Genomic DNA, 72,089 nt, shown 5'->3' on the forward strand with positions numbered 1-72,089 from the left:
CACCTTATCACGCTATCTTGGACTGTCATGCCAAGACTGTGACCTTAGCCTTGCCGGGTTTACCTCGTTTAGAGTGGAGAGGGACTCTTGGTCATTCTACCCATAGTGTTATCGCGTATGTGAAGGCTCGGTGTATGGTCGAGAAGGGGTGTTTGGCCTATTTGGCCTATGTTCGTGATTCTAGTGCTGAGGTTCCTTCTATTGATTCTGTGACCGTTGTTCATGAGTTCCATGAGGTATGCCCTTTAGATCTACCAGGTATGCCACCCGACAGGAATATTGATTTTTGCATTGATTTGGCTCCAAGCACCCAGCCCATTTCTATCTTGTCGTATCGTATGGCCCCGCCTGAGTTGAAAGAGCAGTTGCAAGACTTGCTTGAAAAGTGTTTCATTAGACCTAGTGTTTCACCTTGGGGTGCGCCAGTGTTGTTTGTTAAGAAGAAGGACGGATCGATGAGAATGTGTATTGATTACCGACAGTTGAACAAGGTTACAATCAAGAATAAGTATCCATTGCCGAGGATTGATGATTTGTTTGATCAGCTTCAAGGTGTCAACATATTTTCGAAGATTGACTTGAGATCTGGCTACCATCAGTTGAGGATTAGGGCATCTGATATCCCTAAGACAGCTTTCCGCACTCAGTACGGGCATTATGAGTTCTTGGTGATGTTATTTGGGTTGACAAATGCCCCAACAACTTTTATGGATTTGATGAACCGGGTGTTCAGTCCTTACTTGGATTCGTTCATGATAGTGATGATATTTTGATCTATTGTCGTAGCCAGGAGGAGAACAAGCAGCATCTTAGATTGGTTCTTCAGACTTTGAGGGATAGTCAGTTGTATGCTAAGTTTTCGAAGTGTGAGTTCTGGTTGAGTTCAGTTGCATTACTGGGTCATGCTGTATCATCAGAGGGTGTTCAGGTTGATCCGAAGAAGATTGAGGCAGTCAAGAACTAGCCTAGACCAGCATCAGCTATAGAGATTCGAAGTTTCTTGGGATTGACAGGCTACTATCATCGGTTTGTGGAGGGGTTCTCATCTATCGCAGCCCCGATGACCAGGTTGACCCAGAAGGGTGCCCAGTTCAGATGGTCGGACGAGTGTGAGGCGAACTTTTAGAAGCTCAAGACAGCTCTGACTACGGCACTAGTGTTGGTTTTGCCCATAAGTTCAGGGCCTTATACAGTCTATTGTAATGCATCTCATATTAGACTCGGTGCCTATGCTTAGTGGCAGTTGAAGATTCATGAGAAGAACTATCCAGTTCATGATTTGGAGTTGGCAGCCATTGTTCACGCGTTGAAGATTTGGAGGCATTATCTGTATGGCGTGGCATGTGAGGTGTTCACGAATCACAAGAGTCTGCAGTATTTGTTCAAGCAAAAGGAGTTGAATTTAAGGCAAAGAAGGTGGTTGGAGTTGTTGAAAGACTATGATATCACCATCTTATATCATCCGGGAAAGACCAATGTGGTGGCCGATGCTTTGAGTAGAAAGTCAGTCAGTATGGGCAGTCTTGCTTATATTTCGGTCGGTAAGAGACCGCTTGCTTTGGATGTTTAGGCTTTGGACAATCAATTCATGAGATTGGATGTTTCTGAGCCCAGCCGTGTGTTAGCTTGCACAGTCGCTCGTTCTTCTCTATTGGAGCGTATCCGAGATCGGCAGTATGATGATCCTCATTTGTGTGTCCTTAGAGACACGGTGCAGCACGGAGGTGCCAAGTAGGTCACCTTAGGTGATGATGGAGTTTTGAGATTGCAGGGTCGAATTTGTGTGCCTAATGTGGATGGACTCCGAGAGTTGATTTTAGAGGAGGCCTATAGTTTCCGGTACTCTATTCATCCGGGCACCGCGAAGATGTATCAAGATTTGCGGCAGCATTATTGGTGGAGGAGAATAAAGACAGATATCGTTGCATATGTGGATCGGTGTTTGAATTGTTAGCAGGTTAAGTACGAGCATAGAGGCCCGATAGTTTGTGCCAGAAGATTGAGATTCCTGAGTGGAAGTGGGAGCGTATCACTATGGACTTCGTTGTTAGACTCCCACGGACTCAGAGGAAGTTCGATGCAGTGTGGGTTATTGTTGATAGGCTGACCAAGTCAGCATATTTCATTCTTGTGGCAGTCTCCTACTCTTCCGAGAGGTTAGCTGAGATTTATATCTGGGAGATTGTTCGTCTTCATGGTGTGCCCGAGTCTATCATTTCAGATCGAGGTACGCAGTTTACCTCCCATTTTTGGAGAGCAGTTCAGCAAGAATTGGCCACATGGGTTGAGTTGAGCACAGCGTTTCATCCTCAGACGGACGGGCAATCCGAGCGGACTATTCAGATTTGGAAGATATGCTCCCGAGCTTGTTTCATTGACCTTGGAGGCTCGTGGGATCAGTTTTTGCCTTTAGCAGAGTTTTCCTACAACAACAGCTATCAGTCGAGTATCCATATGACACCTTATGAGGCTTTATATGGTAGGCGGTGTCGGTCTCCACTTGGATGGTTTGAGTCGGGAGAGGCTCGGTTGTTGGGTATGGATCTGGTTTAGGATGCCTAGGACAAGGTCAGGATTATCCAGGATAGGCTTCATACAGCTCAGTCCAGGAAAAAGAGTTATGCTGACCGCAAGGTTCGTGATGTGGCATTCATGGTCGGTGAGCGGGTATTGCTTCGAATGTCGCCTATGAAGGGCGTGATGAGATTTGGGAAGAAGGGCAAGCTTAGCCCTAGGTTTATTGGCCCGTTTGGCATTCTTAATCGAGTAGGAGAGGTGGCTTATAGACTTGCATTTCCGCCGAGCGTATCAGCCGTGGATCCAGTGTTTCATGTGTCCATGCTTCGGAAATATCACGACGATCCATCCCACATATTAGATTTCAGCACTGTCCAGTTGGACAAGGACTTGTCTTATGAGGAGGAGCCGGTAGCTATTCTAGACAGGTTCGTCAGTTGAGATCGAAGAGTTTTCCTTCTGTTCGTGTTTAGTGGAGAGGTCAGCCTGCTGAAGCATCGACCTGGGAGTCCGAGTCTGATATGCGGAGCCATTATCACCATCTTTTCCCCGACTCAGGTACTTCCTTCTTCTATTCGTTCGAGGACGAACAGTTGTTTTAGAGGTGGAGGATGTGATGACCTTTTCACTTGTTTTAAAAATGAGTTATGTGTTTCGAGGCCTTAAAAACCTCTTTCGGTATTACCTCGATTTGCGTGTACAGTCCGGGCGCGTAGCCGGAAAGTCATTTTTGTGAAAATCTGTGAAAAATGATAAATTTTGACTATAAAATGAATTAATTTGACTTAGGTCAACATTTTGGGTAAACGGACCCAGACCCATGATTTGACGGTCCCGTAGGGTCCGTAGGAAAATATGAGACTTGAGCGTATGCCCGGAATCGAATTTCGAGGTCCCAAACTTGAGAATTAATTTTTAAAGAAAATTATTTTCTGAAATTGTTTATGAGATTTGGAAATGAATTGTGATTAGAACTCGATGGTATCGGGCCCGTATTTTGGTTTCGGTGCCTCGTACAGGTCTTATATGTGATTTGAGATAAATCTGTAAAATTTGGTAAGAAACAGACTTGAAACGACGTGAATCGGATCATTTTTGAAAAAATTGGAAATTGGAAGTTCTTGTGAAAATTTCATGATTTTGATGCTAAATTCCTAGTTGTTGATGTTATTTTAGCGATTTAAATGCACGAGTGAGTCTGTATGATGTTTTTAGGTTGGTGTGCATGTTTAGTTTGTAGCCACGAGGGCTCGGGTGATTTTTGGATAGGCCAGGGGGTGGATTTTGGACTTGGGAAATTGCAGATTCTCAGCTGGTGTGATCAGGTCTGCAGGCTTCGCATTGTCTCGCAAATGCAACAAACGTTCGCAAATGCGAAGGGTAGACCTGGCAGCCTGAGTCGCAAATTCGACTGTATTCTCGCAAATGCGATTTCGCATTTGCGAACAGCCTCTCGGAAATGCAATGATGCATGGAATACTGAGTGTATCGCAAATGCGACATATGTTTTGCAAATACGAAAGGTTCAATTTTCTGAAGATTGCGAACCCTGGTCGCAATTCCCATATCTACAACCTGCAATTTTTATACTTAGCCGAAAATCAACCATTTTTCACATCTTTTCAAAACACAAACTCCCTAGGGCGATTTTTCAAGAATAAATCTTCTTCCAAATCGATTGTAAGTCAATTTTACCTCGTTTCCTTCAATCATTAACTTCTTTTAACATGATTTCAACTCAAAATCAATGATTTTCATGGGGGGGAAATTGGTGTTTTGGGTAGAACCTAGGTTTTTCAAAAATTGAGGATTTGGACCTCGATTTGAGGTCTGATTTCAAAACAAATTATATATTGGATTAGTGGGGGAATGGGTAATCGGGTTTTGGTCCGAACCTCGGGTTTTGACCATGTGGGCCCGGGGCGATTTTTGACTTTTTGGGTAAAGCTTTGGAAAACTCATTTTATGCATTGGAATTGATTCATTTAGCGTTTATTGATGTAATTAAGTAACTTGTGGCTAGATACGAGCGAATTGGTGGTGGAATCAAGGGGTAAAGTGATAATTGAGACGTGAATTGTGTTCGTGGCATCGAAGTAAGTGTTTGATCTAACATTAGCTTGAGGGATCAAGAGTCGAGTCCTACTTGCTATGTGGTGTTTGTCGAGTACGACGTATAGGCATGGTGACGAGTATCTATACATTGGTGTCAAGCATGCCCGTGAGTCTTAAATTGTGATTATTATGGCTTCGTTGTATTATTCATGCTTTGATGATGATTTCTATTGTTGGGCAAAGTTTGTGGAAGTAAGTGTGACATTTGATTATTGAAGAGTGTTGGCTCAAGTTGTACAATGAGATGCGAAAGTATAAGTAGAATTGAACCTTTTAGAGCATTGACTCAAAGTTGTGAAGTGAGTTGTGAAGTAAAAGTAAGAAAGGAGGAGAGAATCATTATATTATGTCCCTTGTCGGGAATTTGTTGTTTTTGATGTTATCTCCCTAGCCGGGATGTTGATGCTTCTTTTGATGTTATTCTCTTGCCGGGACTTGATTGTTGAGCTATTTTTCCCTGCCGGGATTCTTATTGTAATTTCATTTATTCCCTTGCCCTATTATTTGTGATTGTTGTTTGGGTGAGGATGAGTGTTAAAGCACGAAGGGTGATTCCGTGTATTGTTTTGGTGAGAGAGTGTTAAAGCACGAAGGGTGATGCCATTTATGATTTGTGAGGAAAGAGTGTAAAGCACGAAAGGTGATGTCGTACCGCACGATGTATCATTCCGTTTCGATTATATTGATTATATGGTGAGGACGAGAGTAAAAGCACGAAGGGTGATGCCGTGCACTTATTGATTTCTGGTTCTTTGTTGATATCCGGGATTTACTGTTTCTTTCAGTTACCTGTTATCTTTCTATTTTGAATTGATATCTTCCCCACAGTATTCTACCCCTCCCATATTTGACTATTTATTTATGTTCTTCTTTTCTGATGTATATAGTTGAATTGCACAGGTTTATTTGGTAGTCTGGTCCTAGCCTCGTCACTACTTCGTCGAGGTTAGGCTAGACACTTACCAGCACATGGGGATGGTTGTGCTGATTCTACACTCTGCACTATATGCAGATCCCGGAGCAGCTTTTGGATCGTAGATTTGGGTGGCTACCTTCAGTCCACGCGGAGATCCAAGGTAGACCTGCAGGCGTCTGCAGGCCCCGGCGTCTCCTCTATCCTTTATTTCCTGTTTCATTTCTTTGATTCGGAAACAGTGTATCTTTATTTTCTGACTTTGTATTTAGCACTCTTAGACCGTTTGTGGTACTGTGACACCAGTTTTAGGTGATTAAGCTTTAACAGTTGTATTAGATTCATATTTTAGATATTTTATTGCTTTTCTTCCGCTTATTCTAAATTTCCATTGTTTACACGTTATTGTTTTATAAATGTTAAAGTGTATAAAATGGGTTAAAAGGGTAATTTATTCCATAATTGGCTTGCCTAACTCACATCAGTAGGTGCCATCACAACTCTCGAGGATGGAAAATCCGGGTCGTGACGACGGAGGGCGAACCGGGGTCGTGACGACGGAGGGCGAACTGGGGTCGTGACAGCTTCAGCCAGATTTCCCTTCAGCTTGTGGAGGAATGAGTTAGTTTGTCCATGATTTTCCCTGCTATGCCTTGTATGGTTCTGGGGCTGGTGGGTTTTGTGGTTACATCTTGGTCCATTTTCATGGTTAGGTCCTGGGGGCGTGTTTCTGCATCTGTAGACTTGTTTTTGTCTATGTTCATTAAGAGATCTTTGGGGTTCCTTGAGGTGTTCTTGCTATGTTAACTGGATGAGGGAGTCTTTGAATACCAGTGCTTTCCTTTAGTTTTAGAGAGAAGTAGGAGAACTTCTCTTTCCTTAATTTATTGCTTAGTTCTTAACCGACTATGGGTGCAAATCTCTTTGTAATTTCTTTTGGTTCATATTTTAGTTGAAGAGCAAAAACTCGCTTAAATGAAAACATATACAATTTCAGTAGTCTTTTTTTTCTCAGATATATATATTTTAGAGGTCGAAGTTTCAATCCTAGCCAAGTAATTAAATACTGGAGTACAATAGATACTACATATGGAAAGAATAAGTGGTCCATTTTGCCAAAGAATTTTTCTATATATCTTCCTCAGAATCAATAAAGGCTAAAACAGAGAAATGTAGCAATACCAGGTTTTCACTTTATCATTATATTTTCCGTTTGCATTTCAGAGGCTTTTGATTTTCTTCCACACACGTTGGAGTTTCCTTTCCCTTGTATAAGATATATATGTTTTACCAGTTTTTGGACTAATTCATATTCGCGTCAATGACATCTCACTTTAGGTATAAAGCGGTCCATACCAATAAGGTAACAATGACCGTATTCCCATAGCTCAAAACCCGACTCCGTTATTCTTCTTTCAAGTTAGTTGTGAAAACTTTAAGTCCCGGGTTATTCTTGAAAAAAAAATATCTTTATTTAATGTACTGTGTCTAAAGACTTTACTCATTTTGTTACAAGAGTTAATCAAAATTCCTATGATTTGGCGCCCAAACAACCTTTTCTATTTTTCCTTAATTAATAGAGTACTTCAAATAGGGTGGCTATCTGCCGAATATAATAAGAATAAGAATATTTCATGAAAATCATTTTCTAGACATGTTAATTATTTGATATTTTATGACTCTGTAACCTACCTTTTTTTGCCTTGAGCCATCTTTTTTATCTCACTAGCTCTTGTTTTGTCTTTAGGCTGGGCGCAGGGAAAAACACAATGAAGTCGGTGGCCTAAAGCCAAATTTCAATAAGAGGTCTTAAATTTGTCTTAAAATTTTTAAATGCAAAATTAATTTTTTTAACTGATTTCTTCTAATAATTCTTTTTCATTTGATGATATAGTTAATCTATTTAATTTTTTAGACAATATTGATCTTAAGTATAGATTTTATTAATTTTAATTTTAAAAAACTCTTTTCCGTTGTGGCGATTGTTATAGAAACTGTTGACATTATTCTATAAGTAATATAGGAATTTGGAAATAACTAATTTTTTCTCTGGTTGAATACATCAATTAAAGTATACGTTTCAAAGAACAGTCAGTTTTTATTCCATTTTAGCTGTAAAAATAATATAAATTAAAACAAAAAATTTTGATTCAAGAAGTTAATCTTGATGTCATAATTGATTTGACGCTCCTTAGCAATGGTTAAAACGTAGAGAAAAATAAAGAAGAGACTCGGTAAGAAGATATTTTCGGTTCTTGACTCTAGTTTTTAAGAATCGTACTCCCAAAACTTGGATAAAAAGAATATGAAAGTATAATACCAATTCTTTGAAGAGAAATCTAAAAAGCATTTTAAAAAAGTGCGTCCACTATTGAAGTTAGTGGTCAAAGTGTAAATAAGGCAAGAAAATATTTGTCATTAGTGTTTGACCAAAAAATGTCAAGCTTTTTGTTAAACTAATTAATAAAAAAATAGAGGATAAATCTTAGCCAAGGATAATTAACTCTAGATCCAAGCACATCAGGTAAGAGAATCAGATATAATAAATTTATAAATTTTTTGTTATCATATAAGATATTAAATACAGATGATGGGCTTACATTCTTGACATATCATCCCGTAATGTGGTGATAAAAACGGAAAAGATGGAATGTCATTGAGAATAATGAGATCTATCTTCCTTGATTCAATAATCACCATTACAGGGATTTGTACTGGCTATCGAAGCCTTTTCTTGGTCTTCTGTTCTTCTCCTTTCTCTCGGAGAGAAAGCCCCCTTTTATTGTCTTCTTACCTCCTATATATATTATCAATATTCCCCTTTGTCTATCGGTCCTTAAGCAGAATGCCTTAATCCCTTGATTGTACTTCACATCGCCTTCATCAAATACCACGATATTTACTTCACCATACAGGCAATTTGATGGCTCGATCTCGGTAGTGGCTGAGATATTCATTGTTATTACACCTTGTGGGTACGACCATGGCTTAGTTGACCTCTTATCATTCCTCTTAGCGCTAATCCACGTATAGTCATATTTTGACCCATACAGTTAGTCCCTCCGCCCGTTGGGGTCGCCTATTGGCAAGCTCGATGGGCGGACCCTGTTGATTCAAAAACTGGGAGAAATCTGAATGCTTAATGCGAGGGGTGAGAACCTCATGGCGAGGTAGAGATGTGACGCTTCGAGAATCGCGTTGGACTGTTACATCAGTTCAAGATTGGACCGTCACGTCAGTTCAGGGTGTCATCAATATTCCCCATGCATCATTATGGCGCACGTTTTCTAGGTATTGTGTCGTTTCCCGTACCCTTTCTATTTTCTAACTAGTAGCTCTTGGTTTTCCCGCTCAAGGCATTTATATCCCTATAAATAAGGGGGGAGCTCCTCATTTGAACATTACATTTTTCAATTGCTTAAGAGAGAATTTCACAAGTCTTCTCCTCTTTCCTTAATCTCTCATATCTCTGCTTCTGCTAGGATTTTCAGTGACCATTGTCTTTTCCTTATCATCTTTGCTTCTTTTGATCAAAGGAAACATATAGCTAGTACTTCTTCCCACTCTAATAAAGCTGTAGGTGCTCCAGTGTCGGAGAACGACGTACCCCTATTCGAAGAGGGAGTAGAAGTGGTAGAAGATGAGGGGTTTCCGACAATGGATGAGGTGGTCCCCCCGGGAAGGCGAGGACCGATTTTAACAGCCATTCCAGAGATGAACCAAAGCCTATTCCTTGCACGATAGATGCTGCGTTGATCACGGCGTTCAAAGCCAAATGAGGGATCCTCGATCATATTGAAATTGTGTCGGCAGATAAGGATATAGCGCATTTACATCGCCCCGGCTACTATGCATTTTACGCGTATCCCTTTGTCATTGGGTACACGCTTCCCCTTCCTTCCTTGATGGTTAATTTCTGCTATTTTTATGATGTCTGTCCGGCTCAACTCTCTCTGTATACGTATAAGCTTTTCATCATGCTCATCAAGTACGCAGAGCTAGTTGGGCGAGGAATGTCTCTAGGGCACATGCTCCACCTCTTCGCCCCCCATTTTCTTTGAGGAACGATGATTCATATGCGTCATCGAGGAACCAAGATTTTGGTGGTAAAGATGGATGACAAGACCAACCGCCATTTCTGGGAAAACTACTTCTATGTCTGAACAGAGCATGTCGTATCGAACCCGATGGGTTTTCCTGAGACGTGGAATTTCGCTCGTAAGTTTTCCATTCCGTTTACTTTGTGCAATTTTCCTTAAGATGGTCGTTGGTCATCTCCCTTTAATGACTTCATTGAGGATTTTCTTTTGTTTTTGTATCCAAGAGACTACCTCCCCCCTAGTTGTCGATATCCGCGAGTGGGTGAGCGCAATTATCCCCCACACAGCGGGGATTCGTAAGTGGGAGTCTTTCCATGAGAAGTTTGGGCGCAAGCCGCTTACTGGTGAGTTGGTTCGTTGTGGTTTTGCTTTGTTCTCCACTTCACAGTGTTATTTTTTTACCTTGTTGTTATGTGATCAAATCCCTCCTTACTGACAGATCGAAGAGGAGTGAGAAGGACGAGAGCTCCTCCGCTCGCGTTCTATCAACTGGTGCCCTCTGCCCAGCCCGCACCAAGAGCTACTGCATGCGAGGGCACAGAAAGTCTGGACGCTCGTTGAACCGTGCCCGCAGCCGAAGCCGTACACTTGAGGTTACTCCTCAATCGGAGACTCGGGTTCCAGCAGTCCGTTCAACGAGCGAATCTTCCCGCATCGGTAGTGGAGAGGCCCCATCGAAGAGGCGAAGGGTAGTGTTGGAAGGGGATTTTTTAGCCTAAAAACCCTCGAGGGGCGACCTTGCTTCGATGGCACCTGATAGGCTCCAACCCTACACCATTATAGAGTGGCAAGAGCGGTCGATGCAGCTTTTACCCGAAAAGGTCGAGATCGAATCCACAGGGAGCTAAGATATATTTGGAGTTGGATTCCTATCTAATCTAGCAATGTGTAAAGCTCTTGATTGCACTTCCAATCATTCTTTTGTTTGTTTGCTATTTCTAATTTTATACTAATTATGCACAAAATTAAGCTAACTAGAGATTTTTGTAGGGTTTTCTAAATTGGTAAAAAGGCACTAGTGAAATGACTTTCTCCTAGGTGAGTATCTAACGGGATCTAAAACTTAGGGAAATAATGTTATAGTTGGGATCGTAATATAGCCAATGCACGTAGCTACTCACCCTATTGTTCATTTTATGCAAGCAAAGTTGGCTCAAGTCGGGAATTACTATCTCTAGGTTTAACCCTTTAATTGGGACTATCAATCTCTTGAATATACCCTAATTCCTTGTTGGCCTGAATTTCCTAGACTTAACCTCTCTTTATCAAGAAGAGCCTAAGTCAAAAAGGCACAAATTAGTATTTGCAACCACCAATTCAACATTTAAAGCACAAATCAGGCCAAATATCAATCACCCATAAACATCTAAGCTGTAAAATAGGATACCCATTAAATACCCATACTAGGGTTGAGCCACAACCCTAACTAATGGGTTTAGCTACTTATAATGAAGAAGAAATCATAGATTAAGATGAAATAGAAGCCATAAAATGTAATTACAACATACGAATCTAAGATTAATTGTTAAACAAGTTCTAAGATTACTCAAAAAAGTAAAAATAGTGGTTTCACATGCTCAGCTAAACAAAAGATGCCCTAAAAATCTAAAAAAAAAAGTATTTATACATAGCTAAATTTTTCGGACAAAAATGCCCCTGACGGAGATACCGCAGATAGCGAAAAATGGACCGTTGCAGCGGTGAAGCTACCGTGGCCGCATAAAACCAAGTGCAGACCGTGGTCTTCAACTTTCAGTTCAACTTCAAACTCTCTGAATCTCTCCTCCGTTGACCGCGATAAAAGGACCGCTGGCGCGGTAAAGGCACCGCTGCCGCACAAAAGCACCACGGACAGCGGTAACTTACAGTCCCAAAAATGCAGCTCTCTGAACCTTGCCACTACGAACTGCGAGATCAAGACCGTCTCAGCGGTGGAACCTCCGCATCCGCAGTTGTTTTTTCGTTGTCAACACTCAATTGACTCAGCTTTGACTTGTAGAGGTTTCACTCCTTTTTGAGCTGATTTTGACTTTCTTGTCTTTTTTTGACCAAACACTACAAACAAGCACAATAAGTTACCTTTTAGGAATACTTGTATGCACTTTTAATCTAAAACTCAAGAAAAAATGAGCATAAAATATACTAGAATCCCTAGTTATCAACACCCGAGACTGGCGGTGGTGCCAGCCTGGATACGGAGGCGACACCCGTTGTGAGCGTTCAAGAGGTTATTGTGATGGAGGGACGGAGTTTCGAGGCTTCTGTTGTTGTTCCGAGCAAGCCATTATCATCTTGGCCGAACTGCACCCCTTCTTCAGCCAACGAGAGGGGGAAGGGCGTCATGGTTGAGGATTATGAATCTGAATCCGACATTGACCCTGAAGACATGAGGATATTCGAGGAGGGATTTACCCGAACCGTGGTAAGGGCGGAAGGCCCTTCCCGAATACTCGAAATTTTGCCGGATCTCAACCTATTGCAAGACACTATCAATTTGGTGCCATAATTCGATCTTCTATGCTTCACCACTGAGAGCGAATCTCTTCAGGAGGTCAACGGTTCTGGGTTGTCACGCGGTATAGCAGCGATGGCCTTAAGGGTAAGTTCCCTTTTGCTTTCTTCATTTTGTGACCTTTGTTTTTACACTGAGTCTTTCTTCCCTCTCTTTTTTATACTTACATGCTATAGATCAAGAGTTCTCGTAGGGCTGAGACGCGGGCCGAGAGTTTTCTAAAAATGGCCAAGAAGTATCGGCAGTATCGAAACAAATGTTGTGAGATACATGATCAGCTCAGAGCGGGCGCTAGTACCTAGTCCATTAGGGAGGAGTTGGAGAAAAAAGATGAGGAACTGATGTGGTCTATCCACAAATGCAGTGAGCTTGAGAAACTGCTTCATGCCAAGGACGAAGAGCTTGAGGTGGGCAAAGGGGTTGTCGCGGAGTGCGAGGACCTTCAGGCGAAGGGGCTGTCTTTACGAGCTGAGCTTGAGCAAACTGCTGCTAGGGTTGACACTCTGAGTGCAGATTGGACGGAGAAGGTGGCTGAGCTAGAAAAGAAAGTGGCCGAGATGGAGAGAGCCGAGGATGCTCGATTGTCGGCTTTGGCGAGGGCGGCAGCGCTAGAGGACATTATCGGTATCCTCAAGTTCGAGCACGAATCTGAGAGGGTGAAGACCACACTAAGGGAGGCACGTCTTAAGGAGCGTATTGGTGAAATTTATCGGGAAGCTTCCAGCCTGGAAGACCGGGTCGCAACTCTTGAGGCTGAGAAGGCGCAATTGTTGGTTCAGGCCAAATATGCCTATGCTGCTGTCCCCCGCCGCTTGTATGAGTTATGGGTTCATGATGAGGCCCAATAAGATATACACAAGGGTTTGTGGGAGGCGGGGAGTGTTCCTGAGGCTGCCTTTGAAGATGCTCAGGCGAAGGCACGCGAGGCTCGTATTTCCTTCGGTTACAACCCTGCGACACTGGAGGCTAGTGAGGGCGTTGAGGTTGAGGATGGACTTTCTGATGATGAGGATGCTGGAGAGAACGGTGGTGGAGATGACGATGAGTGAAACTTTGTTGCAGCTTTGTACTTAGTTTTTTTCTTTTTGTTCCTTTTTTGTTTATTTTTACCTTTTTCTTGAAGGCCTGTTTCGGCCTTTTGTAAGGTATGGCTGTTGCGCATGTACATTTGAATAAAATAGTTGCTTCCCCTTTGTTTATGTATCTCTTGACTTTCTTTCTCCTTTTCTCCCATTTTTGTTTTTGTTTTTTCTTTCTTGGGGAGAAGATTTTTGGATTTCTCCGTGATGAGTCCCTGATCTTTTAATTGGGAATTCAAATGAAGGGGGGTCTAGTTTGCTTGATCCGAGTGAATTCGTATTCCATTGTGTAAGTTCGAATGAAGTCACTTCGGATTTGAAAGTTGGGGCGAGGTTGACTTTTGATTTTCAACTCGGGGCGGAGTCAACCTTGATTTGTATTCGAACGAGGTCGAATTTAGACTTGCCAGCTTTGGCAAAGTCAGTTTTGACTTGTATATTTGAGCGAGGTCAAACTTAGAGTTGCCAATTTAGGCGAAGTCAATCTTGACTTATATATTCGAACGAGGTCGAATTTAGACTTGCTAACTTAGGCGAAGTTAATTTTTCATGGCGAGTTTAGCGATGGTAGGGGCGAGCTCGCACGAGATCAAACTATGACCCGTTATAAGTTTGACGGGGTCAAGCATTGATTTGTTGATTTGGGTGGGAAAATTTTTACTTCCCCTCAGCGATGGTCGACGACCGTAAGGGTGTTAATTCAAGCAAGGTCAAAATTGTAACCCATTGTAAATTTGAGTGAGGTCAAACTTTCTTTTCGTTTGGTGATGGACGATGGCCGTAAGGGTGTTAATTCGAGCGAGGTCGAAATTGTAACCCGTTTTAAATTCGAGCAAGGTCAAAATTTCCTTTCGTTTGGCGATGGCCGATGGACATAAAGGTGTTAGTTCGAGCAAGATCGAAATTGTAACCTTTTGTAAATTCGAGCGAGGTTGAACTTTCCTTTCATTCAGCGATGGCCGATGTCCATAAGGGTGTTAATTCGAGCGAGGTCAAAATTGTTACCCGTTATAAATTTGAGCGAGATCGAACTTTCCTTTCTTTTGGCGATGGACGATGGACGTAAGGGTGTTAATTCAAGAGAGGTCGAAATTGTAACCCGTTGTAAATTCGAGCGAGGTCAAACTTTCCTTTCATTTGGCAATGGCCGATGGCCGTAAGGGTGTTAATTCGAGCGAGGTCAAAATTGTAACCCGTTGTAAATCTAGCGAGGTCGAACTTCCCTTTCGTTTGGCGATGGTCGATGGCCATAAGGGTCTTAATTCGAGCTTGGTTAAAATTGTAACCCGTTGTAAATTCGAGCGAGGTCAAACTTTCCTTTCGTTTGGCGATGGACGATGGCCGTAAGGGTGTTAATTCGAGCGAGGTCGAAATTGTAACCTATTGCATTACTTGTATTGGAGAACCCATCGCCGTATTGTTTATGCGTGCGTCGGGGTAAGTCCCGGTTTGCTTAATTTCGCTTTCATTAGAGAGTACCGTGCGTCGAGGTGAGTCCCGGTTCACTTAACTTCGCTTTCATTGGAGAGTATTGCGCATTGGGGTGAGTTCCGATTTGCTTAATTTCGCTTTCATTGGAGAGTACTGTTCGTCGGGGTGAGTCCTGGTTTGTTTAACTTTGCTTTTATTGGAGAATAACGTGCATTTTATGGGCCCATCGCTCAGTCCCTGGTTCTGGAGATTGTTTCTTAATAATTTCAACTCGTTCTGAGCTATTTCTGTTATTTGTAGTATGGCACGACTTAGAGGGCTTGGCTCGGTCATTGCTTAAAGATGGTATAAAACATTTTCCCGGTGTGTTTGGTGGCGTTCGTTCCTTGTTCACGTATCTGTGAGAATGTTCATGTTCCTATTCTGAACCAAAAAGAGAGTGTGATAAGTTAAACCCAAACAAAATTGCATGTTACCTTGGCCTGGTAAGTCGATGAAAGGGGGAAGACGCTCTGGGTCACTCGCTTTGCCCCGTGCTCGAATGGCGGTTTCAGATTCCGCGTCCGTGTTTGGCTTCATCGTTAGTCACGTCGTGGGTTGGACTTACCTTGCCCGTTGGTATATCAAGACCGAGTCCCAATACGATCCCATCCGATATGCGCAAACAATAAGGGAAATATGTCATACTTTGTTCATAAATCACATAGTGTGTGTGGGTACGAAAATAAGGCAGGACATGCCCGTTATTTCAAAGAATCACACAGTAGGCTATTGACCCTTCCTAAGAGGTGGGAGTACAGACCGACATATAAGGTGAATACGTCAAATAAGATTACGGTCATGCTAAGTACATAATGATGACCCTACTTTAAACATGCATATGACTTGCCAAACCCATCACTACAGATGAGGCGTGGGTTTTGCATAGACATCAGACATAATTTCGATTTCATATAGAGATCTGACCTAAATTGGTTCGGTTATCTCAAAAGCTTATCTATCACTTTTTCGAGTTGATGTTTATACTGAGATGGTGATGCTATGATAGCCTGGAAGTGATACTTGGTTGGTTTTAGATCTAAAGGAAACTAAAATTTTGGCTAAGAAATTTCCGCAAGCGACGCCAAATTGTTTGACCAAAAAGTGTCAAACTTTTTGTTAAACTAATTAATGAAGAAAATAGAGGATACATCTTAGCCAAAGATAATTAACTCTAGATCTAAGCACATCAGGTAAGAGAATCAGATATAATAAAACTTATAAATTTTTCGGTATCATATAAGATATCAAATATAGATAATACGCTTACATTCTTGACATATCATCCCGTAATGTGGTGATAAAAACGGAAAAGATGGAATGCCGTTGAGAGTAACGAGATCTATCTTCCTTGATTCAATAATCACGATTACAGGGATTTGTACTGGCTATTTAAGCCTTTTCTTGGTCTTATGTTCTTCTCCTTTCTCTAGGAGAGGAAGCCCCCTTTTCTTGTCTTCTTACCTCCTATATGTATTATCAGTATTCCCTTTTGTCTATCGGTCCTTAACCATAACGCATTCATCCCTTGATTATACTTCACGTTGCCTCCCTCAAATACCACGATATTTACTTCACCATACAGGCTTTTTGATGGCTCGATCTCGGCAGTGACTGAGATATTCATTGTTATTACACCTTATGGGTACGACCACGGCTTAGTTGACCTCTTACCATTCCTGTTAGCACTAATCCACGTGTGATCAGATTTTGACCCATACAATTAGAGTGATTACCATAAAATTTATTTAGCAAAAGAAAAATTCTTTTTTTCAAGTTATGTTAAATAGTCCCACGTTATTGTACTTCTCCTTTAATTACTAAGTAACTTTTAAGGAAAATTAAGGCAAGAAACTAACATGTACAGTAATACAATTTTAAATCTATTAGAAAATTGAGGCCCCAAAATGTAAGGGGCCTAAAGCACTCGCTTGAGTTGCTTTACTCCTAAGCCGCCATTAGCTGGGCGTACCTACAGAAATAGATGTACTCTAAAAACAACAATAAAAGAATGAATTTGTGCATCACAAGCCCATCTAGCAACCAAATATGGTTAGTACTTTACGGTATTTAGGTGTTGTTAAACACTGATAAAGTGAACAAGCTTGAATACCCGTTGAATTATTCGCAAGTAAGACTTTTGCCCATTTTAATATGTTTTCTAGGACGTAGCTAGGTTCAGAATATAGTGATTTTATGTAATATAAAATGATGAACATTTTCAATTCTATTCGAAATATACCTTTGTGTTCTTATTTTTTGGACAAGGTAACAAGTTATTAATGTCGACGCTCCTAATTAACTTGTTGGGAATTCAGTTGAAGTTGTTTATCTATTTTTTTGGAAGCCAGATAAACAAAAAAAGAGAGTTCAAACACCCATAATCTGTGACTGAATAACTGAAGATAGAGATTTGAGGAACAATTGCAACATGTTAGTCCTTTACTTTTGTAAGCTTCACAAATATAAGGTGTTTAATTTCATGTTTGGACCTGTCCAATATTCATATTAGACTTGAGGAGGAGAAGTTTGCATATATTCCTCTTCCATCTATTCACTTTTAATATATAAGTAGGAGTTAATGCCAATTTACCAGTACCGCAAGCTCGCTTTACTTAAAATAGTGAAGATAGAGGCTTCAAATAAAATTGAAGATAGAGATTAAAATCAAGGCGAAATATACTATATAAGATTTAAAGGGATCTTATGAACTATGTAAGCAATACCTTATTCAGCTTATATGCCGAGTTTTTTATTTTTTATTTTTGTATTTTGAAAATATAAAAAGCATTTCTTGAAGGCAGGGATAAAGTCTGCATACATTTACCCACCCCAGACCTCACTTGCGGAATCACGCTGAGTTTTTTGTTGTTTCGAAATATAAAAGGACTATTGGTGTCTTCAGTTGAAATCTCAGAAATAAAATGATTAATGTGTTTGTTTATGTGATTATGTGTGTCATTTCAGGAATGCCATTACAGAAAACTCGTTATCCTAGACAAAAAATTTCAAGTAACACATTGATTATTGAATTCAATGAATTAAAGTTGTCTATGCCAAATATGAACAAATGTTAAAGAAGAATCCTTTTTTTAACTCTAGTGCCTGGAACTCGCTTTAGGATCCGAATAGTCTGAATTCGCATAAGAAAATCTCACTTAAAAGGTAAAGAGCCAAAAAATCTCATTTTCACGATTTCATTCCCAGGAATCAAACCCAATTTCAATAACTTAAATGCTTTCAAGTTAACTATTGAAAGTTTAAATCTCGAGTTATTGTTGAAAAATCAATTTGTGACCAAACTTAATCAAATTAAATTTTCCTTAATAAAATAGTACTTCAATATGATTGGAAAGATCAGAAATTTTTAAATGATCCCTAAGGTAGCTCTTTTAAATTATTACTCAAATAACGCCAAAAAAGCAAATCTAATCACGTGATTATGCATGTGGTCATCATCAGATTTCCCTACGAATTTCCAAATCTATCCTCATTGAAGCGCGCGGACCAGAGATGCAAAGTGAGGTCAAAAGAGTCAATTCATATAGTACAGGCGCGCTCCTTAACAAAATGGGATTCAAATTCCCGCTGTGGAATCTGAATTTCAAACTTTCAAAAACCCTCCAATGGCTCATTTTCACCCCGCCAAAGTCAACAAACCCTTTCTTAACGGCTCCTTCTTCTTCCTAAAGCACGACTTTTCTCTCTTTTATATCGATTCCATTTCAGAATCCTTACAAAGTTTGGCCATACACGCACACACAGTTGAATTAATTTTCTCAAAGAAAACAATTATGTCGTTAGCTTCAGATCCTTCAAAAGATTCTAGATCTACTTATTGTCGTAAACAGAAGTCTCTCGGTCTCCTATGTTCCAAGTATGAATCTGAGGTTTTGTTAATTTTATTTTGAGTATGAATCTGAACATTTGCTGATTTTTTTAAAAAAATCTATTTTGTGAATTGGTGCAGTTTTTTGAGCTTATACAATCGGGAAGGTATTGAAACCATAGGGCTTGATGATGCTGCACGGAGATTAGGTACTTATATCTTCTTTAACTTTATTTATTTTGGGTTTTTTTGATACTTATGGGTTTTTTTGGGCCCTTTTATATATAGGGGTGGAAAGACGGCGGATCTATGATATTGTGAATGTACTGGAAAGCATTGGTGTAAGATCTACTTATATATTAAAACTCGTAACAATTCGAGTTTTGTTAATTGTAAGGTTCTATTTTTTTAAATCTTATATTTCTAGGTTTTTGTTAATTCAGGTTCTTGCAAGGAAGGCTAAGAATAGGTATTCATGGAAAGGGTTCGGAGCAATTCCTTGGACATTGCAACAATTGAAGGTACATGCACTAGTTTAGAGTTCTGAATTAAGTTATACACAGTGACATTTATTTTTTACACTATCAATGTAATTTAACATGATAGAACATGTTACTTACCATTTGTTTTAGGATATCAATCAATGTAAAATTAAATATAGTTACTTTCAATTATTCTTTAAGTGGTATGATTGTGTAAATTCTTTTAGATTGTTAATGCTTAGACCATAAACTCTTCAATTTTTGGCTTACCTAATTGTTTTCTTTTTGGTCTCAATTAATAATTCGTTAGGAAGAGGGTCTAAAAGAGAATGTCAGTGGATTTGATGGATCTAGCTCTGCCAAGGTAAGTTCTGGACTGCTCTCATTTTTAAGTATTGTTTAGTTTAAGTCCTTTGTCTAGTGAGATGCTATATTTTCCTTATTTTTGCTCCATGTAATATCAGGGTTCAGATGATGATGATTCAGATTCAGATTCCAAACCAATTGTTTCGAGTCAGACGGAGACACTAAACCCCAATTCCAACTTTGCAGCAGCGTCCAAATCTGGTGTGTTTGCTTTGTTCCTTCCTTTAAGTGTTGCTTGTAAATGACATTCAATTGTTTTAATTAATACAGCTACCCTTTGGGAGTACTTTCTGAGACATCTTGGGGTATGTTTTAACAGACAATAGAAGAGAAAAATCATTGGGACTACTTACACAGAATTTTGTCAAGCTCTTCCTCTGCACCGATGTAAGCAAAAAACTTTATGATTCTGTTCAGGTTGATATGATTTGTCTTGATGAGGCAGCAAAAATACTGTTAGGAGATGGGAGACCTCCTGCGATGACAAGAAGTAAAAATCCACACCTTATTTTTTCTTGGTTAAGAATAACTGAAATACTTATGTAGATGAATGAACTGTTAGTATCTTTTAACACCACTGTGCTGCCTATCGATGCTCCTTCAAGTAACTTTGTCTTTTCTTACCTATGCAGCCAAGGTTAGGAGGCTATACGATATTGCAAACGTTTTGTCTTCTATGAAATTTATTGAGAAGGTAATCATCCTTAACTGTTATTCATTGAAAAAAATTAATTAAGCAGAAAACTAAAAATATACCTAAAATTTTGTTTAAGAAACTCTAGTTAATAATATTGCTGCTCGCATGACTTGCTGCAGACCCATCACCCAGAGACAAGGAAACCTGCTTTTAGATGGTTGGGGATGAGAGAAAGATCAAATGATAAGTCAGTTGATACTCTTGGTGCTAATGAGTCCAAGAAGAGGGTATTTGGGACTGAGCTTACAAATACAACTATCAAGAGGAACAGAGTAGCACTACCTATGGATGGTATTTCAGATGAAGCAACTAGGAAACAATTGCTAACTGAAGTCAAATGTGAGAACCTGGAAAATGACATTCACTGTCCTAAACAAGAGCCTGGTTTAACATCAAGCAAAAAGAGTTACCATTTTGGTCCATTTGCTCCTCCAAGCCTAGCCCAAGCTGAAGCGTCTGAGGCTGACGGGATGAAATGGGTTCATGACTGGGAAAGTCTAGCCTCCACTTACCGTCCTCAGTATCACAACCAAGGTATGTTGATTTTCACTTCCTCAAATACATTAATGATTCAATTGATTATCATTAAGAAGATGTTAAACACCAAAAGGCAGGCCAATGTGTTCTACTAGGGATATACTTGTAAATATCAAATTGGTGTCTACTTTTAATGTGATCTATCTACCAGGGCTACTTGGATTAATATGTTGAATCACTTTTTCCTAGTGCACTGAAACAGCCACTTATGTAATTTAGTGTCTGTTCTATTCTTAATTTGCTGACTGATTACTTGCTCCATGCGTGTGCAATTTGATGTGTACACCAGTTTATCTTCTTTGGCTAAGTCTTTTGCAAATGATCCAATATTCACCTTTTCCAATTGCATTTACTGTTTAATTTAACACGAGGATGAAGCATTCAATATCTTGGCTCAAACAAATAATGGGTTCCGTTTTCACATGGCTCAGTACATCCTTAATAATTGGTTCTTATATCGTTGCTTATTTGATGTTCTTGAGCTTAAGCAAAAACTCACTGGCAAATTTGGTTTGTCTGATATGTTTCAGCACTGAAAGATCTTTTTGCACATTACGTGGAAGCATGGAAATCATGGTACTTGGAAGTTGCTGGGAAGAACCCAATTCAGCTGATTTCTTGATGTGCTCTTTCTAGATAAGAACAGAATTTCGAAGATAAAACTGCCTTCGCATACGAGAGATGGTCTGACGTCGAATGCACATTCTCGTTGCATCAACTTTCAATGAAAAAATAGTTGCCATATTCAGTACTCTGTTGGCTTATTGGCAGATTATTGAGTTCAAATGTAGACCAACACTAATTGAATGTACATTTTTTGGTACTTGTTCAGTTAATATGATTCTTTGAGGAGGGTTCAAATGCTTTTTGCTCAGTGTATCTACTGTGATGCTGCCAACGTAACCCCTTCTGCCCCCAAATATCTCAAACCAACCGACTTGTATACTTGATGAGCTCCAGCAACTTATCTTTTGGCGAGGATACACCTGTATTTAGACCTTTGAATCTATAAGCTATTCGTGTGCTTCCCTTTGAAAGTGAAAAAGGAAAAAAGAAGTTAGATCAAATTGGATACATTTGGGAGTGATTGAGGCAGAATGCAAAGGGGGATGGCAAGGGCAATGGGTGGGTATTTTACTTAAGTGAATGAATTCTCGCATCCTTGGACGAAAAAGCAAGGATTATGGCTTTCACTAGAGTTGTCAATATGGGTTGGGCTGGGTTAGCCTAGCCCATACCATATGGGCTTTAGCAATTGATGGGCTGGGTTGGGCTAGTCCCCCATTTTGATAGGCTATATAATGGTTAGCCCACCCAGCCCTAGGTGAGCTGCGGGCCCTCACGGACCAGCCAATCATTTTTAAAAATATAATTTTATATTTTTTTTTTAAGTTCTAACCTTAAAAAAGATAAATATTTCAAAATTAAAAAATATCTTATTAAAATTTAACAAAACTTAATAACTTTTTATACCATTCAAATATATCACAATAACACTAAAAAAGTAATAGACAAGACTATATTTTATTCACTAAAAGTTAAAATTCAAAACAAACAATTCAAGAGAACATCTATGATGCTTATGAGATATCCAACAAATCATCTTAATGAAACACATTTGGATCCGCTTGTTACAAGATTGTCTTAACGTTTTTACTTTCATCTACATTTATAATTCATATGCAATATTAATTAGTTAAATATTAAGAATAATAAAATTTTAAAAATTAATAATATTCAAATTCGCATAAAAAATATCACCAGTTAGAGTTTGGGAAAAGCTGCGCATCCAATTTCGAGTAGTAAAAAGTGTTTGGACATTTTCATGACGGATGCAACTTCTGTACTTTGTTAGAACACGCTCATCAATGCTATGTTGATTCCGATGCTACAATGGTAATAGGAATACTAAGTACATCACGTGCCATCACTGAAAAATCGGGATATTTTCTAGAATGGTTCTTCTAATATATAACAACATCCATCTCTTGAAACTTCTCAAGATCAAGCTTTGGTTCCTTTAAGTAAAGATCTAATTTTGACTTTCCATCACTAGAGGCAGTATACTTTTTATATTTTATATATTTTAAGTAAATATTTTTATTAGGCTCCCAGCCCGGCCCAGCCCAACCTCAGTCAAGTCTCATTGGCAACGGGCTTACTCGGACCGAGCTTAAATGCCTCGTTTTTAAATAGGCTCCAAAAACTCCAACCCAATCCTACTAAATCATGGGCTGGGCTGGCCCGGTCCTACGGTCCAAGCCCATATTGACTGGCTCTAGTTTTCATGCTTTACTACCTATGCAACTTCAGAATCTAGTGGGACTCAAGCACAAGATTATGTGCTAAAACCCAGGAACTAGATCATTTTGAACCTTGCCTGCTTGGTTAGAAGTTTCTGTCTTACTTAGAGCCCGTTTGGACATAAGAAATTTTTCCTTTTTTTTCTTCAAAAAATTCACTTTTTTTTTTCGAAATCAGCGTCTGGTCATAAAATTTCCAATTTTCACTTGAAGATGCATTTTGTAAATTTTCGAAAATTTGAAAAACTCCAAAAAGCTGTTTTTCAAAATTTTCACTCAAATCACTCACAAAACTTAAAAAACAACCCAAAATCATATTCATGTCCAAACACAACTTTCAAATACCATTTTCGGTAAAAAAATTCCCCCTATTTTGGAATTTTACAATTTTTATGTCCAAACGCCCACTTAGTATCGCTTTTTTGCAGCTGAGAGGCACAAGTAACAAAAAGAATAAAAAAGGTATAGAACATTTTCAATTACTTTTCCTGCACTGATGTCTGGTACTCCATTTCTGCTCAAAGTTTACATCATCTAAAAATGTCAGGTGGAACAGACGTAGAAAGCCATTTTACACAAATCTTAATGACCTGAAAAGGAAAAGGAAACAAAAGACTCGTCCAAAATAGAAGTAGATATATACACACCACCCCAGAAATATTACCGCTGTAATTAGAAGGGGAGACGAGAAAAGGAAAGATCTAGTTGCTAGCTGCCTGTCATGCCCTGATGCATAAGTTGCCAACTTTCAACGAGGGCAACTCACAATGAAGATGCTGATTCTGCTAATTGTGGTACCAATCTATGAATTCTCCATACTCTTCTTCCATCAATCTCCTCCACAGAATAGCGCAATCTGTTAACAACAGCACACTTACATGCATAGGTCAACAGCAATTAATATCAGAAATCATTTCTGAATTGTCAAAGGCAGATCCGTTGAAAAACGACTTTAGTACTACTCGTAAAGTTGGTAGGAGCAATTATAGAGATAATGGTGAAGGATTTTCCCATTTATGCCTGTATAATTCTGTTCTCTTCTATTAATACAGGAATGCAGAAGATCTATTCTTTCATATTTCTGGACAAAGATTCTGACTAGTTTTTAAATAAATCTACAAGTACCCATTCCAATGCAATATATGAACACTTAGAAGAGGTAGTCAAGTGTTTAACATTCATGATCCCAAAATTTTTAGTGATCTTTCTGTTGAAACCAAATCACTTTATTTGCAGATTCATGATTAATTGAATTTAAAGAGCGATCAATTTAAGCCCAATACAATCCATTATGTTGAAATACAACAAAGATGGAACTGGGACCTACTTGAGGTGCACCTGAGATTCCTCTCCCTGCCAAAACTCGAAAAACTCTGGAATAAGCCGGTAACCACCCCAGTGTTTGGGTCTTGGTATGGAAGTTCTGCATGTTAGGAAAAAAGGATTACTTTGGGGTTTCACATGAATCAAGACAATCACATTTTTTCCTGAGAATGGAAAACAAAAGTATGAATAGGTTGTTTTCAACAGATCTTAGTCAGATACTTTTCCAAGAACATATACACTAAAGGTATAACTTTTACATGTTCGAACAAGGAGACAATTGCAACTATTGAAGAATTCTATCTGAAGATTGTAAATTCAAAAAGACATCCTTTTATTCTTGGCATGGGATAGCAATCACATGACTCAATGCATTTTACCTGTATCCCAATCAATAGAATACTTCCGCTAGGCTATGTTGGTCGGATACGGGTGTGGTAACCCGACAAGGATGCGGATCTAAAAGTTGGATTCTTCATCACCTAATTATTAGGATTCGGGATACGGATAGTAGTATGGACATGCACACCAAGATATAACCAATAAATGTATATTGTCACATATCTAAGTTTATGTTTCGACAATTAATTAAAAGTTAGCAAATTAAAGCTAGTCTGTAATTAAATCTTTGTGAACGCTTAATATGTTATACATAAGGTATCTCATATAATAGCCAAGTGTTCAAGTACATAATGTGTGTGTGTGCGTGTATATATATATATGACATAAATCAAACCAAATACCCAATCAACCTATATTTCTTGGTCATAGATGTAGTCAAAGCACCCAAGTTAGGTTGACCAGATCCAGTGTGAATTCCAGAATCACACACAAAGTCACACCCAAACCCAAATTGTGTCGGATCGACACAGGTGTGGCAAGGATTTTGAAGAATCTGAGCAGCATAGGCACTAGCATAGATGGAATATTGAAACCAGAGCAGAGCTAGTCACAGATTAGGACAAACAAAGAAGATTTCAGCAATGTGTAAAATTACTGACCTATCATGGTACTTCTCCTCTAATTCTCTGTACTGTTGACGGAGAACCTCTCTTTCATGAATCGGTCTGCTCTGTACTTGCAGAGGAGATGGAAAATTAGCTGTTGATGCATGTATACAAAATCATAAAAATATTGGAATTTAGAAATTCCATTTGTGTAAATACTAGACAAACCTGCTTACTAACTATTGGTCTAATCTGGTTATCTCGAGAAAGACTAGAGAAGTATTGTTCAGATTCCTCCTCAGAAACTTGCTCCACAAATCCCTCCACTCTTACCTACAAATGACTTTGTAATGAAGCATAGCAAGACAACTATATAAATGTAGGTGCATTATGTAGTCAGTTATTTAATTATAATATTTCAGAGAGTGAAGGAAATATCATCTACAAGCTATTTCTAGGTGCTGGAGTTGGATTGTGCAGCATTATATGAGCTATTGGATTGTTGGGAATAAAGCTGTAAGTCCATATCACAGAAAGCAAATGTTCGTTTCAGGTTTCTTTCTTTTGTTTTTTTATTCTTCCTGCCAATTTGAGGTTTTATGAGAGTCATCAAAGTAATCATGGCACTTCCTCTTTAACTTCATTCTCTCTCTTCACATTTTATCTTAATCATGGGAAACTGAACCTTGGACTCTGAGCACGAAATACCACAATCCTGCAGATCACTCTTCAGCACCTCATCTAGTCAAAATGCACCTCTTCAGCAACTCATCGAGACTATCACAATCCTGCAGATCACTCTTAAGTAACTGAATGCATATTTAGGACAGGATTTCTGAACCAGCAATTTGACATTTCCATATATATGTTAATTATGAATATTCTAAAAGAAGTCTATGTCAATTATGACTAATGGTCATATACCAATATAACACAATGTCAGTAGATATAAGTGCTTTCCCAAAATGCAGGAAGTGTTAGAGGTGGAATCAGTTTTAACCTGGCGCTTCAAAGGACCCCAATAAAAGAGAAGTGATGCTTGAGGATTTTCAAGAATTTCACGAGCTTTTCGGCTCCCATAGTTGGTTTGCCTGCAGAAACAAGAAGGATTTCATTAAATAAACTATATATACTAAAGGCATATAGAGATAGCCATCCAACCATATACGTCAGAAATAGTTATGGAGCTCACCAGACAAAACCATCTTTATTTACTCCTTCTAATGACATCATTCGCGATGAACTGGGAAGAAGAAATACCACATTCTCGATATCAGGCAAAAAATCACTTGATTGCACAATACTTGCACACCATGTAAAAATGAGAAAATTGAAGCTAGAAAGAGTTACGGTTTTGCATCTTTATCAGCTGTTGATAGGACCATATAATGGGGTTCTTTGATTCCAGCTGCCAATGCATCACTAAGCCACTTTTGAAACTGCAGAAAAAATGAGGCTTACCACAATAAATATAACTATACTGCATTGCTTTTAAGAAAAGAAGTGTGCATACATATCTGGATTATGGAACAAAGTTGCAAAAAAAACTAACAAGGGAGTCAAAAATATGGTATGATAGATGTTAAGCCTCTGCTTTTTAGACAAACTCAACCTGATAAATTGGATCTTCCTCCACCTCCTCAAGTGATTCAGAAGATGCAAATATTCCTTTTTGTGCCGATAAATTGGTTTGTGGAAGATTTCCAATTCGAACACACATGGAAGTGCCAGGATAAGGAGGGAGTTTTAACTTGAATTTGTCTATGATAGACTGTGGAACGAATCTTCCTCCTAAAAAATGATGTGTGCCAAAAAACATTTTGGCGCACAATTTTGGAGCAGTCAAAGAGACCTACACAGTAAATGTCCAAAATTTTCTTAGGTATTTCACTTGATAAACAGAGGACAAAAAGAGTCGTCAATGGAACTACAGCATGATAATAATGTAATGTGAGTACTTAACAGCTGCATACCAACATATCAGGTTTAATGCCGTCACCAAAAACGTCTCCGTCTTCAACATGCCACCCTGAAGGCACATCTACAGATATAATAACAGCTGCTTTCTGATGTGTGCACTGCTGGTTTCTTACAGAGACCAGCTTTCTAATGAGGCTGTCAAACGGTAGCCTTGGGGTGCCTGGATAAAATCAATGTGCTCAAATGACTTTTTACATACTTCAAGACCTAGAGTTTATCCTCATAATGACAGATGACTTTTGTGTTTGAAGGAAAGACATAACTAGCTAGCCCCAGGCACAATTAAACTGACTACTCCATGTGAAACAATCCTAAATAAATTAAACGGAAAAGGGAAAAGAGAGAAGGATACAAGATCCGCAAGGAAAGAAGAAGCACTATATTCTATAAAGGCTTAGAATAATGATCAACATCATCCATAACAACAAATTACTTCCAATGCTGCACAGAAGCGTTGAATGGTGGATAAAGAGTGATCAAAACCAACTTATGCAGAAAATAAGACTAAAAAGTTTGCTATATTAGCTAGAAAGTTTATAGAGCTTCCAATGGCAGTCTTAGCCTTCGCAGCAAAGAGAAAAATTAATGGGAAGGTCAAATAGAAAGTGAGAAGAAAGTATTACCATGGAATGAGAATCCAAAAATTGCATCCACAATAATATCATAGTCACTTGAAAGTTGTACGGATAGTTGTTCCTCCGATAGGAATGGAATTGACAGTGATTCAAGCTACAAAAATTCCCACATCCATTAACATCTCAATAAACTAGAAATATTGAGGTTCAAGAATTTCATGCCATATCCTTTACCTGGGTGACCAAAGCAGCAAAAAGAGGTTTAGTATTTCGTTTTGGATAACAAATGGAAGGCTTATAACCAAAGTGATGCAGGTGTCGAGCAGCTACAAGACCATCCCCGCCATTGTTACCAGGACCACATATAACTAGCACGCGAGTATAGTCACTTGAACTATAGACCTGGAGAGATAACATGTATTTAGTCTTATCATCATCCCGCAGAGAGCAAAGAAATAAAGAAGCGATACTTTCACAAATCAAGCGATTACTTGTTTATACACTACCATATGTTATGCCTTTCCTGTCAAGGCTTTACTTATCGCAGATGCCAAATTCTCCCTAGGTTACTTCTTTTCATGTTAATTTCTTCCTTAACTAACCCTATCACAAACAAATGATCTTTAACCATGGCTTCTATAACACTATGCACACATATGCTTTTATTTCAATGAGGTGATAAATGAATTGATATATGAAAACAGTTATTGTCATCTAGTTTTATCAAAAAGGTTATATAGCTGCAGTCGGTGACTACATGAGCTCTAGTCGACAAATTTGTCTGCACAGCCGAACAATGATAATCTATTACAGCCAAAAGCACGAGCTGAGGATTTCCAATATCGAACAATCACGTCAAGAATGTTCCACTTTCAATATACTAAAACTAGGTGCCGAGCTAGAAGGTAAGCCACAGGTTTGGCCAAACCCGCTAGCTTTAGTCTAAACCCTATATTTGTACTAAGAAATCCACTAAATATACATAAAAATTAACTTCAGAACCAAGTCACTAACACCTAATTTTCTCCTAAAACTTAGAACCTATAAAACTCAAATCCTGGCTCTACCTCGAGCTTAAGAGCGACAAACGGGCGGGTCAGGTCGGATATGGTTCGGGTCGAAAATGGGTAATGAAAAGACGGATAAATTATCCGACCCGACCCATATTTAATACGGATAAAAAGGGTTAACCGGCGGATAACATGACTTCTTGCATATGATCATTTTCGGGAGAATTCTTAGTCTCCCCAACTTGAGGAACCCTATTTTTTAGGCTTTACAGATGTAAAAGTTAGACCCATTGGTCTAAATGGATAATATGGTTCTTATCCATATTTGACCCGTTTTTAAAAAGTTCATTATCCAACCCATTTTTTTAGGGGATAATATGAGTGGTTAATTATTTTCTTTGAAACATGTTGCCACCACTACTCGGACTAAAACTCACCCTCTTGCAAACATATTGTTTTCCCACTGGTGCCAGAGTCGAAAATAAACGGAGAGTTCAGATGGACTCTGCGCAGTATAGAAAACTAGATACAAGTGGAACTAGCCTACGTAAAACATTTTTATAGCAGTATGCTACGATAGCCACTTACCTCTCCAATAGCAGAGGCAACACTCAAGCCCGCCAATTCCTAAACTCAAAACAAGTAAACCCAATTTCAGGGGATAAGTAGAAATTTAGAGAAGTATAAGAACAAAATTAAGAAGACAAACCATGAGCTGATCCACACTAGAACCAAGAGGACCCATCAACATCTCATCAATTTCTATAGCTTCTTGCTGGCTCACATATGATATCTCGTCTGTGCTCTTCTCCATGCTCTTGGCTTGCTGTTGTGACCTTCAACACAAGAAAGGACACTGCTTAGTTCCTTATAAACTTACTGGAGTGTCAAAATTCTGTTCGGTTCCTTCCGGACATCTGGAGTGTCAAATATATAAGGGATTAATTATATTCCCACTTTTGGAAAGACTAACTTTTCTTATAGTATCGTTTTCTTTAAGAAAAGCAAATTTATATTCTTTTATTTATCACGAAATAATAGGGTACAACCTTTCTCCTAACGGTGCGTGAATGTCTTAATCATCTATGTTTATCCTAAAAATTGAATAACAATTAAACTTATAGTGTGGTTTTAAGGACACGTGATTTTACCTAATACCAATTAATAAATGTAAAAATTAGCAATAAAGATTAACAATGAGATAAAGCAAACTAGTTTTAAAACGTGATTCAGCCTTCGAGCTTAAGTGCCCTTGAACTGATCGGTGCCCAAAATAGTTAAGAAGCAACACTGATAAACAAGAATATAAGCTAAAAAGTATTGTATTGCTTTGATATGCGTGAATGTAAGATGGTTACAAGATGATTAAGACCCTCTTTATATAGTAGAGGAATCCTATTTATGGTACAATTCTAATTACGGAGGTAAATCCCATGATTAACTAAATAACCGCTCTTGATTTGATCTCTTCTGAGATTTACGCCATGATCTTCGGCCAATCACGGATATCCCGCCTTTCCGTTATTGTGATTTGCTCGATGTATGTCTCTTTTGGTCTCGATCGCTACTGGCCTCGATCTTCGATAAGTGCCTCAGTTTTCGAACCTCAGGCTGGTCCGTTGCAAGGCTGACCTTTGACGCAATTCCCTAGCCTCGATCAAATAGTAAAATCGGATAGCCCCGATTTTAACCATATATAGATAGTACACTCCAAGAAACGAATTGAGCCTTCGATTTGGTATCTTGACCTGTCATGTCATCATCTTCATGATGTAAGCGACAGAAGTGACCGAAACATCACCCCGGTTCGCATATCGAGGCATTAAATGCCTGTCAGTTGCTGTCCGCCATTATTGATTTTGAACCATCACCGTCTTCCTATAAATGTGCTTTATTTCTCTTTTGTCCAAACCTTACTCTTAATCTCTGCTCTAATCTTCAAAGCTTTTCACTTCCTTTAAGCTTTCTCGTGCTGCATACTCTAGGTTTTGTTATCAACCTTTCCTCAAAACACCAAACCTTATTCCCTTCTTCATTCTTTCAACTTGCAGAAGCGGCAAAAACGTCTAAAACCATTCCACAAAAGGAGGCTGCCTCTTCATCGCGGTCGGCCGGCGATAAAACGTCGCTGGAGTCGCACCCTGAGGAGTGCTTTCCCGAGGAGGGGGGGGGGTATGATCTTACTTCTGACTTCAAAATCGAGAAAACTTCATCTGTCCCTGGCCGGTGCGAGCCGATGTCGAAATACATGTGCTCGATAACTAAGAGCGACCTTGAATAGGTCAAGAAAGACTGCCATTGGGAGAAGAAAAAGGTGGTGATTTCGACCCCCGAGGAAGATATCACTACCCACATGAAAGGGTTTCTAAGTGTTTGTACTTACCCTTTCACGCTGGGCCCTATCGATCCCGTCATCATCGACTTCTGCCACCAATACCAAATAACCCTAAGTCAGATCCACCCTTCCTTTTGGCGGATTGTCATTATGTTCCGATTTTTCGCGAGCAAAAAAGAAGGGACGTCGTTAACCCTCGACCACCTCATCAGGTTGTATAGGCCCCGTCTTTTTCGAGGTGGGTTGATAAAGCTTCAGTGTAGGGCCACCAAGGTGTTGTTCTCGAGCATAGGAGAGGATAAGGATCGAGGGTGGATGGGTTGGTTCGTTCGAGTGAAGACTTCCGACCTTATTCTAGCCGAGAAGATGCCATTTCCCGAGAAATGGAATATGAAGCGTAAGTTCAATCCTTCCTTTAGCTTCCATTTACTGTTTTGTTTCCTTTACTTCTCTTCATTGACATCCTTTTCTATGATGTAGCGGTCACTTGGATGACTGGTGAGATTCTGAACCTTGAAAGTCGGGTTCGAACTCTAACTTCGAACTCCTCGTACGCTGAGCGCTCATGGCGCGATTTAGCAAGGGGCCGATAGGAGGCCAAAAATCACGGTAAGCCTTTTCTTTATGTATCTGATTGCCTTAAAAATGTTTCCCTCTTATACTCACTTTACTTCCTTTCATACAGGCCTCGGGAAAGATGCCGTCATGAGTTCTCCTGTCCGGGGAGGAGGAAGTTTTGCCCCCAGTCCCGAAGCCGTCAAAGGAAAAGAAAAGAAAAAGGGTCTCGCCCTCCTGTCACGACCCATTTTCTGAACAAGCCGGGACTGACACTTGATCACTAAATATGACCGAGCGAACTATCTCTGCTTATCAAATCTATTATAACTCCAAACTTTATATGCAACATGACAATACTCTAACCAAATACTTCTGATTAATTTAAATATTTAAATAAATCCACTCCAAAACTTTATTCGTAGTAACTACTGAATTACTGCTAAGTTATTATCAAAAAAACATCCAAATCTTAACCCAACGACTATGTCTATGAAGCCTCTACTGATAAACTGATGCACTGCTCGGGACATGAGATTTCCTGGCTAGTTCTCTAAGTAAACAAAGAAATAACTAAATAAAGATAACTCTAAGGAATACTCTACGAACAAAAGCAGAGCTCACCAATAGCACTGGAAGAGAAAGAAGTCCTAACCAGTAGCCTGCTCGCATGCAAAACCGGTTCCTACGTTGTACCGCAGACCAACATAGGTTCCCAAAAGAGAACGTCAGTACCATCCATTGTACTTAGCGATTCTCAACAACAGGGGTCGAAACTTTAATAACATATACATTACGAGCAAAAGTTCTAAATGCATGTAAAACATAAAGCTTATAAGAATAATTCTCAAATAATTGCATAATAGCAGTTTATGAATATTCTAAAGAAATTCTTTTCTTTTTCTTTCTTATAAAAAAATACTTCATTTTATACTTTGGGAGTTCCAACTATCTTGACTTAATTCTGTCTTAGTCCCCGTGTGATCGGCACGGGTTCGATCCCAACCTGATCGAATAGGCCCAATACACGAGGTGTCACTCGCTTCATGGTTCTCAGCGCTCATGTATCATACCTTAGCATGGCTAAGTAAATTCTCAGCAACAAAACCCTCGACTCGTGTGCTCCCTACTTTGGCACAAGTAGTTTCAGGAAGTCAATGCCTTGGTCAGGACCCTCGGCCTGGACAATGAACCCTTCTTAGAATAAAGGATACTCACAAAAATCTTTTCTTTCTAAAACTTCTTCTTGTGACTTTTCAAGTCTAAATCTTTTCTTTATAGAACATCATGTACATTCTCATATTGGTATCCTTAAATGTAAAGCATGGCATAAGAATGAAATAAACATGTAAAAATATTTCTAAAGATTCTTTCTTCTTCAATTTCAACATGAAAATAGCATATAAGAATAACACAAAAATCTGAAAATTTAAGCACATATATCATAATAGATCATCTAAACTTTTGCTAGAATAATTCTAAGTTAATGGGTATTCACTCGCTCCAATTAAGTAAATATAAACTCTTTTAAGCAATTCATCAAACACTACTTTTGTGAGTTAAAACCACTTTAGTAAAGAGTTATATCAACTCACCTCAAAACTTCTCGAGCCAATACGTAGGCCCCAGTCCAATTGACACTAGTCAAACAATCGATTCTACAACAACCAGTGTATTTTAATCAATTTTAAAGTTTCACACCTAAAAATAAAATTTATTGTTGATATAGAGGAAGAAGGGGATTAACTATACAATTCTTACCTACTATTACTTTAGGGTAATTGACAATAGGGAATTTTATATACCTAAGTTCAAGAATTAATGATTTGTAAAGAACCCTAAATTTTCTTTTTGTTGCTTGTGTTTGCTGCGTTTGCTGCATAACAGAACAATGTTCTGTTCCTTGTGCGATTTTTACTCCTGCTGCTTTCTTTCTTTGGATCTCCTTTACGTCCAAGGTTAGGCTTTTAAGGCCTTAAACCTTTTCTTCCAACAGCCCTTTATGGGCTTAGGAATGTCCCTCCAATTTTCTTTTGTTATTTTTTTTTACTTAACTAATAATTAATTATACTCACTTTTAATAATTAGAAATATTAAATTATTAATATTTTTCTAATTGTATATCCAATTATATATATATATATATATATATATATATATATATATATATATATATATATATATTTCACTATAGGCAAGATAAAAATAATAAAAATAGTAATAATTTAGTTTTATAGTTAGCGTGTCTCGAAACTTTTATAAATTTGAGGAGTGTTACACCTCCGATATTCCAAAGCCCAAGAAGAGCAAGGCTCGCAGGTCGAAGAAAGACACCGCCGCCCTGCCTGCTGATGTAGCTCAGTGACTAAGGTATGAAGAAGAGGAAAATGAAGATGCTGGCTTCGAGCTAGTAGCCCGAAAGAGGAGCGCCGAGGCCCCAAAGGCTGCTGAGCCTGTGATGATCGAAGAGGTTTAGCCTCGGACCGAGGAGATCTAGAAAGATAGCCCGAGCAAAGTCCCCGAGTCGTCGGAGGCTGAAGATGCCTCCATCCGTGATGAGCAATCCGTGGATGTGCCTGAAGGGACCGGTGTTGATACCCAATTTTTCCCTCATATATTTTAAATATGCATAAATACATTTAAAATATTGTACATGCATTTACAAACATGCACAAGTATTTTTATAATTTTTCTATAATTTTTAAAGACCTTAAATCAATTTATTTCTATATTTTTTAATTATATAAATATTCAATAATTATCCCTCATATTACTTTACGATGATTTAATCATCTAAATTCATCATTTATACTCATATAAGTGTTCAAATATCTTATTTGCATTTTTAAGACTACTAGTTTTTGTATACGTGCGTTGCACATGTGTATAGTGTCTATCAATTAAAAATATATACATGACGTTAAAATAAACTACAATATTTGTTTAGATGATAAAAATATTTTTTTCCATAGTAATTGTATTAAATATCTTTTGAATATGCATAGAAGATGAATTTAGTTAATTAGTTGTACATTATTTTGTAATTATACATATCTTATAATATTATTTACAAATATGTTAAATTGTATCTCACCTGACATCTCTTTATGAATATATTTTTGCTTCTACTATTTCATCCTTATTTCTTAAAGTTTGCATTTAACGAATTTAATTCTTAATAATTTAATTAAATTTATTTTATATTCTTATTTCTTTTATCGTCGATGGTCTTTTTCTGAAAAATAGTTTATGTACTCTAAGATTTGTGTAAACTTGAAAAATAATTTTACTTATATGATGAATTTGAAAAGGAATAAAATTAGATTATTTTTCTAGTTAGTTAATTCAAATCCGGAAAAAAAGTCAATTCAAATACTTAATTATCTTTTTTAATCACTAATCGAAATAATTTATTTTTTGAGAATTTAAATTATTAATATTAGCGCATAGCATAAAATAAGTATTTAATTATAACAATATTTTTATCCAATTTTTTTTGTCAAATGATAAAAAACCAAACTTTTACACTTTATGTTTGTCATAGCGTTAGTAGATGACTTTTGCCAATCACTTTTCTCTCTCTCTTGCTATTATTAAATATTTTCATAATTATTTTTTCTAATAATATTTTAAAATCTATATTAATATTTATATATCTAAGCAAATTATTGATCTATGAATAAAATTTATATATCTAAGCAAATTATTGATTGATGAATAAAATTAATAGTCAATGACCCAATCTCACATAGAATACTCATAGCATTTATAGGTTAAATACTGATTTGAATAAAGGATAAAGTAAACTACCTCCTCTATCTTTTAATTTTTTCTTTATTTTATTAAATATAAGGACTTCTTACTTAATTCAAGTAAGGAAATGTATAATAAATAATAAATATTATTTAATTTCAAAATCCTAGATATTAGCTAGAAGAATAATGAAATGATTATTTTGTCTAGTGTGAACTTTATTTTAAAAGGGTAAATAAGACGAACGACATTTCGCTAAGGGCATTCGTGAACAAAATATTTTTGAACTATATTTAAATACTTCAATCAAATTATACATATATGTTCATTTAGATGATGCAAATAAGTGCAATAGGAGGAAGAGAAAATAAAGTTCAAAGAAACTTGAAGATAATCAACTTCGAATTAGACACAATATAACTTACATGAACCTAAACTTCTTTAAATAGATTCATGTAATGAGCTGATAATTGCACTTATGTGCTTAACCAACAAAGAAGTTAAAAGAACACCAAAGGATGTGGTGCAGCGGATGTGACTTCTCTTCCCTTAATCAGAGGTCTCGGGTTCGAACCTTGGTTATAGAAAATCTTTGGTAGAAAGTGCTTCCCCTGAATGGGACCCTATGCGGCACGAATCCGAATATATATAATTGGACTCTAATACGGATACTAGATACCAAATAAGACACACACACAAAAAAAAAGCTAAAAGAAAGCCTTCATGGATAATTGAGATTTGAGAATAGGAGTAATGTAAATTTAGAAAGATTCCAAGTCTTACAATAAAAAGGTACCCTACAACACTCTTTTGTTTTTAAAAATAGCTTATAAACCTAAATCTTTTGAGAATCTAATTTTTACTTGGATTTCACGGTGACTGTAATATTTTCTACTTATTTAGAAGCGGGAGTTAAGGTGCTTTTCGTCGTCCCGCTTCTGCAATTACAACAAACTCCCTTTTTTTGTATCAAAATTCGGGGTTATTTTGGTCTTTCTGTCATGTCTTACACAGCCGATTTTGTGGACGCAAAATCGCTGAATTCTTTTCCTTTCCCTCCGTGCTCTGTTTCTCTCTCTTGGTACGCGCGCCTTTTCGTCATTTCCTCCATTTCCGATGTGGAAGATAAACTGGTTCTTGTTTTTGGCGCTGTGACCTGTTCTTCTCGCTCTGCACCACCTACGTTTTTGGTGGGTATCTGTAATTAACATTATCCTTAAAGTCTGTTTACTTTGGTACCCCTTGCTTCTGCATATTTGCTCTTAACCTCAATGTTATATCAGACATTTTACCGCACTGGTTAGCTGATATCGCCCAATAAATTATGAAACAACCTCTGTTTTGCTTGGGTTCCCTCCTTGTTTTTGCAGCTTCACTTTTTTGCTATCTTTCTTGTCACGACCCTAAACTCGAACCCGGTCGTGATGGCGCCTCTTGTGAAGACAAGGACAACCAATTAAACCCAATTCACTTTTTAAACAGTTAAATAACATAAAAGAAGTCTAAAACATGATATAGTAATATTAAGTAGCGAATAATGCCAATAAAGTGCGGAAGTAAAATCCAACACAGCCCTAACCAGGATGTCACTAGTCATGAGCATCTATAAGTCATAGTACAATTATGCTAAATCCATAACTAAAACAACTGTCTGAAGGGAAATGGAAGCAATACAGGAGTAGAGACACGAGGCTGAGGACGCCAACAGCTACCTCATAATCTTCGAAAACCCGCCTGAAGCTGGAGGTATCATCACTCGAGAGCGGTGTCAGCTACGCCTGAATCTGCACACAGGGTGCATGGAGCAAAGTGAGTATTCCAACTCAGTGAGTAACAAATGTAAATAAAGACTGAAAGTAAGAAAACACGTAAGGCACAAGGCATTCCATAATAAAGCCGTAAAACCATTTAAAAGCAGTAAAACAGTGGAAAGTCAAGTAAAAATCCTCTTTCAACAAGTAAACAAGTAATTGACAGGTAATTAAGGTAACATAAACAAGTAGAAGTTCGCCCCTCGGACACAGTATCAACAAATCCGCCCCTCGGGCAATATCGCAGAACAATACCAGCCCCTCGGAAATCACATAGAACAATACCGGCCCATCGGGCTCAATCTCACATCACAATGGGTACCCGCGCTCACTGGGGGTGTACAGACTCACGGCCCAAGCGCAATAACAAGCCATCTCGTGGCATCAAACTAGGCCCTCGACCTCATATCAATCAAGCCACCTCGTGGCGTACATATCTCAGGCTCTCGGCCTCAAATCAGTATCAGTGTTTCCTCGCAACATAGGCCCTCGGCCTTACTCAGTCAAAAATCCTCACAACCCCCTCGAGCAATAGTAAAACAGTATTTTTCAGCCCAAACATCATTTAAAATATCATTTAAGTATTAAAAACTGAGTAAACATGGTTGAGTAGTAAAACAGTGGAAAATAACATGGCTGAGTTTAAGTATAAAGTCAAACATTGAGGAAATATCAATAAAAATCCCCGAAGGGTTCAAATAGTTGGCTCTAGGCCCAAATATGGCATTCAGCCCAAATAATGATGATAGAAATAGTTTTCAATCAAATACGTGGTAAAATCATCAATCGGGACGGACCAAGTCACTATCCCCAATAGTACACGACCCCACGCTCGTCATCAAGCATGTGCCTCACCTCAATATAGCACTACAATGTGCAATCCGGGGTTTCAAACCCTCATAACATCATTTACAATCATTACTCACCTCGAACCGGCTAAATCTCTAGCTCGCGATGTCTTTTCCCCTTGAATTGGCCTCCACACGCGTCGAATCTATCCAAAATCAGAACGAGACGTCAACATATGCTAAGGGAACAAAGCCCAAGCGAAAACAATCAACAAAGGGCACAAATCCCGAAATTACCAAAACCCGACCCCTAGGCCCACATCTCAAAATCAAAAAATTTCACATCAATAGATTCCTTATCTCCCCATGAGTTCATACATATCAAAAGTTCTCAAATCCGACCCCAAATGGTCATTCAAATCCACAATTAAAGGCCTAAGTTCTCAAGCCCTAGTTTTCCCAATTTTAACCTTTGATTTCCATAATTTCTAGCTCTAATCCATGAAATAATAGCGTAGGAACGAGTTTTACGTCCAAATTCCTTACCTCAATGAAGTTCTCTTGAAATCCCCCTCTCAAATCGCCCAAAAAGCTCCAAAGCCGAAGTAAAAAATGGTGAAATATCCCAAAATTCGCGAAGAAACCTTTTTATACTTTTTGCCCAGTTGTTCCGCATTTACGACACCATTGCCGCTTCTGCGGTGCCGCATAAGCGGTCTCTCTTCCGTTTTTGCGGAAATCACTTAACGGGCTCTTCCGCATCTGCGATCTAACGTCGCAGGTGCGGTCCAACTACCATATCTGTGGCTCCTGGCTCTTCCTCTCAAATCCACTTTTGCGGCTCCCCTTCCGCACGTGCGGCGCCGCACCTGTGGTCCCCAAACCACAGGTGCGAAAACACCAGAAGCAGAAAAATCTCAGCAGCTGCAATGACATCTCAACTTCTCCGATGATCACTCGAAATTATCCCGAGGCCCCTGGGGTCTTAACCAAAAGCACAAACATAACCCAATAACTTATTCAAACTTGTTCCAATCATCAAAACGCTTCAAACAACATCAAATCTACCAAATCACATCGGATTCAAGCCTAAGTTTCTAAAATTCTTCTGAAATATACTTTCGATAAAAAACCCAACTAAACCACGTTCGAATGACCTGAAATCTTACACACACATCCCAAATGACATGACGGAGCTAATACAACTCTCGGAATCCCATTCCGACCCCTATATCAAAATCTCGCCTACCAACCGGAAATCGCCAAAATATCAACTTTGCCAATTCAAGCCTAAAACTACTCAACCCTCCAAAACCCATTCCGATCACAATCCTAAGCCTTAAATCACCTCCCAAAGCTAACCGATCCATCGGAACTTGCATCTGAGTCCTCTAACACATAAGTCAACATCCAGTTGACTTTTCCAACTCAAACTCCCTTAAAAGAGATAGTGTCTCAAACCTTACCAAAATCATTCCGAATTCGATCCGACCAACCCGATACCATAAAATACGAATAATGAAGCATAAATGGAGGAAACAGAGTGGTAACTCATGAGACGACTGGCCGGGTCATCACATTTTCCCCAACTTAAACAAACGTTCGTTCGCAAACGAATCAAGAAACATACCTGAAGCCACAAACAAGTGAGGATATCTGCTCCGCATTTCCCGCTCGGTCTCCCATGTAGCCTCCTCCACGGGCCGACCTCTCTACTGCACTTTCACTGAAGCTATATCCTTTGACCTCAACTTTCGAACCTGACGACCCAAAATAGCTACTGGCTCCACATCGTAGGTCAAATCATCATCCAACTGAAGTGCTGAAATCCAAAACACGAGACGGATCCCCAATATACTTCTGGAGCATAGAAACATGAAATATCGGATGCACACTCGACAAGCTGAGTGGCAAAGCAAGCTCATAAGCCACCTCCCCAATCCTCCGGAGCACCTCAAAAGGTCTAATGAACCGAGGACTCAATTTCCCTTTCTTCCCAAATCTTATAACACCCTTCATGGGTGAAACCTTCAACAGAACCTTCTCAACAATCATATAGGACACATCTTAAACTTTCATATCGGCATAACTCTTTTGCCTCGATTGCGCTGTACGAAGCCTCTCCCGAATCACTTTCACCTGTTTCAAAGCATCCTGTACCAAGTCTATTACCAATAGCCTAGCCTCACCGGGCTCGAACCAACCAACTGGAGATCTACACCGCCTCCCATACAAAGCCTCATATAGAGCCATCTGAATATTCAACTGGTAGCTATTGTTATAAGCAAACTCTACAAGCGGTAGAAACTGATCCCATGACCCTCCGAAATCAATGACACAAGCATGCAACATATCCTCCAATATCTGAATAGTGCGCTCGGACTGCCCGTCCATCTGAGGATGAAAAGCTGTGCTCAACTCAACCTGAGTACCCAACTCTTGCTGCATAGACCTTCAAAACTGCGATGTAAACTGAGTACCTCTATCCGAAATGATAAAAACCGGAACACCATGCAAGCGAACAATCTCTCGGATATATATCCTTGCCAACCGCTCTGAAGAATAGGTAGTACACACAGGAATGAAGTGTGCGGACTTGGTCAGTCAATCCACAATCACCCAAATTGTATCAAACTTCTTCAAAGTCCGTGGAAATCCAACTACAAAGTCCATAGTGATCCTCTCCCACTTCCACTCGGGAATATCCATCTGCTGAAGCAAACCACCCGGTCTCTAATGCTCATATTTCACCTGCAGACAATTGAGACACCGAGCTACGAATCCCATAATATCTTTCTTCATTCTTCTCCACTAATAATGCTGCCTCAAATCCTGATATATATTCGTGGCACCCAGATGAATGGAATACCGCGAGCTATGGGCCTCCTCCAGAATTAACTCCCGAAACCCATCCACATTGGGCATACAAATCCGGCCCTACATACTCAACACCCCATCATCACCAATGGTCACATCTCTAGCATCATCATGCTGAACCTGTCCTTAAGGACAAGAAAATGCGGATTATCATACTGGCGCTCTCTGATGCGATCTTATAAAAAAGACCGAGAGACCACACATGCCAATACCCGACTGGGCTCCGAAATATCTAACTTCACAAATCGATTGGCCAAGGCCTGAACATCAACCGTAGGAGGTCTCTCCCCAACTGGAATATATGCCAAACTCCCCATACTCATTTCCTTTTGGCTCAAAGCATCGACCACCACGTTGGCCTTTCCCAGATGGTACAATATAGTGATATCATAATCCTTAAGCAACTCCAACCATCTACGCTATCTCAAATTAAGATCCTTTTTCTTGAACAAATGTTGAAGATTGCGATGATCAGTGAACACCTCACAAGATACGCCATACAGGTAATGCCTCTAAATTTTCAAAGTGTGAACTATGGCAACCAACTCCAAATCGTGAACGAGGTAATTCTTCTCATGGGGCTTCAATTGACGAGAAACATAAGCAATAACTCTACCCTCCTACATCAATACACAACCAATCTCAACTCTCGAAGCATCACAATACACGGTATATGAACCTGAAGCTGATGGTAAAACCAACATTGGAGCTGTGGTCAAAACTGTCTTGAGCTTCTGAAAGCTCTCCTCACACTCGTCCGACCATACAAATGAAGTACACTTCTAAGTCAACTTGGTCAAAGGCGATGCGATAGATGAGAATCCCTGAACAAACCGGTGATAATAACCTACCAAACCAAGAAAGCTACGAATCTCTGTGGCTGAGGACAGTCTGGGCCAATTCTGAATCGCCTCTATCTTCTTTGGATCAACCTGAATACCATCGTTGGACACCACGTGCCCCAAGAAAGCCATTGAACTGAGCCAAAACTCACACTTAGAGAACTTTGCATACAACTTCTCCTCCCTCAATCTCTGCAACAGAACTCTCAAATGCTCCGCGTGCTCCTCCTGACTAGGTGAATATACCAGAATATTATCAATGAAGACTATGACAAATGAATCGAGATAAGGCCGAAATACGTTGTTCATCAAATGCATGAACGTTGCTGGGGCATTGGTCAGCGAAAAGACATCACCAAGAACTCATAATGACCATATCGGGTACTGAAAGCCGTCTTAAGAATATCTGAATCCCTGATCTTCAACTGGTGATAACCAAACTGAGATCAATCTTGGAGAACACCCTCGCTCCCTGAAGCTGGTCAAATAAATCATTAATACGAGGCAAATGATACTTGTTCTTAATTTTTACCTTGTTTAATTGCCTATAATAAATGCACATTCTCATTTTTCCATCCTTTTTCTTGACAAACAGAACCGGTGCACCCCAAGGTGACACACTAGGCCGAATGAACCCTTTATCAAGGAGTTTCTGAAGTTGTTCTTTCAATTCCTTCAACTCTGTTGGTGCCATACGATACGGAGGAATAGAAATGGGCTGAGTGCTCGGCACCATGTCAATACCAAAATCAATATCCTTGTCCGGTAGTGTCACACCTCCTTTTTACTCACACCCCGTAAAGGGATAAATATAGGGGAGTTTTTCCAATTAAAGGACAATAGAAACGGGATTTATTATAAAGATTTAGAGTCGCCACTTGGGAGATTTATGGTGTCCCAAGTCACCGGTTGAATCCCGAATCGAAGAAAATACTGACTCTATTTAACAGTCCACGAACCAGAAATCTGAGTAAGGAATTCTGTTAACCCGAGAGAAGGTATTAGGCATTCCCAGGTTCCGTGGTTCTAGCACGGTCGCTCAACTATTATATTCAGCTTAATTATCTGATTTTAGTCAATTATGAACCTATGTGCCGATTTTAACTTTAAAAACCGCTTTATGTTTTTTTTTTGTGAAAATTCAAGGTTATCTAAAACACATCGCAAGTCACGCTACATGAAATGCACCTGCGGTTCACGACACGATTTATTTAACATTATTGGAAATTAGAGTCGGGTCACATGAAATGCACACCTGAGTCTCTTTAATCTAATTTGACGTAGTTCAGTCAATGAATAACAACCCAATCTCTGCACCGTGACAAAGTCATGTTCAGCTATAACCAATTCGAGTGACATGGAAGTAGATAATTATGTGAACAAACTCAAAACAAAATAATAACCGAATAGATCACAACATCAAATCGTCACATAGCGAATTAACATTCAGCTAGAATAAAAGAGCAGAATCGAATGCAATGACCATTAAGTCCAATGCATAAAAAAACAAAGAACAAATCTGATTTTAAAGAAACTATCCCTATGTCATCAAGCTTTTACACTCAATTTACTGTCAATTACAAAGAGGAATTATCAAAAAAACAGAGTCAATTACATGTCTTTATTGGCTTTTTCCTCCTCCACAGAAAATACACGTTAGAAAGATCCCCATGGAGCACTTTAAACACACATAAAATAACAACTCAAGAAGCTCAATTACACAAAGTTAGAATCAATATTCTGTCACTAGGAATTTCTAATTATTTGGACATTCTTTCAATTATAAAGGAATTTCACAAAGTCAAAACCAAATAATGTCCAATCTACTAAAATATCATATTCATGACATCAAGCTACTTTGGGCAACCAACAGAGATAACACATTTAATTTCAATATTCAAGCCATTTATAAGATCAAGCAGCACGATAAAAGAGATTAGAGGAACAGAGCAAGAGTTGGACCTCAAATGTACAACAACAAATCGTTTGGATCTCGCGGACCGCGTACGAAGACCTCGACGAACAACTTCACCTCCGACAATACCTTAATCACGATTTCAAAATAGACTGAATGGACGATATTCTGTAATAAACCAAGAGAAGCTTGAAACCATATTCACGTGCCTCTCATGCTCACAAAAACTCGATGAGTTCTCTACTGTCCCTTTCCCATTCTGTGCGTGGATGTGGCTATGTGTAAGTGTTTTCCGCCGAGAGGGAAATGAGTGTCCTGTTTTTCGTGACAGCATGGAAAGGAGGAGATCAGCTACTATCGTGCATGGTTGTTCATGGTGTAGGCTGGTCGTTTGTGACGTGAAGCTTCGCCGGAGATGGCAGCTTTACAGTGAACGGAGGTCCGACGACGGCGACTGTTTGTTTGGTGTCTCTAATGGTTGCTTCAAGTCTTCAAGATTGGGGTCCTCTAGGGTTTTCTTTGAGGAAGATGATGAAGCTTGGCTGGGGGTCGTTTTGTACTGCTGTGGAAAGAAAACCAGATCAGAAACGGGTGGGGGGGAGGCAAGGTTGAAGACGATGACGCGCAGGGGGGTCTGTATGGTTCTGTGTCTTCAATGTTCTCTCTTTCAGCTTTTGGGCGTTAGAACTCTTTTGTTAGGTTGAAGAAGGGGCAGAACGGGGGTGGTTTGAAGAAGATAAACGCAAGGGGGTGGTGGGTCATGAAGAAGACGATGCAGGGGGGTGGGTTTCGTTCCCTGCGCAGCTGCTCGTCAACTTTTTTTGTTTTTCCGCCTCTTTCGTTCTTTTTTTTATTTTATAGTCTAGGTTTTTGGTAGGGTTTCAGGTTAGGAGGTATGGGCCTAGGAATTATGGGCTTGGAAATTATGGGATATGTCCAAAATTAGGCCTAAAAATGGGTTGCTCGAGCCCAAGTTCTATTCTTTCCGAGATTAAAAATACAGACCCATTTATTAATTAATTCTACTATTCAAATAATTATTAAAATAAAACTAACCATTAAAACAAATCTGTTTTTGGTATTTTCAAATATCATATTAAAATAAAAATACGATACTATTTATATATATTTTTTAGGATTTTTTTAAGATTAAAATGACTACAAAACATTAATGAACCTATTTTGTGATTTTTTTGTTTTCTTGTAATAAAATAAAGTAAAAGAGTCAAAATTACTTAAAATATCTATATTATGCCTAAATTAAATATTTACGCGCTAAAATATGAAAAACCTTGGGGAGGATCAAAAATCACATGTCTATAGCTGCCCCTCTTTGACTAGAAACGTACAGAGTTTTCAGACAAAGACTGACTAGACAGGTTTTTGACCCAACCCCTATTTGGAGAGACTAAAACTAAGAGAAAAGGGGAATGTGACCAAGCCTTGGTATCTGGGTTGCCTACATATCCTTGGCTATAAAGGAATCAGGCCACGTGTAGTTCAGAGATGAGTGAGGTGATGGAGTATACCGAGGTGGAGAGCCGGTTGAGGTGCCGTTCTGTCGAGGTTCCGGTTCGCAGTCCTGCTATTACATCAAAATCAAAACATGAAAAAGACTAGCTAAGCCTATCAACTACAAGTTACAAGATTCATATCTATAAGTCTTCTGAAGCTTGATCTTGAGTCTTGAATGGTTCTTCATGCAGACTTTAGATCTGAACCTTGACGCTTGTTAGCTGCAGGTGCTAGCTCGTTCTTCTATAGCTTTTGGGTCAGGACCGGACATGTAGTGCTTGTGACTTCCACCACGTCTTAAGCAGTTCACATCTTTTATCAACTTCTGCATTTGGATTCACTTCTTGCCTTTCTCTCTTTTCTTTATTGTGACTAACTTCTGTTGATCACCTCGGACTGTTGACTCGCATTCTTGCCGCGATATTCTTTGGTTGCTGACTTGAATTGCAATCTGAGATGCTTTTCCTTTTCTTCAGGTGGACGCTTGACTGTTGAACTCGAACCGTCTTCTCTTGTTACTTGACACTATTTTCCTCTGCACATTGAACCATTTTCCCCTGAAACTTGAATTGTTTTCCTTCGAAACTGCTTTCCCTAGAAACTTGAGTTGTTCCCCCTTGTTCTCCAGGTGGGCGCCTGATTACAACAAAATAGACAAAGCAAAGAAATTTTTCTGCCCCAGTTTGCACAAGGAAGATTTGTGAGTTGTTAGCAAAATTGTAAACCACTTGTACTATTGATGCAATGATGAAATTAAACTAAAGAATAAACTAAGAAAACTATAAACTAAGCTTGACTAAAGTAAAAACTAACCCTATTCTTCAGGTGGGGCTCCCTGACTGCTAACTTGAAATGTATTCCCTGCTCTCCAGGTGGGCTCCTGACCGCTAACTTGAAATGTATTCCTTGCTCTCCAGGCGGGCTCCTGACTGCTGACTTGAAATGTATTCCCTGCTCTCCAGACGGGCTCCTGACTTCAACATCGACAAAACAAAGAATTTGAAAGATAAAATTTAAATTGTACTCCCTTGTTCTCCAGGGGGGCTCCTGACTGCTGCGCTTGAAAGTATTCCCTTCTCTCCAGGCGGGCTCCTTACTGCTGGCTTGAAAGTATTCCCTACTCTCCAGGCGGGCTCCTGACTTCAACATAGACAAAACAAAGAATTTGAAAGCTAAAATTTAAATTGTACTCCCTTGTTCTCCAGGCGGGCTCCTGACTTCAACATAAACAAAACAAAGAATTTGAAAGCTAAAATTAAATTGTACTCCCTTGTTCTCCAGGCGGGCTCCTGACTGCTACGCTTGAATGTATTCCCTGCTCTCCAGGCGGGCTCCTGACTTCAACTGGAAATGTATTCCCTGCTCTCCAGGCAGGCTCCTGACTTCATAATAGACAAAACAAGGAATTTGAAAGCTAAAATTTAAATTGTACTCCCTTATTCTCTAGGCGGGCTCCTGACTGCTGCACTTGAAAGTATTCCCTACTCTCCAGGTGGGCTCCTGACTTCAACTTGAAATGTATTCCTTGCTCTCCAGGCGGGCTCCTGACTTCAAATAGACAAAACAAAGAATTTGAAAGCTAAAACTTAAATTGTACTCCCTTGTTCTCCAGGCGGGCTCCTGACTGCTACGCTTGAATGTATTTCCTGCTCTCCATGCGGGCTCCTGACTTCAACTTGAAATGTATTCTCTGCTCTCCAAGCAGGCTCCTGACTTCATAATAGACAAAACAAGGAATTTGAAAGCTAAAATTTAAATTGTACTCCCTTGTTCTCTAGGCGGGCTCCTGACTGCTACGCTTGAATGTATTCTCTGCTCTCTAGGCGGACTCCTGACTTTAACTTGAAATGTATTCCCTGCTCTCCAGGCGGGCTCCTGACTTCAACAAAACAGACAAAAACACAGAAAATTTGGGAAGCCAGTTTGGTGGCTGGGGACAGATGTGATTGTAAAATTAAATCATATTACCAAGTATTACTAATGATTTCAAAGCTAGGTCCCATTATTCAGGGGGGTACTGAGAACTCTTAGCTAAATGACAATTTAAAATCTAAGTTATATCTTCTACAGGTGTGACTTATGCTAAATCTTGTTATCTAAGAGGGTCTTTAAACTACTTCTCATTATCCAGGAGGGTCCTGAAAATCAAAAGTCAAGTTTTATCTTAAGAGTGACAACTTTTTTGGCTGAATTATACTACCATACGGCAAACTTTACGCTAAATATTGTTATCTAATCAAAATTTTAAAGCTAGGTCCCATTATCCATGAGGGTCCTAAAAAACTCCTAATTGAATTCTATCTCAAACATGCAAACTTCTAAGCCAACTTATATTCCTTTGGGATGCATTTATGCTAGATTATACTATTTCAAACATTTAAACTAGGTCCCATTTTCTAGGAGGGTCCTGAAAATAAAAAATCAAACCTGTTTGATGACTGCCTTTCTCCACGGAGGGTTTCTCCGAAACAAACGAGATTTCTGCCCCTGTTTCAAATTAAAGAAAAATCTTATCAGTTTAAAAATGTGGTGGTTGGTTTGTGGCCTTGACTTTGAGGGCGGTTGCTCCTTCGCTTCCTATGATAACTGATTTCCGCTCGAGGACCTTGCTTGCTTATGGACTAACCACTTTCTCTGTCATCCTTATCACGGAAAATACCACTTCTCCGTTCAGACCCAATTCCCTTTATCTGTTGCATTGCTCATGGACTGACATTTACCAACCTTTGTGTTTCACATGAATCCCAAAGCACGTCAATTACCGTCCACTCAATGTGCATGTTGTTCTTTCCTCACTTAACCCACTAGCATTGGCCTTGAGGTCTATTGCTCCTTCACTTGCCATGATGACTTTGATTTCCACTCGAGGACCTTGCTAACCACTTTCTCTGTCATCCTTATCACAGAAAATACCTCTTCTCCGTGCAGACCCAATACCTTCTATCTATTGCATTGCTCATGAACTGACATTTACCAAACCTTTGTGTCCCACATGAATCCCAAAGTGCGCCAATTGCCACCCACTCAGTACGTATGTTTTTCTTGCTTAAACCACTAGCCTTGGACTTGAGGTCTATTGCTCCTTCACTTGCCATGATAATTTTGATTTCTGCTTGGAAGACCTTGCTTATCACTGGTTAACCACTTTCTTTATCAATCTTATCATAAAAAATACCTTTGACCCGTTCACCCTACACCCTCCATCTGTTGCACTATTCACGAATTGAAATATACCAAACCTTTGTATTTCTCATGGACCCCAAAACATGTTGATTGCTACCAACTCAGTGCGCTTATTGTTCTTTCCTAACTAATGCCACTTTGATGTGCTGGCCAGATCCTGTTTTGTGCAATTGGAAAGCTGGTGGCAAATTTGAAGTCATTTCTCACTTATTCTGACCAAACGGACTCAGGAAGAAGAAGTAAACAAAACAAAAGCAACAGAGTAAAGGACAAAGGAAAGAGATGATTCCTAACAAGAAAACTACAAAGTAGAAACCTATCAGATGTGGATACCAACTCTAATGACCATGACATGCACATGTGGCCTATTCTGTCAAGCAGGTCTGATGTTCAACTCCTATTATATCCCTGAACCGTGAAACTAGACTTCAATGCTCCGATTATCCAATCTGATTCACAATCCTTATTCGACTTGTAGTGCCCGAAGGGTTTTCACCATCAAGCCTCTCTCATTCTGTTCTTTCTGTCAACTTATCGTCGCTTTACAGTGCCCGCGAGGGTTTTCACCAATATGACTCTCTCATTTTTGGATTTCTCTTAGCTCTCATCGCCATACGGTGTCCGTGAGGGTTTTCACCAATAAGACTCTCTCATTTTCATTATTTTTTCTGCTTGGACCAGAGTGTTGCACCTGATATGAATTACCTCTCCTTGCTTGACTTGGCATCTCTCGAAGACTGATCGGAAGGTCTTTCTTTGGACCGTAACATGGGCTTTTGGATAGGGTTAAAAAGAAAGGATATCAAAGGCTTAAAACAATTCACATGGGTTCCAAATTACAACTTTCGAAATCAGATTTCTTACAACAACCACAACTTCTGCCCCACTTTCTTGCTTAGGGACTTTTGGATTTTTATTTTGATGAGACCGAACCGTGAGGCTGCCTACGTATCCTTAAAAAGAATCAGGTCGAACGTAGTTCATGACATAGGAATTGCTCTATTGTTGTGATTTTTCTTTTCTCTTTCTCTCTTCTTTTCTTTTCTTATCTTTTTTTTCTTCTCTTTCATTTTTTCTTATCTCCCTTTTCGTTCTTTTCTTTTCTCCTTTTCCTTTACTTGTCTTTCACGCTTATGTTTCTGATCTTTGCTACTGATTCCGAAAGAGGGGTATGAAAGAAAATAAATGAGGCTCAAAGGGGTAACAAAGGATAAAGTGTTTAGATAGCAGAACAAAATGCCTTCGTCGTTCCAATCTCCCAAACATGCCAAGTGCAAACTACACAATTTAAACAAACCAAGGAAAACATTTGTAACATCTTTTGATTGCACTAGATTTGATAACCATATCCATGCATTTGCCTTCTACATCTGTTAGTTACCAAGCCCCATTGGACAATACTCTTACTCTCATTACCACGAACGACCCCCTACAAATTTGGGAAAACTTGCCGTTATCTTCACCCGATGTAGCATGATGCATTTTAATGGTGTATTTTTATGTTCTATCTGCCCCAGTTTCACACAACTCGAGCTTGAAGTGATCCCAAAATGCCTTCACTTATTTCCCTCAAATGTCCCTACATCTTCAACATTGTTTTCGTTGCTTTGTGACTAAACTGACTTTTAAAACCAGGCTGAGAATTATGCGTGCATGTCATGTCACTAGAGTCAATCAGGAAAAGAACTATAAAAAGAAAAGAGAACTAAATGAAAATGATTAGAAATTATAGAAAATGGAAAATTGCATAAGACAGATGGTGAAAGGGTTTGGACAACAAAACAAACAAAATTGGGGTCACAAACCTAGACAACACTAAACGAGCTACTATGACTAAACAAACTAGGTAAGATAAAAGGATAGAAGAGTTTGAGCCACGAGACAATGTCTGGATTACAACCCTGAAATAACCCGAACAACAGAAATGACAACAAAATAAACCACCAAAACTCCTCCCTGGCTAACCAAGATAGGAACGTCTTTCCAATTTCCAAGCTCGACATCTTAGCCACTGAATTCTGCATCAACATTACTAGGACCTTCACAAACTTCCATCACATTGCTCTTAACAAATTGCTTTTGGGTTCCCTTTGCTGGATCGTTCTTAAGATCAACCTCTGATAGCAATGAAAACTTTGCAGTGCGTGGACCTTCGAGGATCTCAGAAGAATTCTCATATTCTTTTTCAAAACAAATCATACTCACCATATGCGTCTCATTATGAACATGCGATGAACTTTGGCTAGTGTCTGCTGCATCTGGATTTTGCACGACAATGTCACCTGCATCAATAAGCTTCTAAATTGCTTTCTTCAAATTCCAACACTTCTCTATGTCATGCCCCGGGGCATCTGAGCAATATGCGCACCTTTGAGAAATATCCAACCTCTTTGAAAGAGGGTTTGGCATTTTTTTATGAATCGACTTCAACATGTCCAATTGCTTCAACTTTTGGAACAAACTGGCATATGATTCTCTAATAGGGGTGAAAGCCTTTTCTTTTTTTCAGCAGCCTCTCATTTTTAAATGCTTGATTGGGCCGGAAACCTGATCCAGGGGGTTTTCGGCAGGCTCGTGGGGGTGGGTAAGACATTTAGGGAAGTGGTGTGAGCCATTGCGAGCCTTGTGGGTGTGGAGCATATGGTGGTGCATTGTGGACAAGGTACTGGGAAAGTGATGTACGACTTTGGGAGTTCTGTAGGGAGAAGTAGCATTGGGGAGGATTACAAGTATATCCAGGAGGTCGACATTGAGGCTGAAAGCATTTAGCAAGAACGGCCACTGGACCCTGTCGTCGGCGGGGCTCACCAACATCTTTTCTATCAATGGGAAGACTATCCCGAGCAATTTGTTCGTTCCATCTGAGCCAAAAATCCCTAAAACTTTTCTTGGGTTTCTTATCCATTTGAGATAGGGAGGAGTGGTCTGGGACAACACCTGATCTGTATTGAAAGTATCGAACAAAATCTTGAGCCATGTCACCCAATGTAGGCCACTTACTAACATCTTGACGATTATGCCATTCCAAAGCTACCCCGGTCAGGCTTTCACTGAAGTATGCCATCAACAAATCATCTTTCTCGCCAACACTTCTCATTCCACTGCAATAATCCCTCAAATAGGCTACCGGATCTCCACACCCATCATACAAGTTAAATCTTGGCACTTTGAATCCCGCGGGCAGACGAACATCAGGGGACACAGATAGTTCTTTGTAAGTCATGCTACCCTGGTCTCACATTCCTTGCTTGTTCTTTAAGGACTATTCTATGCCTTTTGGCCTCCTAGGTATCTTATCTCGCCCTTTTCTTCCTGTGAACTTTTCATTTTCAACATGAGGCCCATTCCGCGGACCCGACTTGTATGAGTTGGGAGCCTTGTGGGCAACCTCTGAGGGGTAATATTGGGCCTCGTGAGCTTTGAGTGGGTGTTCATTGTTGGGGATGGTGGATAAGATAGGAAGGCAATTTTTGGGAAAGTTAATTGGAAGATGAGTGATGGATCTACTAGGGTGGTTGGGAAATCCATGATAAGCGGGTGGATCTGGAGAATATGGGGGATCATCTGGCACTGTGACCGGTGTTTGGGTAAGAGTAGTATTTAGGAAGCTAGGTGGTGGCGGCGGTGGTGCCTTCCCAGTCATCCAAGCCTGATACATGTCCGCCATGTGTTGTCTTAACATCTTTACCTCTTCAACCAACCCATTGTCATGTTCAAACAACTGCTTGCGGGCACCGGTATCAACCACCTCAGTTCTGTTGTTGTCTGCCATTGCCTTTTGACCTTATGTTGTAGAGAAGAGTTACCACTTTTAAAAAAAACCACAAACCAACCACCCTTCTGCTATGAATATAACAAAATGAAGCTATCACGTTAGCGTTAGGGCATTTAACATAAGATAATCTCACTTTATGTGCAATGCACCTAGCCACAATTATCGGTTCTAAAATGACTTCGAGGGTACAACGGTCAGTTGGCATCATCCCAATTTGTTCATTTCAATCCTTTCTTTTCTTTGCCTTCCTAGTACCTCTTGGCTTGCCCATTTTACTTCATTTTTCTTTTTTTTATCATCACTCTTTTCTTTCTCTCATATCTCACATCCCACAATTTCACATCTTTTTTTTGTTTCCTTCTTTTTTTTCCTTTTTCCTTTTTTTTTCTTTTAACAGTAAAAAAAATGATTTGATCGAACCCTACGCAAGTTGCCTACGTATCATGACGCCACATAAATCAGATCTTTGCGTAGTTATGGAATAAAGGAAACAAACTAACGTTCTTTTTCTTTTTACCTTAATGACTACTCTGATGAGAAAAGAGAAATAAATGAAGCAAATCTTTTTTTTTTTGAATTTTCTAAACTTAATGTTCTATAACCTATTGTACACTCAAGCTTAACGGATTTTCTTTGAAACAAATACTCTATTAAGGAAAAACTCTAGAAGGGAAAGATATTTTTTGATTCCTTTTTTTTAGGAAGAAAATCTGAAGAGTGAACCACAGAAAAATATTTAGAATTTTCATTTGATATTCTGATGCAAGGTTTCGAAACAAGCAATGAAAAAGATAAAACAAAATATTTTTGGATTTCAATTTTGATTACCTAAAAAAAATTCTAATGATGAACAAAAGATAAAATATTTTTTCTATGTACAATATCCTAAAGTTCTAATGAAAATAAAAGAATTTTTCTTCCTCGTTTTTCACTAATTTCCCAAAGAGACACCTCAAAGAAAATCTTTTTGGATTTTGGAATTAACACCCTAAAGAAAGCTTTTAAAGAAGTACTAAAAGAAAATTCTTTTTTTTTAATTTGGTCCCAATATACTAAAGGAAACTTAAAAACAATTCATTTTAAGTCCTAGATATTAATTGCCTAAAGGAAAAACAACCTCAAAATTTTCTCATTTCTAGAATTAGCATTCTAAAGAAAATTTATAACGAAATATAAAATGCAACATCTCTTTTTTTGGATTTTTTTCAAATATAAAACAGAAAATAACAATAATAAAAAGACTTGACATTACTGTACAAAAGTATAAAGTAAAAGACGACATAAAATGAGGAACAAACTCAAAACATAAAAATAAAACAAATCTCTTTAAGCAACTCCTGACTGAGCGATCCTGACCGTATGGTCACGGGGTGTCTGCCATGCTCAAACTTCGGTAAATAAATCCACACCTGTATGAGAAAACTTTAAACCAACACTATGTGAGACAATAACATTCCCTAAGACACATGCAAGACGCGATTGAGGCTATTTTTGCAAAATGGCTTATTTGGCCAAAAGATGGCTAGAAGTGCAAAATCTTGCTAAGACCCCGCAAAGCCAAGAACCTAAGATTTACTAGGAAGACCGAACCCTATGTGGGTTGCCTACATATCACGCCCCGAAAGACGAGAATCAGGTATGCGTAGTTCGTGCAGATTGGATACGGGCGAGAATAATAAAAAAAACAACTGACATATAGAAAACACAATTTTTTTCTTTTCTTTTTTCGAAAAATGATGAAACATATAAAATCTTTTTGGATTTTCTTTTCTTTTTTTTTTCGATTTTTTTTATTTTTGAAAAATGATAAAGAGTGCAAAATCTTTTTGAAGTTTCCGTGCTCTTTGTTTCTTAATAAAATGTAACAAAAATATAATTGGGCCCTACTCGCTTCATACTCACACTTCAGCCTCTCTTTTTTTCTCTTTTTTTTTCTATTTTATTTCATTCGCCCTCAATTATCATTGGTTCGCCAAATGACCCTTTTACCCTTGAAGAAATGCAACATGTAGCACATAGGATGCATCAAGATGGTCTGTTATTTTTGGTACACCTGTCCTAGACGGACCCAACCCCTGTGTTGAGTCCCCAAAGTCAAATGCACGTGATGCAAGCAAACGTTCCTACTAGGGATCCGGCATGAGGTCTTGTTATACTAGGTTCAAAACCTAGGTTTATTGTTCTAGACCTGGCTTACCTAAGCGGACAGCTTGAGCCGGGGGGGGGGGCAGTGTACCGGAAATACAGAAGCTTCACCGGCTTTGCAACTTGTCTGAATCTCGTTCTAAATTTGGAATATGACTCTAACAGAAAAGAAGTCATATAAAGTGCACACTTCTTCATGATTTAGAAAACTCAGAGAGAAGAAGAATTTCGCAACAGTTTATATACAGTTCACGGAATATCAAAGCGATAAAAGCAATCAATTAGCACATTAGGCCCAAATCTTGTAACAAAATCAGATGAAGCCAACTATAACAATTATTCTAAGCTCGAATTCTTGAACCCTGAACCATAGATTCTGGGTTCGATCCCTAGTAGAGTCGTCAGAGCTGTCACACCTCATTTTTACTCACACCCCATAAAGGGCATAAATATAGGGGAGTTTTTCCAATTAAAGGACAATCGAAACGTGATTTATTATAAAGATTCAGAGTCGCCACTAGGGAGATTTATCGTGTCCCAAGTCACCGGTTGAATCCCGAATCGAGGAAAATACTGACTCTGTTTAACAGTCCGCGAACCAAAAATCTGAGTAAGGAATTCTGTTAACCCGGGAGAAGGTATTAGTCATTCCCAGGTTCCGTGGTTCTAGCACGGTCGCTCAACTGTTATATTCAGCTTAATTATCTGATTTTAGTCAATTATGAACCTATGTGCCGATTTTAACTTTAAAAACCGCTTTATGTTTTTTTTTGTAAAAATTCAAGGTTATCTAAAACACATCGTAAGTCACGCTACATGAAATGCACCTGCGGTTCACGACACGCTTTATTTAACCTTGTTGGAAATTAGAGTCGAGTCACATGAAATGCACACCCGAGTCTCTTTAATCTAATTTGACGTAGTTCAGTCAACGAATAGCAACCCAATCTCTGCACCGTGACAAAGTCATGTTCAGCTATAACCAATTCGAGTGACATGGAAGTAGATAACTATGTGAACAAACTCAAAACTGGAAATAATAACCGAATAGATCACAACATCAAATCGTCACATAGCCAATTAACATTCAACTAGAATAAAAGAGCAGAATCGAATGCAATGGCCATTAAGTCCAATGCATAAAAAAACAAAGAACGAATCTGATTTTAAAGAAACTATCCCTATGTCATCAAGCTTTTACACTCAATTTGCTGTCAATTACAAAGAGGAATTATCAAGCAAACAGAGTCAATTACTTGTCTTTATTGGCTTTTTCCTCCTCCACAGAAAATACATGTTAGAAAGATCCCCATGGAGCACTTTAAACACACATAAAATAACAACTCAAGAAGCTCAATTACACAAAGTTAGAATCAGTATTCTGTCACTAGGAATTTCTAATTATCTGGACGTTCTTTCAATTATAAAGGAATTTTACAAAGTCAAAACCAAATAATGTCCAATCTACTAAAATATCATATTCATGACATCAAGATACTTAGGGCAACCAACAGAGATAACACATTTAATTTCAATATTCAAGCCATTTATAAGATCAAGCAGCACGATAAAAGAGATTAGAGGAACAGAACAAGAGTTGGACCTCAAATGTACAACAACAAATCGTTTGGATCTCGCGGACCGCGTACGAAGACCTCGACGAACAACCTCACCTCCAACAGTACCTTAATCGCGATTTCGAAACAGATTGAATGGACGATATCTGTAATAAACCAAGCAAAGCTTGAAACCACATTCACGTGCCTCTCATGCTCACAAAAACTCGACGAGTTCGCTACTGTCCCTTTCCTGTTCTGTGCGTGGATGTGGCTATGTGTAAGTGTTTTCCGGCAAGAGGGAGATGAGTGTCATGTTTTTCGTGACAGCATGGAAAGGAGGAGATCAGCTACTGTCGTGCATGGCTGTTCATAGTGTAGGCTGGTCGTTTGTGATGTGAAGCTTCGCCGGAGATGGCAGCTTTACAGTGAACGGAGGTCCGGCGACGACGACTCTTTGTTTGGTGTCTTTAATGGTTGCTTCAAGTCTTCAAGATTGGGTTTCTCTAGGGTTTTCTTTGAGGAAGATGATGAAGCTTGGCTGGGGGGTCATTTTGTACTGTTGTTGAAAGAAAACCAGATCAGAAACGAGTGGGGGGGAGGCAAGGTTGAAGACGATGACGCGCAGGGGGGTCTGTATGGTTCTACGTCTTCAACGTTCTCTCTTTCAGCTTTTGGGCGTTAGAACTCTTCTGTTAGGTTGAAGAAGGGGAAGAACGGGGGTGGTTTGAAGAAGATAGACGCAAGGGGGTGGGGGGTCGTGAAGAAGACGACGCATGGGGGTGGGGTTCGTTCCCTGCGCAGCTGCTCGTCAGTTTTTTTTGTTTTTCCGCCTCTTTCATTCTTTCTTTATTTTATAGTCTAGGTTTTTGGTAGGGTTTTAGGTTAAGAGGTATGGACCTAGGAATTATGGGCTTGGAAATTATGGGATAGGTCCAAAATTAGGCCTAAAAATGGGTTGTTCGAGCCCAAGTTCTATTCTTTCCGAGATTAAAAATACGGGCCCTAATTAATCATACTATTCAAATAATTATTAAAATAAAACTAACCATTAAAACAAATCTATTTTTGGTATTTTCAAATATCATATTAAAATAAAAATACGATACTATTTTTGTATATTTTTTAGGATTTTTTTAAGATTAAAATGACTACAAAACATTAATGAACCTATTTTGTGATTTTTTTGTTTTCTTGTAATAAAAAAAAGTAAAAGAGTCAAAATTACTTAAAATATATATATTATGCCTAAATTAAATATTTACGCGCTAAAATATGAAAAATCTTGGGGAGAGTCAAAAATCACATGTCTACAGGTGGCATGCCCGGCAGGTCTGCAAGAAACATATCGGGAAAATTTCTCACATCTAGAACAAAATCAATACTGGGATCCTCAGCTCCGACATCCCTCACAAACGCTGGATATGAAAGAAAACTCTTCCCAACCATATACTGGGATTTCAAGAATGAGATCACTCTACTAGGAACATAATCAGTCACACCTCGCCGCTCGATCCATGACACACCCGGTATAGCCAATGTAACTATCTTAGCATGACAGTCCAGAATAGAATGACACGGAGATAACCAATCCATGCCCAAAATGACATCAAAATCCACCATGCTCAATAGTAATAGATCCACTCGGGTCTCCAGACCCCCAATAGTCACCACACACGACCGGTATATACAGTCTACAACAACAGTATTGCCCACCAGGGTAGATACATGAACAGGTAAAGAAAGAAACTCATGGGTCGTACCTAAATAATGAGCAAAGTATGATGACACATAAAAAAAGGTGGAACCGGGATCAAATAATACAAAGGCATCTTTGTGGCAAACTGAAACAACACCTGTAATAACAGCATCTGAAGCAATAGCATCGGGTCTGCCTGGGAATGCAAAGAAACGGGCCTGACCGCCCTCTGATCGACCTCCACCTCTAGGGCGACCCCTGGCTGACTGACCTCCACCCCTAGCTGGCGGAGCGGGTGGTGATGAAGCAACTGTGAGCACGTGATTTTTGCCTTACGAAAACTATTCCAAAATAAATCAAAAATAAAATAAATTTCTTTTACTGTGCAATTTTTTGAATTTGCGTGGTGTTTGTTAAATATTTGTCTTATATCCGTAAATGTTTACGTTGTCATAATAAAATGAAAAAAAACAAAATAAAATACATGTTGCATGCATATAGGATTTAATTATGCATTTAAAAGATAATTTAAATAAAATCACAAAAAATATGCATTAGTTCTATTTTAAATATGTCACTGTGTGATTAATGTTGTGACTATGTGTTAAATAGCTGTATAAAGTAATTAATATTTTTGTGTAAGGTTCAAAATTGTTTTATAACTTTTATTAGGATTTTTTTTTATGATTAATAATAAAATTAGAAAATAAAAAAAATATACAGGTTGTAAAATAAAAATTGGACCTGGATTAAAATCCAGGCCCAAAACCAAGTTACCCCCCCCTCAGCCCAATCCAGGCAACCCAGGTACCGGTCCAATTCAAACAAGTCAAAACGACATTGTTTGGTTGTAGTTTATCAGGGACCGTTGGATCAAAGCCAACCAACGGCTGAGATCCCACGAACCTTAACCCATAGCCCTTACCCGACCCAATGCCCCGATTCAGCCCGACCCTAGCAGTAAACCAAACGACACCGTTTGGCTAAATGAACTAATCTTGGCCTTCTATTCTCCTTGATCCAATGGTCAATATCAATCCACCATTCCCCTATATAAACCCATAATCCTTACCCCGGCCCCCCTTAACTAAACACCCTCCCTCCTCTCCTGTTCATCGTCTTCCCAAACAGACCCCTAACCCTAGCCGCCCCTATTCCCCTTCGCCTGAAACCCGGCGGCATCAACGCCGCCGGTCACCACCTTAACACCCCAGAACCCCCTGAACACCCTCTATCCGAATATGTTAGCCTCTTGGCTCGAATCTTCCTGAAGGTTCTCGAATCTTCATTTGAAGATTCGAGCCAAACTCAGATCTAAACCTAACAGCCCCAAATCGACACCATAGCTTCCCTTAACCACCCTAGGTATGGATCTGTTGTTTGTTTGGTTCGAATCCCCTCAGAACTCTTCGAATCTTCTTTTGAAGGTTCGAACCAAACAAGGACTTACCCAGATTTGTTCTAAACTGACACCAAATGACCCCTAGGCTTCCCTCACCCTTGTGTCGTATTTGGTTCCCCTCGAATCTGACCAGAAATGGTTAAATCCCAAATCGAACCTTCAGGAACCCTAGAAATACCAGACTTTTGGATTCTGCCCAAATTAAATAAAGATTGAGGTTTAATCGACCTTAGTCGAAGTATTTTCAGTGGAAAATACTTCGACTAAGGTCTGTTTGATTTCAAACAAAGTCCAAATCCAAGTTGAGTTCGAGTCCGGTTGAATTTAAAGATTTAGAGGTACTTTCCTTATTTTTTTTTGTTTCTTACATGAATAATTGTTTGTTTAATAACCTGTTAATTTTTCATGTTTTTATTTGATTAATTCTGTCATCTTTGTCTCATGCCCGTATGATTAGTCAAATAAATGAATTGTTTCTGTTGGTTGTGATTAATTACAATGTGTGTGATCGACTCGATTAAGTTCGTCGATCAGTTGTGTTATAAATCTTGTTTCTGAAAATGCTGATTGAAACAGTCTATTTCTTTTTGTTTTAGACTGATTATGGACAAATGTTGTAAATAGTCATCTGATTAATACTCGTCAATTAAATCATGTTTGTTTGCAAATCAGTAAATTCAAATGAATGTTGTGTATATATTGTTTTCTGAACAGGGCATTGTCAGTATATTGACAATGCTCCTGTGTGTGTTGGATCTTGGTTCAATGTTTAAGTCCAGTCTGAATTGTTATAATAATTTCAGTGATATGTTGTTATGATGTTAGTTCTGAATTCAGTATGATTTTACAAATGTTGATTAGATGTAATTGTGTTAGAAGGTTACATTCTTAGTTAGGATTCAGTCCAAAACTTTAGGATTGGTTGTAGCTGTCTTAAATCAGATTAATAATCAGGTTTGAACAGATTTTAAAAATCTGTATTGTTAGATTTTAAGTTTGACAGCAGTAATAATAGTAATCACAGTAGGATTTCTGAGGGTATTTCTAGGACAGAATAGTGAGGGTAATATGATAGCATAGTGGGTTGAAAGTGAATTTTTAATGGCTATAGTTTAAGATAATAATGGGGAACAAAGGGTAATGGGGCTGCTTAAAATCAGGATAGGATCATTTAAATTATTCAAAAGCAGTTTTTGATGGAACTTTTTGATTTTAAAAGAAGAAGGGGGTCCAAGAATCACTAAAAGAGTATAGGACCAGACCTGTATAAATACAGGGAGCTGGACAGACCTTAAAAGGGGGAGTTTTTCAAGAGAAAGGGATAAGTTTTAAGGATCAGATTTTAAAACTGAAGAGGAGGGTTATACACCTAGAGTAAGATAAAAAGAAAGAGAATCAAGCAGAAAAATCAGAAATGATTTTCTGAAGAGGAAGAAGAAACAGAAAAAATCAGAAACAGAAAAAATCAGAAACAAGAATTTGAAACAGAAAAGAAACTGAAATCTGAAATATTGTCCTTTTGTTGAATCTGTTCGGATTTATTTGAATCCATAGTTCAGTTAAAATCTGAAGTTTTCTTTAAAAATACCGTCATTGTGCATCTGGGCTCCTCGGGTCTTATTATTGCTCAAATCTGTGGAAATACTGATATTCTGCCAGTATTTTGTTACTGCTGCAACTGCTGAAACTTACTTCTTCTACCTTCATTTCCAGGTACTTATCTTTTAGATTCTATGTTGGAAAGAGATTCAGCATGACGAATCAATGAAGCTTGAATTGCAATTCTATTTTTATTTTGTCTAAGTTCATTATTTTAAAAGTTCAGTCTTGTTTTATGTTTGGTTAATATAGTAGTATGTTTGACATGATAATTAGTAGTTGATTATTCTCTTTTAAAACTCATATAAGTGCTGTAATAATATTATCTATACTAGAATTTCTCATTAGTATAGTTATATGTGAGTTGTCAAAACAGGGAGTATGGCATAAAAATGGGCCATTGATTACATCCCATAATACCTTTAGCTAAATGTAAAGTAGAATGGAAGTATTAAGAAGTTACATTAGTAGTATATCTTGTAAAAAAAATATGATTTTGTTTAGATTGATATAAGCTATTATATGGCATGATGACATGTATATTTATAATCATATGAGTAAGGTGAGTTGGTATAGCTCGTTATGATGTTAAGAATATTATGAATGTTTAGGCGCACAACTATGTTGTATGTAATACAATTTTATTGAATCAATTCGAATAATAACTCCTTTCTCATCAATTCGATTATTTAGCGTTATAAATAAACTAAGCAATTATAATTTTGGATTAAAAATAAGTATGTGAGAATGAGATGATATGTATAAGAACAAATTGCAACACTTTATATCAACGGGAAGTAGAAATAAAACTTGCACTAAATAAAAATAATAAAAATTCTTGAAAAATATTTCTTCCCTTTATAAATCATTTTTAGTTTCATATACAATTCATTCTTTGGCATATATATATATATATATATATATATATATATATATATATATATATATATATATATATATATGTTGTATTTGTTAAAAATCCTATTTTTATTCTTTTCTTCGAATTTGAATAGCGGGATGAATATAATTTATACTCGGAAATTATAATCGACGGGCAACATTTAATAGATTGTGAATTCTTTTCGAAGAATTTAAGGGCCTCTAAAATGGGAGTTCTCATGATTTTCACATAAAAATGTATGAATAAAATAAACAATTTGTGGAAAATCCATAATACCATTACAAATATTTTGCGCGATTAGGGATGCGTTCGCGTACCCTGATTATATTTTTAAAAGCAAATTCGGATTATGCGTACGCGCAATTTCGAGCGAATATTTAAGAAAAGGATTTTTCCAAGGATGTTAAAATAATTTCATATAACCCGAGATGTGCAGTTCATTGTCTAAATACAAGGGTGATGATGTTCTGATTTTATTTTAAATTTCGAACATATGATTTTTTAATAAAAACGATAACAATTTTATTGTGTACACGTATGCGTGGCACGATCCTCTGTAATTATAAAAGGTATATAATACGAATATACGTACGCGTAATTCGTCATAAACAATAAACAGAAGCGGTGACAAATCCTGCAATATATATGTAAAAATCAAGATAAGCCAATAATAAAAACAGTTGAGCGACCGTGCTAGAACCACGGAATTCGGAAATGCCTAACACCTTCTTCCGGATTAACAGAATTCCTTACTCAGGATTTCTGGTTCGCAGAATAATAAACAGAGTCATATTCTCCTCGATTCAGGGATTAAAACCGGTGACTTGGGACGCCTTAAAATTCCCAGGTGGCGACTCTGAAATAATTAAATAAATCCCGTTTCGACTGTCCTTAAATTGGAGAAAACTCCCCACGCGCCCCGCGGGCGCGGTAAAAAGGAGGTGCGACAGCTCTGGCAACTCTGCTGGGGACAAAAAATATTGTAACCCAGAACCACTGGTTCAGGGTTTAAAGAATTCGAGCTTAAAATAACTGTGATAATTGGCTTCATTTACTATATGATTTTCAACTGTTTATATGCTTAACATGCTAAATGTTTTTTTTACCGCTTTAATATTATTTGAATTGTGAATATATACAACTGCTATGAAAACCCCCTTCTTTCTGAGTCTTCTAAATTTATGGTGCACACGTGCGCGTGGCCCACCTTTCTGTTAAAGTCATACCAAATTAGACGAAGTTGGGACAAGTAACTAGGCCGGGTAGACTTTCGTGCTCCCGGTACGTTGCCCCCGCTTTGGCTCAAACTGTCAGTTTGGTAAGCCAGGTTTAGAACAATCAACCTCAGGTTTTCCACTTAGAATAACTCAGCTATGTACCGGATCCCTAGTAGGAACGTATATTTGCATCATGTACATTTGGCCTTGGAGACTCAACACAGGGGTCGGGTCTGTCTAGGACAGGTGAACCCGAAATAAAAAGACCATCATGATGCATCCTACTTGCTACTTGTGCATTCATTTGCCTCGAACATCCTTGTTGACCAGCTTAAATGAAATCTGGTGAGAAGAGAGGAATAAAATGGGTTGTTTTAAAAAAATTTCAAAAAAAAAATAGTTTTAAATCTTGAAATAAAGGTATTTAATAAATAAATTTTTTTGTGAAAATGATTTTTTTAGTGTATATTTTCAAAATGAGTCTTGACTTTATTAAATTAAATTTCAGATACAAAATGAGCACCACACAAAACCCCCATCCACGAATACAGAATAGTTTCTATTTCAGCTTCAAATGTGGTGGTATGATTTAGGCGAAGATGGTCAAAAATGGGTCGTCAAGCATTTGGGAAATCTCACGGACATTATGAAAGTTAAACCCCGTGATGACCTGATTGCGGCGTTAGTAACTTTTTGGGACCCTGTTCACAATGTCTTTCGTTTCTCTGACTTCGAGCTTACTCCTACATTAGAGGAGATAGCTGGATATGCTGGTTTTGACGGAAGTCTAAGAAATCAAAGCCTGATATTCACAAAGGCTCCCTCGGTACATCGATTCTTCGGTCTTCTGAACATCAGCAGTCAAATCAGGAAAAGCAATGTCATCAATGGATGTTGTTCCTTCAACTTTTTATATTCAAGGTTCGGAAAGTCAGATGGGTTCGAAATTCATGAGAAAGGCCTTACTAACAAGCAAAACAAAGACACTTGGCAGATTCACCGTCGCTTTGCCTTCATGGTGGCTTTTCTAGGAGTCATGGTCTTCCCAAACAAAGAGCGAACAATTGATATTCGCACCGCGAAAGTTGTGCAAATCCTCACCACCAAAGAAAATCACACCCTTGTCCCCATCATTCTATCAGACATTTATCGGGCTTTGACTTTATGTAAATCAGGAGCAAAAGTCTTCGAAGGATGCAAAATTTTGTTGCAAATGTGGGTGATTGAACATCTCCAACAACAGCCCAAGATCATACAGTATGGGTCAAACAATGATAATTGCATCGAGAGTTATGAGGAAAGAATAAAAAATTATCAGGCTCCAGAAGGGATAGAAGCATGGGTATCTCATCTAAAGGCTTTAACGGCAAATCAGATTGAATGGACTTTGGGATGGCTCCCGATGAGGGAAGTGATACACATGTCAACCTCAAATAGTTATCTGCTACTATTGGGATTGAGAAGCATCCAGCCGTATGCGCCACTAAGAGTCCTAAGACAACTAGGGAGATATCAAGTAGTTCCTGATGATGAAGATTTGAGTATGCAAGTAATCGAATTACACCCAGAAGCCACTATTCCCGAGGCTCTACTTCAGCAGATGTGGAATGGATGTCGATACTTGAAAAGTGATACTCAAGTCCCAGACACTACAAAGGGTGAGATAAATCCTGGATATGCAAGGTGGTTTGAAAAACGGTCTCGCGTGGATGATGTACCAGAGCCTGAGCTAAGAAGGCCAACAAAAAGACCCCATGTTCAAAACTTCAACGATAAAATCCAAGAGCGGTTGATCTGGGGAGAAAAGGAAAAAGGGTACAAAGCAACTATCCATGCCCTAAAAGAAAATCTGAGAAGCCTCAGTCTGGAGAAAGATTTGCAAGCACAAGAAGCCGAAGGCGAGAAGAAGAGTCTAGCTTGTGAGAATGAAAATCTTCATGCTCGATTCCAAAAAATGAAAAGAGTTTCTGAAACACCAAAGAGGAGCTGGAAGGATAAAAAAACCATCGCCAATCTTTTTGAAAGAATGCAAGATTATGATTCCATTCTTGCAGAAAACGAAAGAGCGTTAAGCAAAGCAAAAGAAAGGATCCAACGATTAAACGAAGAAGCCAGATCTAATAAGGAACGCCAAGATAGGCAATCCGAAAAAGACAGGGCACAATTCAAGAAGGAAAAAGACCATTGGATACGATCAGAAGATCAGCTTCATGCACAACTAGACGAGGCAAGAAGATACAACAGAGAACATCAACAAGCAGACATCGACAAAGAAAGAGCGCATGCAAGATTAGAGCAGGCCAGACTCCGAGCTCTATTAGAATCAGCTCTAGATCGTGAAAACCGTTTCAGAGATATAGCCACCACTCGTCAGCAGCAATTGCAGAACCAAGACCAACGTCTCCAGGATTTCAGGGCACAAATCCACGACTTGGCGGTCTACACCTCTCAAAGTTATGTAAATTGCCAAGGAATGGATTATGAAAGGTTTGCAGAGCATGCACCCATTTTTGCTCGTCATCTAGCAATGGAGTTGGAAAGGATGTATCGTACGCTGGGAGGCCATCTAGGTCAAGCCCCACATTGAGCAGATAATCCAATAATTGACAACAAAAGTGGAAAGTGGGGCATGTTGTGAGATGTTAAGAGTTGTATCTTGTATTTTTATTTAAGTATGTGTATTTCAAATCATTTTCTTAAAGTTTTCAAATGTAATTCCATCTTTGTATAATGAATAAAAGTGATTGCCTTTAGTCCGAACTACGCAAGGTCTGATTCATGCGGGGGCATGATACGTAGGCAATCTCTATAAGATTCGACCACCACAATAAAAGATATATATAATAAATAAAAGTGAATAACAATAAAAATTTCAAGAAAGCTGGGACGACACAAGCAGCCGAGCAAATGCATAATAGAAAGGGATTATTTGTCTAGGAGCATTGCATCTCAACGTGTGATTATATATGTGTTAAACTCTCAAAACTAACAAGTTTGTTCATTTCCAGAATTCAAGCAGTTAGTTTCTCTAAAGAGTATACTGGCATATTATCATTATCACACGAGATCAAAAGGACCACTACCCGAAAGTATGTCTATCCCAGATGTTGACACAGGTATGGAGCTAGAGGAGATGGATGTCGGGAAAATGAAAGAAGAGATGTTTAAACTCAAGCAGCAAATGGCTGAGATGTACCAAGCCTGGTCTACAGGACAGTTACCCCCGTCTTACTCAACTAACCCTGCTCCATCAATGACCCAAACTCAGGATAATATTACCACTGAATTATCCCCAAATTTCCCCATTTACCAGCACTACCGAGGCACCACCTCTCAGACACCGCAGTCTCCACCTCCGAAACCAGTTCCATATTTTCCTCCACCTATGACTCCTGTTTTCGTAGCACCTCCCCCTGCTACATTCCACAAATCTCCTAGTGAGCCTACATTCCAGGCCCAGGACAACCAATATTACCCCCCGGAGCCCACCCTCAAAGCCTCCGAAATTCATTCAACCACTCCTCGTTTTGATCTCCCAACCGAAATTGACAAACCAGCCAAAAATGCTGAACAAGAAGAGATGTTCAGGAAGGTCAAGAGTCTAGAACAATCGTTCAGAGACATGCGAGGATTAGGTGGGCAAGTCAGTGTAGCATACAAAGATTTGTGCTTATTCCCCAATGTACAATTACCAGTCGGCTTCAAGATGCCCAAATTTGACCTATACAACGGGCACGGCGACCCAGTAGCCCACTTAAGGGGTTTCTGTAGCAAGATGCGAGGAGCTGGGGGAAAGGATGAATTATTGATGGCTTACTTCAGTCAAAGTTTAAGCGGATCAGCTTTGGAGTGGTATACACGCCAGGACCATGGGAGATGGTACACCTGGGATGACCTGGCACAGGCATTCGCATACCATTTCCAATACAATCTGGAAATCATCCCAGATCGATTATCTTTGACAAAATTTGAGAAGAAACACAATGAAAGTTTCAGAGAGTATGGTTTTCGGTGGAGAGAACAGGCAGCAAGAGTGGATCCTCCTATGAAGGAGAGCGAAATGGTAGACTACTTCCTCCAAGCCTTGGAGCCAACTTACTATGCCCATCTGGTTTCAGCGGTTGGAAAATCATTCAACGAAGTGGTGAAGATGGGAGGTATGGTGGAAGAAGGTCTCAAAACAAATAAAATTATGAGCTATTCAGCAATTAAGGCAACTACTCAAGCTATTCAAGGCGGGGTAGGAGGAATCGGAAGAAAGAAGAGGGAGGAAGCAGCGGTAGTTGATTCAGGAATTTGGTCGGGACCCAGAGGTTCACCGCTTTACTATAATCAACAACGACCTCGCCAATCAGCTTACCACCATGATTCATCCCAACACTACTATCACCCTTCAGAGCCTCATTTTTCCATTAACCATGCTCAAGCATACAATCAGCCACCTGTTCACACCAATTGGCGTGCTCCTGTCACACCAAATACTTACCCACGAGCCTATCCCGGACCAGGTTTCAGGCCTAGGCCAGCATTCAGGGGAGAAAGGGAACAGAAAAAGAAAACTTACACTCCATTGGGAGAGTCTTACACTAGTCTGTTCCACAGGCTGAGACAGCTAGACATGCTGAGACCAATACAATCCAAGCTACCCAATCCTCCGCCAAAGAATCTGGATTACACCATTAGTTGTGAATATTGCTCCGGTGCACCAGGCCATGATACGGAGAAATGCTGGCATTTGAAAAATGCAATACAAGAGTTGATTGATACTAATAAAATCGAGGTTCAAACCCCCGAAGCCCCAAATATCAATAGAAATCCAATGTCAGCCCATCAAGAGGCCAATATGATAGAAATCATACAAGCTGATGGGGAGACAAAGAAGTCGTCACAAACTGTCATGATGATCAAGTCTCATGAAGCCAAGCCAGATAAGTAGTTAACAGAGAAGGAGCCGGTACTTAAGCAGAACAGAAATGGTGATGAACCATCTATGATAGTCGAGGAGGGATCATCGAGCAAAGTTGCCGCAAAACAAGAAAGGCCAAAAGTGATAGTACCAGGGGTTGCTAACAAACCCATTGTATTCGTGGAAGGAGCCCGTACAGATCGGGTTATTATCACACCTGTAACCCAGCTGCCAGTCATCAACAACAAAGCCATCCCATGGAACTATGAACGGGTGACTGTAATGTACAAGGGAAAAGAAGTCAAGGAAGAAGTGTGTGAGGTGCAAGGCTTGACTCGTTCGGGAAGATGTTTTACGCCCGAAGAGTTAAGAAAAACTAAAAATAATCCAACACCAATAAAGAGAGCTGTGACGGAAGAAGAGGCGGAAGAGTTTTTAAGAAAAATGAAACTCCATGATTATTCTGTTGTGGATCAATTGAAGAAGACGCCCGCTCAAATTTCATTGTTGTCATTACTGATCCATTCAGAGGAGCACCGTCTGGCTTTGATGAAAATCCTGAATGAGGCTCATGTTCCTGAAAAAATCTCTGTAAATCATTTGGGAAGAATAGCCAACAGAATCTTTGAGACAAACAGAATTACATTTGCTGATGATGAATTGCCTGTGGAAGGTACCGAGCACAACAGAGCTCTTTACCTCACCGTGAAATGTGAAAACTCCGTAGTAACCCGGGTATTGGTTGACAATGGGTCAAGTGCAAACATCTGCCCTCTCTCCACTTTAAGCAAATTAAAAATTAAAGAGGAGAGGATCCAGAAGAATAGTATCTGCGTACGGGGGTTTGACGGTGGAAGCAGAGATTCATTTGGCGACATAGTGTTGGAACTAACAATAGGGCCAGTTGAATTCACAATGGAATTTCAAGTGTTGGGCATAACTGTTTCTTACAACTTGTTGTTGGGTCGACCATGGATCCATGCTGCTAAAGCAGTCCCGTCAACACTACATCAGGCTGTCAAGTTTGAATGGGATCATCAAGAAATAGTTGTACATGGGGAAGAAAGTTTAAATGCTCGCAGCAGTGCCATTGTATCGGTCGAGGGAACAGAAAATGACCAGGGATCATGGGTATACCAAGTGTCCGACACAGTGCCGGTAGAGAAAATTCTAGAGGGAAAATACCTTCCGAATCCAAAGATATCCTCTACATCAGTCATGGTAGCCTATGAAATGTTAAAAAATGGTTTTATACCCGACGAAGGTCTGGGCTCATCTTTGCAAGGAATTATACAACCAGTATCTCTTCCCGAGAACTGGGGAACATTCGGTTTGGGGTTCATACCCACTATCACCGATGTGAAAAAGGCCAGAAAGCTGAAACATAAGGCATGGGATCTTCCAAAACCAGTCCCACCTCTATCAAAGTCTTTTGTCAAGACAGGTGCTAAAAATCACCCGATAACAACAATTCCTAAATCCCGAGTCAATCCTGAGGAGGAATTAATTGAAAGATTCGAGAAATTGTTTGATGATGTGAATATGTTGGAAAGCAGAGAAGGGTGTAGCAACGCAGAAGTTCAATTCGTTGGGCCAGAAACAAAGCTTAATAATTGGAAAGCCACTCCTCTCCCAATTCGAAAGGAGTCTTGGTAGTTTATTTTGATTTTCTTTCAGTTTGTTTGGGTTACTTCAGGGTTGTAATCCCAAAGCTTATCTTACAGTTTGTTTGAAGTGTGCAAAACCTTGTTATCTTTCATCATCCAATAAAAAGCAGTTTCCTTTTTATTATCATTCCTGATAGTTTTCTTTTCTTTTTCTTCTTTCCTGTACAGTTCTTTTTACGCTGGCTCTAGTGATATGGCATGCATGAGGAATCCTCAGCCCAGTCTTAAAAATCAATCTGGTTCCGAAATATTAATTCAAGAAATATATTGTGATTATGAATCAGAATATGATGAAGATGAGGTTTTTGAAGAGATTAGTAAAGAGTTAATTCACTTTGAGGAAAAAATCAAACCTAACTTGAGTGATACCGAGGACATCAATATAGGGGACACGAGTAATATCCGGGAAACTAAAATAAGTGTCCATCTCGAACCAAAGATCCGAGAAGAGTTAATTAAAGCACTCATAGAATTCAAAGATGTTTTTGCATGGTCATATGACGACATGCCGGGCCTGAGCACTGATTTAGTGGTTCACAAATTGCCCACCGATCCAACGGTGCCTCCTGTCAAGCAGAGGCTGAGAAAATTCAAGCCTGATATGAGTGTGAGAATTAAGGAAGAAATCACCAAACAATTGGAAGCAAAGGTCATTCGAGTCACTCGATATCCTGTTTGGTTGGCTAATATCGTTCCTGTACCAAAGAAAGACGGCAAAATTAGAGTATGCGTCGACTATCGCAATCTCAACAAAGCAAGTCCAAAGGATAATTTCCCATTACCCAATATCCATATTTTGATCGACAATTGTGCCAAGCATGATATAGGGTCTTTCGTGGATTGTTATGCCGGGTATCATCAAATTCTAATGGATGAAGAAGATGCAGAAAAGACGGCATTCATCACACCATGGGGAACTTATTGCTACCGGGTAATGCCATTCGGTTTGAAGAACGCCGGAGCAACCTACATGAGAGCAATGACCACAGTGTTTCATGATATGATACACAAAGAGATTGAGGTATACGTGGACGATGTGATCATAAAATCAAAGCATCAATCTGACCACATTGGGGACTTAAGGAAATTCTTCTTAAGACTTCGCAGGTACAACCTCAAGCTTAACCCTGCCAAATGCGCATTTGGAGTTCCATCTGGAAAGTTACTGGGATTTATAGTCAGTCGAAGAGGCATCGAGCTAGACCCATCAAAAATCAAAGCCATCCAAGAATTGCCACCTCCAAGGAACAAAACTGAAGTAATGAGTTTGCTGGGAAGGTTAAATTACATCAGCAGGTTTATTGCTCAGCTCACAACAACCTGTGAGCCAATTTTCAAATTTTTGAAAAAGGATGCTGCGGTCAAATGGACCGATGAGTGTCAAGAAGCGTTCGATAAGACAAAAGGGTACTTGTCAAACCCACCCGTGTTGGTCCCGCCAGAGCCAGGAAGACTTTTGATTCTTTACTTGACAGTTTTGGAAAATTCATTTGGTTGTGTATTGGGGCAACATGACCTCACCGGCAGAAAAGAACATGCCATCTACTACCTTAGCAAGAAATTCACAGCCTATGAGGTTAAGTATACTCATCTGGAAAAGACATGTTGCGCCCTAACATGGGTAGCTCAGAAGTTGAAACACTATTTGTCGTCCTACACTACTTACCTCATTTCTCGTCTGGATCCATTGAAATATATTTTTCAAAAGCCTATGCCAACGGGAAGACTTTCAAAGTGGCAGATATTGCTCACAGAATTTGACATCATCTATGTGACTCGGACTGCAATGAAAGCCCAAGCACTGGCTGATCATTTAGCTGAAAACCCGGTCGATGAGGAATACGAGCCGTTGAAAACCTATTTTCCTGATGAAGAAATAATGCATATCGACGAGGTGGAGCAAATTGAAAAACCTGGCTGGAAACTTTTCTTTGATGGAGCCGCTAACATGAAAGGATTCGGGATAGGAGCTGTAATCATTTCTGAAACAGGGCATCACTATCCTGTTACGGCTCAATTGCGATTTTATTGCACCAATAATATGGCTGAATATGAAGCTTGTATTTTGGGGTTAAGGCTAGCCGCAGACATGGGTATCCGAGAAATCTTAGTCATGGGAGATTCGGATCTTTTGGTACATCAAATTCAAGGAGAATGGGAAACCCGAGACTTGAAGCTCATACCATACCGACAATGTCTACATGATCTTTGTCAGCGGTTTCAATCAGTGGAATTCCGACATATTCCAAGAATCCATAATGAGGTAGCCGATGCATTGGCTACCCTGGCATCAATGTTGCACCATCCGGACAAAGCTTATGTAGATCCGATACATATTCAAGTCCACGATCAACACGCTTATTGCAATATGGTTGAAGAAGAATTTGATGGTGAACCATGGTTCCACGACATCAAGGAGTATATCAGGATGGGGATATATCCCGCACAAGCCACAGGAGATCAAAAGAGGACCATTAGGCGATTGGCAAATGGATTCTTCTTAAGCGGAGGAGTTTTGTATAAAAGAACACCAGATCTTGGATTATTAAGATGCATAGATGCCAGACAAGCTACAGCTGTCATGTCTGAAGTACATTCGGGAGTTTGCGGACCCCACATGAGTGGATATGTGTTGGCAAAGAAAATCCTCCGAGCTGGTTACTATTGGCTTACCATGGAGCGAGATTGTATCAGTTTTGTGCGCAAGTGTCATCAATGCCAGATACACGGAGATTTGATTCATTCTCCACCATCCGAGTTGCACACAATGTCGGCACCATGGCCCTTCGTTGCCTGGGGCATGGATGTGATTGGACCAATTGAGCCGGCAGCATCCAATGGGCACAGGTTCATTCTGGTAGCCATTGATTATTTTACCAAATGGGTTGAGGCC

The 72,089-nt window shown here is 39.1% G+C and overlaps 3 protein-coding genes across 6 annotated transcripts; 2 read left to right on the forward strand and 1 right to left on the reverse strand.

Annotated features, from left to right (window-relative positions):
• The first annotated feature begins 11,986 nt into the window (after window positions 1–11,986).
• Window positions 11,987–13,206, forward strand: LOC138888438 (peroxisomal and mitochondrial division factor 2-like). The gene is made up of 5 exons (XM_070170302.1): window positions 11,987–12,067; window positions 12,194–12,244; window positions 12,334–12,401; window positions 12,522–12,930; window positions 13,018–13,206. The coding sequence occupies exons 1-5, from the start codon at window positions 11,987–11,989 to the stop codon at window positions 13,204–13,206; spliced, it is 798 nt and encodes a 265-aa protein (XP_070026403.1).
• Window positions 13,207–18,341: 5,135 nt separating this feature from the next.
• On the forward strand, window positions 18,342–21,689 carry LOC104225202 (E2F transcription factor-like E2FE). 2 transcript variants are annotated; one of them, XM_009776969.2, is made up of 11 exons: window positions 18,342–18,583; window positions 18,677–18,744; window positions 18,824–18,876; window positions 18,979–19,056; window positions 19,328–19,381; window positions 19,482–19,584; window positions 19,703–19,770; window positions 19,801–19,873; window positions 20,016–20,077; window positions 20,200–20,614; window positions 21,148–21,689. In XM_009776969.2, the coding sequence occupies exons 1-11, from the start codon at window positions 18,501–18,503 to the stop codon at window positions 21,237–21,239; spliced, it is 1,149 nt and encodes a 382-aa protein (XP_009775271.1). In that variant the 5' UTR covers window positions 18,342–18,500; the 3' UTR covers window positions 21,240–21,689. The 2 variants fall into 2 exon arrangements, with proteins under 2 accessions (XP_009775271.1, XP_009775269.1); XM_009776967.2 differs by having other exon boundaries at window positions 19,703–19,873.
• A 1,685-nt stretch (window positions 21,690–23,374) lies between these two features.
• On the reverse strand, window positions 23,375–29,677 carry LOC104225203 (pyridoxine/pyridoxamine 5'-phosphate oxidase 1, chloroplastic-like). 3 transcript variants are annotated; one of them, XM_009776970.2, is made up of 13 exons: window positions 29,465–29,677; window positions 29,344–29,382; window positions 27,980–28,147; window positions 27,794–27,899; window positions 27,164–27,330; window positions 26,803–27,042; window positions 26,541–26,629; window positions 26,383–26,433; window positions 26,191–26,281; window positions 25,419–25,523; window positions 25,245–25,315; window positions 24,248–24,343; window positions 23,375–23,776 (listed from the first exon to the last, which is right to left on the reverse strand). In XM_009776970.2, the coding sequence occupies exons 1-13, from the start codon at window positions 29,567–29,569 to the stop codon at window positions 23,683–23,685; spliced, it is 1,422 nt and encodes a 473-aa protein (XP_009775272.1). In that variant the 5' UTR covers window positions 29,570–29,677; the 3' UTR covers window positions 23,375–23,682. The 3 variants fall into 3 exon arrangements, with proteins under 3 accessions (XP_009775272.1, XP_070027346.1, XP_009775274.1); XM_009776972.2 differs by having other exon boundaries at window positions 23,615–23,776; window positions 24,259–24,343; XM_070171245.1 differs by lacking the exon at window positions 29,344–29,382.
• Between the last annotated feature and the right edge of the window lie 42,412 nt (window positions 29,678–72,089).

The sequence above is a fragment of the Nicotiana sylvestris genome, chromosome 3 (genome assembly GCF_000393655.2).
Source record: "Nicotiana sylvestris chromosome 3, ASM39365v2, whole genome shotgun sequence".
NCBI classification, from domain to species: Eukaryota; Viridiplantae; Streptophyta; class Magnoliopsida; order Solanales; family Solanaceae; genus Nicotiana; species Nicotiana sylvestris.

Bases quoted from the DNA above. Each gene is read 5' to 3' on its own strand.
- LOC138888438 (XM_070170302.1), top strand. From the start codon at position 11,987: ATGGTTGAGGATTATGAATCTGAATCCGACATTGACCCTGAAGACATG. The intron at 12,402-12,521 runs GTATCGAAACAA...CCACAAATGCAG, and splicing joins ATGGCCAAGAAGTATCGGCA to TGAGCTTGAGAAACTGCTTC. The intron at 12,931-13,017 runs GTTCAGGCCAAA...GATATACACAAG, and splicing joins CTGAGAAGGCGCAATTGTTG to GGTTTGTGGGAGGCGGGGAG.
- LOC104225203 (XM_009776970.2), bottom strand. From the start codon at position 29,569: ATGGAGAAGAGCACAGACGAGATATCATATGTGAGCCAGCAAGAAGCT. The intron at 25,316-25,418 runs GTTTGTCTAGTA...CTGCAAGTACAG, and splicing joins GACCAATAGTTAGTAAGCAG to AGCAGACCGATTCATGAAAG. The intron at 24,344-25,244 runs GTCAGTAATTTT...CCTAACATGCAG, and splicing joins GAGGAGAAGTACCATGATAG to AACTTCCATACCAAGACCCA.
- LOC104225202 (XM_009776967.2), top strand. From the start codon at position 18,501: ATGTCGTTAGCTTCAGATCCTTCAAAAGATTCTAGATCTACTTATTGT. The intron at 18,584-18,676 runs GTATGAATCTGA...GAATTGGTGCAG, and splicing joins CTCGGTCTCCTATGTTCCAA to TTTTTTGAGCTTATACAATC. The intron at 20,078-20,199 runs GTAATCATCCTT...GACTTGCTGCAG, and splicing joins CTATGAAATTTATTGAGAAG to ACCCATCACCCAGAGACAAG.